The 62,032-nt window shown below is 41.4% G+C and overlaps 3 protein-coding genes, 1 long non-coding RNA gene and 1 pseudogene across 4 annotated transcripts; 1 reads left to right on the forward strand and 4 right to left on the reverse strand.

The window, feature by feature from the left end:
- Positions 1-1,026: 1,026 nt before the first annotated feature.
- Positions 1,027-8,463, reverse strand: LOC106566070 (adenosine receptor A1-like; annotated as a pseudogene).
- Positions 8,464-14,949: 6,486 nt separating this feature from the next.
- Positions 14,950-17,722, reverse strand: LOC106566076 (adenosine receptor A3-like). The gene is made up of 2 exons (XM_014133897.2): positions 16,135-17,722; positions 14,950-16,051 (listed from the first exon to the last, which is right to left on the reverse strand). The coding sequence occupies exons 1-2, from the start codon at positions 16,473-16,475 to the stop codon at positions 15,346-15,348; spliced, it is 1,047 nt and encodes a 348-aa protein (XP_013989372.2). The 5' UTR covers positions 16,476-17,722; the 3' UTR covers positions 14,950-15,345.
- A 2,357-nt stretch (positions 17,723-20,079) lies between these two features.
- On the reverse strand, positions 20,080-21,781 carry LOC106566075 (adenosine receptor A1). The gene is made up of 2 exons (XM_014133896.2): positions 21,302-21,781; positions 20,080-21,218 (listed from the first exon to the last, which is right to left on the reverse strand). The coding sequence occupies exons 1-2, from the start codon at positions 21,640-21,642 to the stop codon at positions 20,639-20,641; spliced, it is 921 nt and encodes a 306-aa protein (XP_013989371.1). The 5' UTR covers positions 21,643-21,781; the 3' UTR covers positions 20,080-20,638.
- Positions 21,782-27,020: 5,239 nt separating this feature from the next.
- Positions 27,021-30,923, forward strand: LOC106566069 (adenosine receptor A1-like). Its single transcript, XM_014133891.2, has 2 exons — positions 27,021-27,424; positions 29,310-30,923. Exons 1-2 carry the CDS (start codon positions 27,087-27,089, stop codon positions 29,935-29,937), a joined length of 966 nt encoding a protein of 321 aa, XP_013989366.2. The 5' UTR covers positions 27,021-27,086; the 3' UTR covers positions 29,938-30,923.
- Positions 30,924-31,573: 650 nt separating this feature from the next.
- Positions 31,574-42,019, reverse strand: LOC106566031 (uncharacterized). The gene is made up of 3 exons (XR_001319781.2): positions 41,167-42,019; positions 40,540-40,866; positions 31,574-32,458 (listed from the first exon to the last, which is right to left on the reverse strand). It is a non-coding gene; the product is annotated as an uncharacterized lncRNA (long non-coding RNA).
- Between the last annotated feature and the right edge of the window lie 20,013 nt (positions 42,020-62,032).

A 62,032-nucleotide genomic window follows, 5' to 3' on the forward strand; every position in this document is an offset into this window, starting at 1 on the left:
TTGTGGGTTCGATTCCCACGGGGGGCCAGTACAAAAAAATAAAAAATAATAATAATAATAAATGTATGAAATGTATGCATTCACTACTGTAAGTCGCTCTGGATAAGAGCGTCTGCTAAATGACTAAAATGTAAAAATGAAAGTCTGCCATTCTCTGGATTTATGGTGCTTTCAAAATAACTGGGAGAAAAAAAAGCTTGAATCATGATGATGTCAGTTATCTTCAGGTCATAGCTCTAGAAAGAGGCCCGAGTTCCGAATGTACAATTCTGTATTTTCTCAGTCGTAGCTTGTTTTTGCCCAGTTCCCAGTTGTCTTGAACTCATTCAAATCTGATTTTGCAGTTCCACGTTGTTGTTTTGTGCGCGGTGCAAATCATGCTTCACTGACAGCATGGCCAATGTTGAATGTTGAACTAGGAAAAGAGACCCTTAATTTTAGACTTGGGACCACACAGCCATTCCACTGAATAGCAAGCTAATGACTGCTTTGCAATGTTTGCAGTTAGCCACTGATTTCTTCCAAACCACTCACTGTTGAATTTGCGATTTCCAACTTGTTGTGTAATGTTTATGTCCAATGGCTGATGAACACTGATATGTTTTATCTGTAATTTCTCTTCATTATCTGCCAGCAGATTGTTGACTTGATTCATGATGATGACTGCTAGCTAAGATTTTGGACTGATCATGTCAACATCATACTTTCAATCAAAGCTACTGTAGATATGTGATTTGACGTCATTTTATCTGTGGCCAATGATCTTGAGCCATCTTGGATAGGCACTTCTAATGTAACTCTATGGCAGCACCCAAGGGGCTTGAATTTTATAGCTCTACCCTTAAACTTGGCGGTGACGTAGTGTCCCCATGAGTGACAGAGCACTGAGCCAATCACGGCGCAACGCTCCATATTTTCTGCTGGCTTGCCCCACCACCACAGAAAGTACTGAGCTAGGCTGAAACATCTGCATTTTGGAGCTGCTTTACTCAAGAAAACAAAAAAGAGACCATGTTTGTATGCGGCTTTATTAACTCAATGATATATATCTTTTTTTACATTGTTTGAAAACTGATATGTGACACGTATTAATGCCAAAATTACATGCAAAACAGGAAAGCTAAAAATGTGGGTCTCAAAACTGCCCCACCTGCCCTGAATGACGGGTCCCCACTGGGTACAACGTAAAACATAAATAGGCCAATTGAGTGTTCTTCCTGAGAAAGCGTGGGATTGCACAGTAGTATATATTTTACTCTTGTAAATCTCTCTTCTTGTTACAACGCCATCTTTATTTACAGAACAGATGAATGTGTTATAACTGTGCTTCATCTAATACCAGAACCAAAGGATCTGGATTACAGTTAGGATTACATTAAAATTGCATGGTGCAAGTGATCAGTGCTGTTCGAGATTCTGACAGATTATTACAAGTATTGTGAAGATTTCCACAGACCTGCGACCACCTATGCACAGTTAAAGTTGGAAGTTCACATACACCTTAGCCAAATACATTTATACTCAGTTTTTCACAATTCCTGACATTTAATCCTGGTAAAAATTCCCTTGTTTTACTGTGGATATAGATACTTTTGTACCTGTTTCCTCCAGCATCTTCACAAGGTCCTTTGCTGTTGTTCTGGGATTGATTTGCACTTTTCACACCAAAGTATGTTGATCTCTAGCCATCTCCTTCCTGAGCGGTATGACGGGTGGACTGGGGTTTTCTCAAACAGGGGTGGTGGGCTGGGCTGGTTGGGGCAAGGGCTGTTCTCCGTGGGTTTAAACAGCATGCAGCAGTGGAAGATCTGGACCAGCGTGGCACGGAACCGCTGTATTCGGAAGGCATATACCAGCGGGTTGAGGGCAGAGTTGATGTGGGTCATAAAGATTCCCACATACATGGCACTCTTGGGCATCCCACACTCCGGGCAATAGAAGAGGATGGAGTTCATGACATGCAGCAGCAGCCAGCACAGAGCGAATAAGAAGACGATGTGCGCCAAGGACTTGGCTAGCTATAGCTCCTTGTCCAAGTACTTGCTGGTGTCGCAGGTGGCCTCGGCACGGCTGCTTCCGGATCACCCTGAAGATCTCAGCGTACAGCGCGATCATGATGGTCAGAGGAACCACCACCCAGCCGAAGAAGTTGAAGTAGACCATGTAGTCCATACGCATGACCTTGGTGAACTTGCAAACTATTATGTCATCGCTGGTGATGCTCAGGTTACCCTGTGTGTGCTCGTTGTGCCAGCCCAACATGGGCATCATCCCCGTCAGGGCAGAGAGGAGCCAGCATAGGAACACTGCCACCCACGCTCTGTTCTGGGTCACGATTATGCTGTACCTGCAGAGGACCAGAGGAATTATCAAAGTCAGTTTGAAAAATGATACAGTACATTGACAAACACAGAACATACAAAACAGCTGGAGGTGAAGCTTAGCTTAGACTTTTGATTATCTCCAGACAAATATGTCTGGAAACCTTTCCATAAGCCATTTGTGTAAGATGCTTGATGGATGCATCAGGCATGCATTTTTACAGTACATGCTGTTCTAAGGAGCTAAGTATGAGATTTTATGAATACCAATGATACACCAACTCTGTGTAATGCATTAGTGATTAAATTAATTTATGCATGTATTAAGTTCTGTCCTATATTTTTATTTACTTTATTTGTATTTTTAATCCCAGCCCCCGTCCCCACACGAGGCCTTTTGGTAGGCTGTCATTTTAAATGAGAATTTGTTCTCAACTGACTTGCCTAGTTAAATTAAGGTTACATTTTTTTAATTCTTTGTTTCAGTGCCACTCAGGCTAACAGGCTGTCAAGCCTATTATGTGACAGAAGCACAATGGATTCATTTATTCTTTGAATGAGATTTATAAAATGTCACCAAATAATAATTCAAAATATAGATATATTTTTTATTTTGGCACAAATCGATTTTAGAATGCAAAATACTGAGAGATAAGAAAATGCAAGCTATATTGCTTTCAGATTTTTAATGAAGGCGATTTTAAAGTGTCACCAAATTTCCTCAGTACAAAAATATAGATTTTTATTTGGCACATATTGGTTTTAGAATGCAAAATATTGAGAGTTAAGTAAATCCAAGCATCTATACTGAACAAATATATAAACACAACATGCAACAATTTCAACGATTTTACTGAGTTACAGTTCATATAAGGAAATCAATCAATTGAAATAAATTAATTAGGTCCTAATCTATGGATTTCCCATGACTGGGCCAGGGCACAGCCATGGGTGGGCCTGGGAGAGCATAGGCCCACCCACTTGGGAGAAAGGCCCATCCACTGGGGAGCCAGGCCCAGCCAATCAGAATGAGTTTTTCCCCACAAAAGGACTTTATTACAGACAGAAATACTCCTCAGTTTCATCCGCTGTCCGGATGGTTGGTCTCAGACGATCCCGCAGGTGAAAAAGCCGGATGTGGAGGTCCTGTGCTGGCGTGGTTAAATGTGGTCTGCTTTGTGAGGTACTGCCAAATTCTCTAAAACGACATTGGATGCAGCTTATGGTAGAGAAATGAACATAAAATTCTCTGGCAACACCTCTGGTGGACATTCCTGCAGTCAGAATGTAAATTGCACATTCGCTCAAAACATGAGACATATGTTGTGTGACAAAACTGCACATTTTAGAGTCACCTTTTATTGTCCCCATCACAAGGTACACCTGTGTAATGATCATGCTGTTTAATCAGCTTCTTGATATGCCACACATGTTAGGTGGATGGATTATCTTGACAAAGGAGAAATGCTGACTAACACGGATGTAAACAAATTTGTGCACCAAATTTGAGAAAAATACGTTTTCTGTGCATATGGAACATTTCTGGGATCTTTTATTTCACCTCAAGAAACATGGGACCAACACTTTACATGTTGCGTTTATATTTTTGTTTAGTATATATACATTAGTTTCAGATTTTTATGTGAGAATATAAAAGTTGGTAGTATGACAGCAATCAATTTTAAACTACATTGATGATAATTTAATATAAAACAACAAAATGAAGGAACCTTTGATAGTAAATTGCTGCTACCATAGATTGCTCTCTTACACAACTCCCCTGTCCACATGACACTACAAATAAATGAGACACACCAGCAACTCTGCCAAAAATGCCCAACGAACCAGCCTTAAAAGTCAATCCTTGGGACGGACAGGAACATTTTAATTGTAATTAGAATTAACAGAACATTTTCTTCACTAGGAATACAGTAAAATACTCAAGTTGTTGCCCTTAAGCAAAATCAAATCTCATTATAGACAATCCTATATGAAAAGTTTTTGCAAATGTATTGCAAATTAAATACAGAAATATCTCATTCACATAAGTATTCACACCCCTGACTTAATACTTGTAGGAGCACCTTTGTCAGCGATTACAGCTGTAAGTCTTTCTGGGTAAGATGCAAAGAGCTTTCTAGATTGTGCAACATTTGCCCATTTATTATTTTTTACATTCTTCAAGATCTGTCAAATTGGTTGTTGATCATTGCTAGACAACCATTTTCAGGTCTTGCCACAGATTTTCAAGTAGATTGAAGTCAAAACTGTAACTAGGCCACTCTGGAACATTAAATGTCTTGGTAAGCAACTCCAGTGTATATTTGGCCTTGTGTTTTAGGTTATTGTCCTGCCGAAAGGTGAATTAATCTCCCAGTGTCTGGTGGAAAGCAGACTGAACCAGGTTTTCCTCTAGGATTCTGGCTGTGCTTAGCTCCATTCCGTTTCGTTTATATTCTGAAAAACTCCCCAGTCCTAATGATTACAAGCATACCAACATGATGCAGCCACCACTATGCTTGAAAATATGGACAGTGGCACTCAGTAATGTGTTGTATTGAATTTTCCCCAAACATAACACTTTGTATTCAGGACAAAAAGTTTATTGCTTTGCCACATTTTTTGCATTATTACTTTGAATATTTGTAATCTGTACAGGCTTCTATCTTTTCACTGCCAATTAGGTTAGTATTGTGGAGTAACTACAATGTTGTTGATCCATCCTCAATCTTCTCCTATCACAGCCATTAAACTCTTTAACTGTTTTAAGGTCACCATTGGCCTCATGGTGAAATCCCTGAGTGGATTCCTTCCTCTCCGGCAACAGAGTTAGGAAGGACGCCTGTATCTTTGTAATGACTGTGTGTATTGATACACCATCCAAAGTGCAATTAATAACTTCACCATGCTCAAAGGGATATTCAATGTCTGTTTAAAAATATCTATATTTTACCCATTTACAAATAGGTCCCTTCTTTGCGAGACATTTTAAATCCTCCCTGGTCTTTGTGGTTGAATCTATGTTTGAAATGCACTGTTCGGCTGAGGAACCTTACAGATAAATGTATGTGTAGGGTACAAATATGAGGTAGTCATTCAAAAATCATGTTAAACACTATTATTGCACACAGAGCGAATCCATGCAACTTATTATGTGACTTGTTAAGCACATTGTTTACACCTGAACTTATTTAGGCTTGCCGTAACAAAAGGGTTGAATACATATTGACTGAAGACATTTAAGCGTTTCATTTTTAATGAGTTAGTAAACATTTCAAAAAACATAATTTCACTTTGACATTATGGGGTATTGTGTGTAGGCCAGTGACAAAAAACTCAATTTAATCAATTTTAAATTCTGGCTTTAACACAACAAAATGTGGAAAAAGTAAAGGGGTGTGAAGTCAGTGGAGTGTAAGCTAACATATATAATTGTTTTAAGATGGTCATACCATGGAGCTATTTGATTTTTACCCTTTAGGTATGAAAAAAAAATATATATATATATATATCAAAAACATTTTGATAAAATATTGAATTTGGCCATTACTACTATAGCCCATAGAAACACACTGAACAACACATTCATAAATGGCAAAAAAAGACAGTCAAAAAATAAATCATAAGGAATAAGGTTTTGAAGTGTCCTATATATAGGATATATAAAAAAGCTCAGGACTTAAAAAATAATATATATATTTACACATATTTAACCCCTTTTTGGGGGTAGGCACAAAACTACCTCCATACTTACATTAATTATTTTAACTGGTACCAACTTCAGACCAAATCCTAACCCGGGCAACGCTGGGCCAATTGTGCGGCTGTGATTGGGACGCCGGGCCCTTCCCCAAGCTCTGGGCACTCCTGGTAAAAAAAAAGAAAAGCTAGCTAGCTGATGGATGCAAACAATGTTCTTCCCCAAAAACATAGTACAACGACATAATCTGTTTCAGTAGTTATAGTTAGCTAGCCAACTATCTAGCAAGGTGTCATCTAAAATACCCCTAATTTATAAGAGAGTTCTTATTTGATTAAATCGGACCCATCTATGTGAAGCTAGCCACAATAAGGATAAGGCACGCTAGTGGAATTTGCTGTTAGCCTTCAAAATAAAAGTGTGTCATTTATATTTACTATGGATCCCCATTAGCTGCTACTCTTCCTGGGGTCCAGCAAAATCAAGGCAGTTATACAAATAACATTATTTGACGCGTCAAATAAACTTGTTGACCAATTTTTTTAAACGTATTTTTAATCCCAGCCCCCGTCCCCACAGGAAGCCTTTAACCTTATGCTAGGCCATCATTGTAAATAATAATTTGTTCTTAACTAACTTGCCTAGTGTCACCGAGTAGACTGATAAACCATTTCATTGCTCCACATTCCAACCTTGTTAAACATGATCTAGTCTAAATATGGCATGATTCCACCAATTGTAACTTTCTGCGTCACTTTCAAAGATACACTTTTACTTTGAAGGCGAACTGAAAATTCCACTAGTGCGGCTAATCATTATTGTGGCTAGCTTCACAACACATAACCCGGTCCGGTCAAACCTCACCACCCAGATGAAGCTAGCTGGCTGTTTATAACGTTAGCTCTGGGCAACAGGTTCAAGTTGCGGCTAGCTAGTTATTTTCATGAACTGAGGTTAAATGTCAATAGGCGAACAACAAGTGGCTACCTAGCTAATACTTACGCACAAGGATTCCTAAATCATTGCTAAGAATATAAAAAATGACTGCAGTTTTTACTAGTCATTGTTTTCAGGCTGGTTGCATTAGTGCTAACGTTAGCTATCTACCGCCGAAGTTCTAACATCTGTATCAAAGATATTTGCCTTTTTTTTATCCTGCTCGTTTGATCCTGGTCTTATTTCAGATGCTCACACAGACGTTTTCCCATTCGGTCGAACAAATATGCCTCTTACCAACGCGGGGTTGTAAACACATCGTTCGTGGCCGGCGTGTGCTTGTTTGCATTCTTTTCTTTGTACAGTTTTGACAGTGCTTCTGATCGTAATTGTGGCGCTTGGCTTGCACGTGCAAATTCAGCTACACAACATTCAATAATAGAATTGTGTTATTTGACGTGTCAAATGGAAAGCTTATTTAACGCGTCAAATAGTGTTATTTTGACGTGTATATTTTTTGACATGCAAATACACAAACGGCATTCCATAATTGCTTCCTCATTGGGGTTTTAGGCTGGGCTTCTGTATAATCACTTTGTGACATCTGCTGATGTAAAAAGGGCTTTATAAATAATTGTGACAACGTTTGACATGTCCATGGCTCAGACATAATGCATTTTATAGTAGGCCTATGTTAATGCATTTCCATATTGAAGCCATGCAATTACTTAGAACAATGTGGACTGCAAACAAATTCAACATATTTAGAAAATGTGTTTCCTCATGCTATTTAACAAACTAGGCTATAACGGACTAACATATTAGAGTTGATTACAGCACAATACATACAAGACTATAAATACACAACTTGAAGCAACCACATATTTAGCCATGGAGCACGTTCAAACCTACAGCGCTACAGCCAGCACTACGATTTAACATTGCATTAGGTTTGTTAAAATAGAGCCCTCTGCGTGGTAAAGTTGGCAGTTGTTTTCAGACTGTTCAGAACGCTACCTGGGAAAAGTAAATAGCATGCAGCCGGTGTAATTCGACTCACTTGGGAATCTTGACCCGGAGGTAGCGGTCGATGGCAATGGCCACTAGGGACAGGATGGAGCCCTGGGTGATGATGAGGAGCAGGCAGGAGAAGAAGAGGCAGGTGTAGAACTGAGTCTTCAGCCCCAGACTGATCACTACAGCCAGGGGGATGACCAGGGCTCCCACAGCAATGTCGGCCACCGCCAGAGACACGATGAAGCAGAACGTGGTGTCTCTCAGGGCCCGGTTCGAACAGACCACCAGCACCACTAACACGTTGCCCAGGGCTATGGCTGTCTCCATGAAGATGTACATCATGTCCACATGCTCCCATGGCTTGACACCGGGAGAGGAAGACATTTTAAAATTCCCCGGATTTCCCCTTGCCTTTCCTCAGATTAAAAATGGTTTAAGAAGTAGTTAAAGGTTCTTCTTCTTCAGTTGGTCCTTTGCATTCAGCTAATTTGATTGTGTCCTCTTCCATTCTGTGTGTTCCCTCTGAGCTGCTGCTGGTGAGAGAAGCGTGGGTGGTCGCTGACCTGGCATTGACTCACTGAGTGGGCCACTGAGTGGACTGCTCCACACTGACCGGCTGATCCCCTGCGTCTCTCCATCTCTTAGAGGGGAGGGACCTCGTTCTCCTCCCATCACTCCTCTGGAACAGTAGGGAGCTTCTCACACATGCCATGGGCGCGCACATGGTATGTGTGTTTGTGTGGGTGCGCATGTGCTATGTGTGTGTGTTTTTGTAGGTGTGAATCTGTGTGTGCATACATGTGGGTGAGAGGGGAGCTGTGACTGGTCTGGCAGGTGGGTCTCATAAAACATGCATTTGGGATATTTTTTAACATTGCCTCTCAAGATAACAGGGTGTCAAATGACAATGTGAGTGACCTAGGTGCCATTTTAACATTTTAGTACTCTTTCTGTCACCTGAGATGAACTGCAGACAGGACCTTGACACTTACCCAAGAGGATTTGTGAGAAACTAACATTCTGCGCCCCCACCCATGCTTTTGTGCTAACCAAAACCGATTTCATCCTCTCAAATGGCTTTGCATGAATGACTGGACCGCACGCTGTGTCCAGATGAGCTGTATGTGATGTGATATGTTTTTACTTCCTGAATAACAGAGGATCTGTAGAAATAGAACCTTACATCGCCTCTAGATAATTGTTGTATCCTGCCTTTTTGCCTTTAGCCTTGTTCATAATGGTGAATTAATTAATTAATCAATCCATCATCTTTAGTGTGACTAGAGGGCTTCCCCTGCCTTTATAGATTTCTCCTTAATCACAAAGCATCAATAAATATGATACATGGGAGTAATTGGAATTATGTAATGTGCAGGTTATTCAGTTGCAATCCGTGATTTCATTTCATACACCAGCTAAATAACTTGTGTGAAATATGGTATGTTTTGAATGGTACATAGTGCATAACTGTAGCCATTCACTTATGTAACTCTATAGCGACAGGAAGATGATTGTGATTTTATCACATTTATATGCTCATGAATACATTTCAGCACACATTTTCTTCCTTTTATTATTTTGAAACATAATTTTCAGTGATTTTTTTTTACTTCACTCTGGCCACCAGTTGCACATTCATTCCCGTTCTGTACCTTCTTTACATAAAATTAATCATTCTGGACCAGCTCTTTGCTAAAATAGTAATGCAGCCATGCAAAAAAAGGGACACAATTTAAACACTGACATATTGAAATTAGAGGTCGACCGATTAATCGGAATGGCCGATTAATTAGGCCCGATTTCAGGTTTTCATAACAATCGGAAATCGGTATTTTTGGACGCCGATTTGGCCAATTATTTTATTTTATTTTTTAGACCTTTATTTAACTAGGCAAGTCAGTTAAGAACACATTCTTATTTTCAATGACAGCCTAGGAACGGTGGGTTAACTGCATTGTTCAGGGGCAGAACGACAGATTTTTACCTTGTCAGCTCAGGGATTCAATCTTGCAACCTTACGGTGAACTAGTCCAACGCTCTAACCACCTGCTTTACATTGCACTCTGTAACGCCCTGGCCATAGAGAGGGGTTTTTTGTTCTTTATTTTGGTTAGGCTAGGGTGTTACATTGGATGGGCGTTCTATGTTCTTTTTCTCGGTTTTTGTATTTCTGTGTTTTGGGCCGTGTGTGGCTCCCAATCAGGCACAGCTGTAGTTCGTTGTTGTTGATTGGGAGTCACACATAAGGAGCATGTTTTTCCTTTGGGTTTTGTGGGTAATTGTATTTTGTTAGTGTGTTTTCCTAACAGAACTGTTTGCTGTCATCTTTTGTTTATTTTTGTAGTGTTCTCTTTTTTCATTAAAACACTAATGATGAACACATCCTCCGCTGCGTATTGGTCCACCTTTTCCGACGATGACTTCTCTGTTTCATCTGACGACGAAGACAGCTGTTCACACTCCACGAGGAGCCTGCCTGTTACGCGAATGCAGTAAGAAGCCAAGGTAAGTTGCTAGCTAGCATTAAACTTATCTTATAAAAAACAATCAATCAATCATAATCACTAGTTAACTACACATGGTTGATGATATTACTAGTTTATCTAGCCTGTCCTGCGTTGCATATAATCGCTTAGGTACACGTTGCTCCAACCATAAACATCAATGCCTTTCTTAAAATCAATACGCAAGTATATATTTTTAAACCTGCATATTTAGTTAATATTGCCTGCTACCATGAATTTCTTTTAACTAGGGAAAATATGTCACTTCTCTTGCAAACAGAGTCTGGGTATATGCAGCAGTTTGGGCCGCCTGGCTCGTTGCGAACTGTGAAGACTTTCTTTTTAACAAAGACAGCCGACTTCTCCAAACGGGGGATGATTTAACAAAAGCGCATTTGCGAAAAAAAAGCACAATCGTTGCACGACTGTACCTAACCATAAACATCAATGCCTTTCTTGAAATCAATACACAGAAGTATATATTTTTAAACCTGAATATTTAGCTAAAATAAACCCAGGTTAGCAGGCAATATTAACCAGGTGAAATTGTGTCATTTCGCGTTCATTGCACGCAGTCAGGGTATATGCAACAGTTTGGGCCGCCTGGCTCGTTGCGAACTAATTTGCCATAATTTGACGTAATTATGACATAACATTGATGGTTGTGCAATGTAACAGGAATAACGTTTTGTTTTCGAGATGATAGTTTCCGGATTCGACCATATTAATGACCTAAGGCTTTTATTTCTGTGTGTTATTATGTTATAATTAAGTCTATGATTTGATAGAGCAGTCTGACTGAGCGATGGTAGGCAGCAGCAGGCTCGTAAGCATTCATTCAAAATAGCACTTTCGTGCTTTTGCCAGCAGCCCTTCGCAATGCATTGCACTGTTTATGACTTCAAGCCTGTCAACTCCCAAGATTAGGCTGGTGTAACCGATGTGAAATGGCTAGCTAATTAGCCGGGTGCGCGCTATTAGCGTTTCAAACGTCACTCGCTCTGAGACTTGGAGTAGTTGTTTCCCCTTGCTCTACATGGGTAACGCTGCTTCGAGGGTGGCTTTTGTCGATGTGTTCCTGGTTCGAGCCCAGGTAGGAGCGAGGAGAGGGACGGAAGCTATACTGTTACACTGGCAATACTAAAGTGCCTATAAGAACATCCAATAGTCAAAGGTATATGAAATACAAATCGTATAGAGAGAAATTGTCCTATTATTCCTATAATAACTACAACCTAAAACATCTTACCTTGGAATATTGAAGACTCATGTTAAAAGGAACCACCAGCTTTCATATGTTCTCATGTTCTGAGCAAGGAACTTAAACGTTAGCTTTTTTACATGGCACATATTGCACTTTTACTTTCTTCTCCAACACTTTGTTTTTGCATTATTTAAACCAAATGGAACATGTTTCATTATTTGAGGCTAAATTGATTTTATTGATGTATTATATTAAGTTAAAATAAGTGACTAACAAGAGAAATTAAGGTTAACCTGATATGGATAGGGGGCAGTATTTTCACGGCCGGATGAAAAAACTTACCCGATTTAAACTGGTTACTACTCTTGCCCAGAAATGAGGATGTGCATATTATTAGTAGATTTGGATAGAAAACACTCAGAAGTTTCTAAAACTGTTTGAATGGTGTCTGTGAGTATAACAGAACTCACATGGCAGGCAAAAACCTGAGAAAAAGTCAACCAGGAAGTGTAGGATCTGTGAAATGTAGTTCTTTCTAGGCCCTTTCGAAACTACAGTATCTGTGCTGTTACGTTGCACTTTCTAAGGCTTCCATTGGCTGTCTAAAGCCTTCAGAAAGTGGATTGAGCCTTCTCCTGTCTCTGGGCAGAGTATAGGAGCTCAGTTACTGAGTGGTCTGCCTGAGGACAAAGAGATTGGATATGCGCATTCCCGCGAGCATGCTGTTTTTTCTTTTCCTCCTTGAATGAATACACTATTGTCCGGTTGGAATATTATCGCAATTTTACATTAAAAAAATACCATAAAAATGTATTTTAAACAGTGTTTGACATGCTTCTAAGTTCGATAATGGAACATTTTGAGTTTTTGTGTCTCGATTTGCGCTTGCGCGTTACCCTTTGGATAGTGACCTGAACGCACGAACAAAACGGAGGTATTTGGACATAACTATGGATTATTTCGAACAAAAACAAAATTTATTTTGGAAGTAGCAGTCCTGGGAGTGCATTCTGACAAAGATCAGCAAAGGTAATACAATATTTTTAATACTAATTCTGAGTTTAGGTTGCCCCAAACTTGGCGGGTGTCTGAATAGCTCGCCGTGATGGCGAGCTATGTACTCAGAATATTGAAAAATGTGCTTTCACCGAAAAGCTATTTTAAAATCTGACACAGCAATTGCATAAAGGAGTTCTGTATCTATAATTCTTAAAATAATTGTTATGTATTTTGTCAACGTTTATGATGAGTATTTTTGTAAATTCACCGGAAGTTTTTGGTGGGAATACATTTTCTGAACATCATGTGCCAATGTAAAAAGCTGTTTTTGGATATAAATATGAACTTCATTGAACAAAACATACATGTTGTCACGTCCTGACCAGTATAAGGGGTTATTTGTTATTGTAGTTTGGTCAGGACGTGGCAGGGGTGTGTTTGTTTAGAGTGTTTCGGGGTTTGTTGGGTTATGTTCTTGTTAGAAATAGACTATGTTAGTTCTAGTATGTCTATTTACATTTACATTTACATTTAAGTCATTTAGCAGACGCTCTTATCCAGAGCGACTTACAAAATGGTGCATTCACCTTATGATATCCAGTGGAACAACCACTTTACAATAGTGCATCTAAATATTTTAAGGGGGGAGGAGGGGTTAGAAGGATTACTTTATCCTATCCTAGGTATTCCTTAAAGAGGTGGGGTTTCAGGTGTCTCCGGAAGGTGGTGATTGACTCCGCTGTCCTGGCGTCGTGAGGGAGCTTGTTCCACCATTGGGGTGCCAGAGCAGCGAACAGTTTTGACTGGGCTGAGCGGGAACTGTGCTTCCTCAGAGGTAGGGTGGCCAGCAGGCCAGTGGTGGATGAACGCAGTGCCCTTGTTTGGGTGTAGGGCCTGATCAGAGCCTGAAGGTATGGAGGTGCCGTTCCCTTCACAGCTCCGTATTTCTATGTGGTGTTTGTTGGGTTGACTTTCAATTGGAAGCAGCTGCTCCTAGTTGCTTCTAATTGAAGGTCCTATTTAAGAGGGGTGTTTTTTTCTATGGGATTTTGTGGGTAGTTGTTTCTTGTATAGCTGTACGCCTTACAGGACTGTTTATCGTTGTTGTTTTTGTATACGTGTGATTTGTTTTTGGTTTTCCTTCTTTCTGCCTAATAAAAAGAAGATGAGTATACACACTCCCGCTGCATTTTGGTCCAATCCCTACGACGCCTGTGACACATGTATTGTATAACATAATGTCCTAGGAGTGTCATCTGATGAAGATCAACAATTAGTGTTTCATTTAGCTGTGTTTTGGGTTTTATTGAAAATGGCTGTGTGGTTATTTTGGTCTATGTACTCTCCTAACATAATCTGTTTTGCTTTCGCTGTAAAGCCTTTTTGAAATTGGACAATGTGGTTGGATTCAGGAGAGGTTTATCTTTCAAATGGTGTAAAATAGTCATATGTTTGAAAAATTGAAATTATTGGATTTTTGAGGTTTTTGTATTTCGCGCCATGCGATCCCATTGGCTGTTGGCTAGGGGTTTTGCTGGCGGAACGGGGTTCTGCTAGTGGAACGCCTAGATGTAAGAGGTTAATCAGTTTGCATACCTGTATCATCTCTTATTGTCCTTGTTGTGTTTATAACAATTTGTTTGTTTGCTTCGGTTGCATACAGGTGTAGCATCTTCATTTGATTACTCTTTTGTTGCTGATTTTCCTGTGACGCAGGAAATGCAGACGAGCTTTATGATTTACATAAATTCACTGAAAATCTGCACTAACACACATATTAACAGTATTGCATTTTTCATGTATAGTGATTTTGGACAGCTAATAGCCTAACCATCACACACAACATTATGTACTAAACGTTCAAATCCCGTTGCTGCAGGATTATTTTGTTGCAACAGTACTGGTCAAATTAAGATTATACATCTGTATCTGTTTTCTGGATGTCATTGCTGCCTTCATCAATGAAGTAGAGTAGAAGGATAAATCAGCAATATGTCCATGCAATCCGGGATCCTTGGGACGTGCCTACCTCATTGAAATTGACATTTAAAATGGTTAAAGTAAGGGTTAAGGTTAGGGTTTAGGGTAGGGATGTCCCAAGAAACTCGAATAGCACTGACAAATATGTCCTATAGGAGAAGCGTAAATATTGATGCGCTTGTGACTCCCAGATATTGTGGGTAGAAACTTTTGGCATCTGTACAGGAACATGGTGGAATATTACTCAACAATGACCCAGATCCCTGGCCACTATCACTCAACTCAATATAAACATTTATTGCAGAAGCAGACAAATCATTGAAAGAGTGCAATTTCTTTTCCTACAATTTTTGGGGATAACTGGCAAATAGTGCATGTTATTTCCATTTCTGGGCAATGTAATCACTACATCAAAATTCAGTACATTCAAGAAACAAGAGTCTTTAAACAGGAAATTGATAAGAGTAAAATGAAACCTGTAAGAGCCCACTTACTTGACTTCCTTGAAACTTCCTCTGTCTATTTTTACCCTTCAGTTTTTTTCAACAAATGCCAAATATAAAAATATGTCAATGTGGCATCCTAGCAGTAGTTTTCCCTTTTTATACAGGTTCTTAGGTCTTGATGCACTTTGCCAAAGATAAAAAGCTAAGCGACTATCACTTTTATTGTCTTCCTACACTATTAACATGCTGTACCTTCAACTGTGTCAATTTTCATAACACGGATAGCATTTCCATCAATATTTCTGTCTGCACTGTTAGGGTTGCTGCTGATAATGTTTTCAGTGGTCTGGTTGCTCTGAGAGCCCTGACTGCCACCTCGACACACAAAGAACTTCCTCCAGATCCTCAGGTACGCTTCCTGGATCTTGCGGATCTTAAGGGCATAAACAATTGGGTTGACAGCTGAATTGCCATGGGAGAGGAGGATGCCCATATAGAAGGCCTGTTGGGGTATGTCTGATGGGTTACCAAAGTAGGCAACACAGTTCATGATGTCCAGAGGGAGCCAGCAAAAAGCGAAGAGCACCAGGACCAGAGCCAGGGATCGGGCAAGGCTCCTCTCCTTCGTGAAGTAGGTGTGGGACTTGGTACCGCTCCCCACGCTCTCTCTCAGGTTCTTTTGTATGATACAGAAGATGTAGCAGTACAGGACAGCCATGATAAGCAACGGAGTGAGGGTGCAGAGGAAGAAGAAAAAGTAAACCAGGTATGACAGGGGAATCACATCCAGGAAACGGCAGATGATGGTGGTTGAGTTCCCTGAGTGAGACAAGGTGTCACGGTTGTACCACCCAAACATGGGTGGGAAGCTCAACATGAAGGCAACAAACCAACATATTGCCACCACCACCCAAGATTTCCTCTCTGTCACTGTCCTCTTGTACCTGTTGAAGCAGAGAATCTGTTCATCTGACATGACAACCATTTTTTTAAACTGTGTATGTACTGTATATGCATGCACGCTCACCTGAGAGCGATGAAGACACGTAGGAATCTGTCCACAGAGATGGCTAGCAGAGACATGACCGAAGTCATTGTCAACATGACGACCACACAGCTTATGAAGAGACATACATTGAACGAGGTGTACACCCGTCCATCCACCAGCACAGCCAGCGGCACAGCTACAGAACCTACAAGGAAGTCAGCTGCAGCCAGAGAAACCAAAAAACAGAAGGTGGGCTGCCGGAGGTTGCTGCTCGACCACACTGCCCAGATCACCAGCACATTTCCCAGACAGCACGCAACAGCGATCAGCACTTCCAACACTGTGTAGGCCACCTCTCCTCCAGACATCCTGTCAGCCATCCAATGGAAGTTTAATATTGGCAATTACTGTACTTAACACTAAGTGTGCCCTATTCTATACCCCTGGAGCTTTTCCTGTAGGCTCGAGGATGTTCACTTGGTTATTGAAAAGGTTTATTGAAATGTCACAGCCCCCACTTGCCTGCTATAGGTTGGTGATAAGTGGTGTTGTGGTATCTCACTTATCCTACACTGCAAGTAGGAGGAGACTGTGTATAAACTAGTTTGTTCCTCTCAGTTGAAGCCTTATCTTGAACATTTGGTAATAAGAGGCAAGGTGTCGCAATCTTAACATTTATGTTGGCTACAGAAACATGTTTAGCTGTGGTCGAGTTGTACACATTTCCTTTGGCTTTAGAGTAAGGATGCTCAAAAATACACTTTCCTCTGTGAATGGTATGCATGTCACAATGTGGAAAGTGACAGGTGTTATGTCTGGGATGAGCAGGCACAGTGAAGGCAAAGGCAGACAACAAAATGTATTATAGGCCATGGTTTTCAATCATCACCGTTTCAGTAATCAAGTTCAATCACCATTTTTAACGCTGTCCCACAATTCAGTTCAAATGTTTCACTTCCTTAAATTATTTTATTTTTGCTTTTAACTTAGAAAACCATGCTACTTCAAAATCCAGCCTGGTCTCATAGACTAGACGTAACATAGCAAATGGATATCCAATATATTATGTTTGGTATGGTTACATAAGAAAGAGAGTTACTTAAGGCAAAAACTAAAGGAGGGTGGTTGGTCGGGGTCGGCGTATAACGCGAACATCTTGCAAGCCTAAGGTTGCGTGTTTGAATCTCATCACAAACAACTTTAGCATTTTAGCAACTACAACTACTTAGCATGTTAGCTAACCCTTACCCTAAACCTTTCTCCTAACCCTACTCTTAACCCTTTAACTTAACCCCTAACCAAACAAAACAAGGGGCATAGGAAGTGGCAGGCGTTCATTTTCTCTAAATCTCCATTGTAACAGATCTGTATATAATGACGAGGTGCTCATGTCTCAACCCTAACAATTGGTGTCTTTCTCCTAAAGCTGGGAAGGCAGACGACAAGCTTAGGTCCAAAATAAGCCCATAAAAATGCATTGGGCTTATTTTGCACAGATGAAAGCTCTTGCTTCGCCTCTTCCTCTCTGATTGTAACTCAAACAAATCTCCATTAGCCATGTGGGCTCACCAATGCCATCACATGCTCTGGCAAACTTGGGATCCACCATCATTCCGGATTGCATTCGCTTCCTGTGGGCTGTCAGCATAGCCGCGAGAAGTAGGGGTGCTGAGGGTGCTGCTGCACCGCCTGAAAAATCAGGATAAAAAACATTAATATAAATAAATATATATATATATATATATATATATATATATATATATATATTATATATATACCTTTGCTAGTCCTATATTAGAGGACCGTTATAGCCATCTGTAGCTTTGCACCCACCCAAACAAAACAGTTGAGATGACAACCAGAGCAACCAGACCACTGTGAACAAAACATGTATCACCAGTAATCCTAGCACTGTGATTGAGTCATAGTTAATGATTTGTTGAATGATAATTACAAAATGACATTTTGGTTTTCCTTACCCTGTAAGCAGTCTATAGACAAGGTATGACAGCAATCCATGATTTGCTTTCGTTTACCTGGGGTGCGTTCATTTTGCTTGACAATTTGTGCTGAATAACACTTTTCTCCAAATTGGTCCACAGTGTCCTTCGATAGCCTTTGAGGTACGTTTGCTCCAATTTGGTGGGCGTGGCATGACCAATATGGGTGTAACCAATTGAAATCGCAAAACTCGTGCAGCACATCATACGGTAATCGCCCTCTGTGCAATCATAATCACAGCATTTTTCAACTGGTAGTTCAATACAGTACAATTTCTGTTGAATTGAACATTGCACACCATTCTGTCACACTGACCACACCCCTGGCCACTGTTTCCAAATGCTAACTTTGGTACCGATATTAGAATTTTTTGGAGCTTCATGTCCAAATCATCCTAAAGTATCTCAAATGTATTGTGTACCTCAATAAAATTGCTTATAGATCATTTGGACATGAAGCACAAAAAATGCTAATATCGGAATTTTGGTGAACTATCCCTATAACCTAACCCTTGTTCCAGAACCTAACCTCACACAAATGAACCGGTCCATCGTATTCTAGCCTACAGCTCTCTGTCTCTGGATATAAGATTGTAGTACTCTATTCTACATTACCCTCTCTAGATTGACTTGGCATAGCCAGTACAGGCCCTAAATCATTCTATTGTGGTAGAAAGGTTTATTGTAATATACTGTATGAGGACGAGCTATTGTCCACTGTCTTCAAACGCTATGTTTTTAGAATTGTGTCCAAAAACCACTGCAAGTCAATATCCCCGAAAAATATTTTGGGGGTGGATTTATATCCAGATCATTCTAAAGTGTCTAAAAGTTACTTTAACATGATTTTGACATGAAATGTGAAAAATTCTAACTATCCAATTCTATTGAATATTACCAAAGTAAATCATAAAATTAAAAACATCTACTGAGCTGCGAGTTCATATTTTAATAGGAGGGCAGAAGGACAGGTGCTCGGGTGCTGGTTGAGCCCTATCTGTCTGCTAGAGTTTTGACTTCTGGGTATGTTTTGCAACAGAAAACCACTGGCCAGTGAATACACCTCTGAGACTGTAACCAACACTATGAATAGAAGTAATGAATTAGTACAGTACCATGCAGAGGTTCTCCAGGTCAGGTTCCTCAGGGGATTAAGTGGCTGTGGTGAAGAGATCCCATTACCGGTAATGCACATCGACACAGAGAAGAGGGTCGTAGAATGGATGAATGTGTTCCAATGGTAAAATGTGAAAAACAGTGAGTTAACATATATAATGTATTTCGGTTCTGAGGGAGCCAGCAATAAAACAATGGCATTGAAAATGTAATACCAGTAGGATTTCAGAAGACTAGAAGCAGCACGAGCTCTACTGCATTATCAACCACACAACTTCTGTGGAAGATTCTATTGTTTTCGCATCATAGCTTAATAAGAGGCCTATGTTTTGACACAACGATCCTTAATATCAATTTTTTTTTACTTCTTCTCTTTTTAAAGAACAAAAAATCCTGCTTTAGTCCCAACAAAAAAAAACTGCTTTTGTAACGCCCTGACCTGAGAGCCTTTTTATGTCTCTATTTAGGTTTGGTCAGGGTGTGATTTGGGTGGGCATTCTATGTCCTTTTTTCTATGTTTTTGTATTTCTTTGTTTTGGCCTGGTATGGCTCTCAATCAGGGACAGCTGTACATCGTTGTCGCTGATTGAGTGCCATACTTAGGTAGCCTGTTTTCCTTTGGGGTTTTGTGGGTAGTTATTTCTGTTTAGTGTTTTGCACCTGACGGAACTGTTGGTCGTTTTGTTATTTTGTCTAAAGTGTTCTCAGTAAATAAATTTAATGATGAGCACTAACCACGCTGCATCTTGGTCCCCTCTTTCAGACGATCGTTACAGCTTTAGTCCCATGGGGTTTACAGATTATTTTATTATATTTTTGACTGTCTGCTAAATTAGTCTTATCATTTATTGCTGAAGCAGACAAATCATTGAATGAGATTGCAGTTTGTATTTCCTTGTTTCATATGCCCAATTCATATTTACGTTTTCAGATTACACATCTACATATTTATTGGAAACTGCCAAATAAATCATGTTATTTCCATTTCTGGCCAACTTGATCATACAGTAAAAAAAAAAAAACATTTCAAATTCAGTACATTTCAGAAATGAGAGTCTTTAAACAGGAAATGGATGAGTAAAATGAAACCTGTAAGAGCCCTCTTACTTGACATCCTTGCAACCTTCTCTGTGTATTTTTAACCCTCAGTTTTAATCAACAAATGTGAAATGTAAAAATATGCCAATGTATATGACACCCTGGCAGTAGTTTTCCCTTTTTATAAAGGTTCTTAGGTCTTGATGCACTTTGCCAAAGATAAAAAGCTAAGCGACTATCATTTCTGTTGTCTTCCTACACTATTAACATTCTGTACCTTCAACTGTGTCGATTTTCACAACACTGATAGCATCTGCATCAGTATTTCTGGCCGCACTGTTAGGGTTGCTGCTAATATTGTTTTCAGTGGTCTGGTTGCTCTGAGAGCCCTACTTGTCACCTCGACACACAAAGAACTTCCTCCAGATCCTCAGGTACGCTTCCTGGATCTTGCGGATCTTAAGGGCATAAACAATGGGGTTGACAGCTGAATTGCCATGGGAGAGGAGGATGCCCATATAGAAGGCCTGTTGGGGTATGTCTGATGGGTTACCAAAGTAGGCAACACAGTTCATGATGTCCAGAGGGAGCCAGCAAAAGGCGAAGAGCACCAGGACCAGAGCCAGGGATCGGGCAAGGCTCCTCTCCTTCCTGAAATAGGTGTGGGACTTGGCACCGCTCCCCACCTTCTCTCTCATGTTCCTCTGGATGCTACAGAAGATGTAGCAGTATAGGACAGCCATCACAAGCAACGGAGTGAGGGTGCAGAGGAAGAATGCAAAGTAAACCAAGTATGACATGGGAATCACATCCAGGAAACGGCAGATGATGGTGGTTGAGTTCCCTGAGTGAGACAAGGTGTCACGGTTGTACCACCCAAACATGGGTGGGAAGCTCAACATGAAGGCAACAAACCAACATATTGCCACCACCACCCAAGATCTCCTCTCTGTCACTGTCCTCTTGTACCTGTTGAAGCAGAGAATCTGTTAATCTGACATGACAACCATTTTTTTAAACTGTGTATGTACTGTATATGCATGCAGGCTCACCTGAAAGGGATGAAGACGCGTAGGAATCTGTCCACAGAGATGGCTAGCAGAGACATGACGGAAGTTATTGTCAACATGACGACCACACAGCTTATGAAGAGACATACATTGAACGAGGTGTACACCCGTCCATCCACCAGCACAGCCAGCGGCACAGCTACAGAACCTACAAGGAAGTCAGCTGCAGCCAGAGAAACCAAAAAACAGAAGGTGGGCTGCCGGAGGTTGCTGCTCGACCACACTGCCCAGATCACCAGCACATTTCCCAGACAGCACGCAACAGCGATCAGCACTTCCAACACTGTGTAGGCCACCTCTCCTCCAGACATCCTGTCGGCCATCCAATGGAAGTTTAATATTGGCAATTACTGTCCTTAACACTGTGTGCTGTATTCTATACCCCTGGAGATTTGCCAGCACATTTCTTGTTCCTGTAGGCTCGAGGATGTTCACTTGGTTATTGAAAAGGTTTATTGAAATGTCACAGCCCCCACTTGCCTGCTATAGGTTGGTGATAGGCGGAGTTGTGGTATCTCACTTATCCTACACTGCTAGTAGGAGGAGACTGTGTATAAAAGAGTTTCAATATACCATAAATAGACTTGTAGTAAATCTGAAACATCTACAATGCTACCACAGCTAAAACATTTCTGTTCCTCTCAGATGAAGCCTTATCTTGCATAAAAATTTGGTAATACGAGGCAAGGTGTTTCCATCTTCAAATCTGAGAGATGGTACAGGACTTTTTTATGTTGGCTGCAGAAACATGTTCAGCTGTGGTCGTGTTGAGCTGTGGTCGTGTTGTACACATTTCCTGTAGCTTTATAGGAAGGATGCTAAAAAATACACTTGCTTCTGTGAATGGTGTACATGTCACAATGTGGAAAGTGACAGGTGTTATGTCTGAGATAAGTAGGAACAGTAAAGGCAGAGGCAGACAACAAAAAGGTCAGTTTCAACATGTATTTTAAGGCATGGTTTTCAATCATCATTGTTTCAGTAATCAAGTTCAATCACCATTTTTAACACTGTCCCACAATTCAGTTCAAATGTTTCACTTCCATAATATTTTCTTTTTGCTTTTAACTTAGAAAACCATGCTACTTCAAAATCCAGCCTGGTCTCATAGACTAGACATAACATTGTAAATGTAAATCCGAACACTCAAATTACTATGATATATTATGTTTGGTATGGTTACATAAGACAGAGGGTTACTTAAGGCTAAAACTAAATGAGGGTGGTTGGGCGTATAACGCGAACGTCTAGCAAGCCAAAAGTTGCTTGTTTGAATCTCATCACAGACAACTTTAGCATTAAATAACCCTTCCCCTAACTCCTAACCTTAACTAGTGGCGACCTGTCATTCAGGGCAGGTTTTGCCTGTATTTTATTCCTGTTTTGCATGATATTTTGGCATTAATATGTCACATATCCATTTGCAAACAATGTAAAAAAAAATATTGACTTAATGAAGCTGCATACAAACATGGTCTCTTTTTTGCTTTCTTTTGTAAGGCAGCTCCAAAATGTAGGTGTTTCAGCCTAGCTGTGCTTTCTATGGTTGTGGAGCAGCCAGCGGAAAATACGGAGCTTAGGGGTTAGTTATGTTCTCTGGTTGTGCCGTGACTGGCTCAGTGTTCTGTCACTCATGGGGACACTACGTCACCACAAAAATGACAGGTAGAGCTCGAAAATGTAAGCCCCTTGGGTGCAGCCATAGGTTTACATTAGAAGTGCCCATCCAAGAAGCCTCAAGGTTATTGGCCAAAGATAAAATCACATTATATCAACTGCAGCTTTGATTGGACAGATCATGTCAACATCATACTTTCAAAATCTTAGCTAGCTAGCAGTCATCATCATGAATCAAGTCGACAATCTACTGGCAAATCCTTTTCAATCCTTGTCATATGAAGAGAATTTATAGATAAAATGTATCTGTGCTCTTCGGCCATTGGACATAAACATTACACAACAAGTTGGATATCGCAAATTCAACAATGAGTGGTTTGGAAGGAATCAGTGCCTAACTGCAAGTTTTGCAAAGCAATCACTAGCCTGCTGGTCAGTGGAGTGGGTGTGTGGTCCAAGTCTGGGTTTAAGGGTCTCTTTTCCAAGCTTAAAAGGATAAACATTCACTCGCAACACACCATGGGCGAGAAAAGGTTGAATACATTGGCCATGATATCAATCCAGCATGACTTCTGGCGTGTTCAAAACAACTGGAAACTCGGGAATGGGAAATCTCAGACTTCAGTGAGTTCAAGACAACTGGTAACTCGGGATAAATCTAGCTCAGACTGGGAAACAAGTTTTGAACGGTCATTCAACTTGAAATTCCAATTAGGGAACTCTGGCCTCTTTCTAGACCTGAAGATCACTGACGTCATGAATCTACCTTGATTTTTTCCTTGTTCCCAGTTGTCATGAAAGCACCATAAATCCAGAGAATGCCACTTTGATGACAAAGTTTGATGACATAATGTTCCCAGAAGAACCGCTGCGCCACCTTATTGTTAAAGTGAGCACAGCACAACAAAGTGAGTCCAAAAATGTATTTTATGCTGCTGCATAAATTCTGTAATTTAACAGGGAGATCATATTACTTTCTTTTCTACAGTATACCTAAGTGTATGTTGTGTAGTAAGCCGTTAGTAGCCCATGTGCCTTCATAACTTAGCCTACTGTTCTGACTTGGTGGTGCACATGTAGCCTATAGTTTTAAAGAAATGTAATTATCGAATATTGTAAGAGCTTTCATTGGCTGCTTACATGCCCCCTTTATTTATCCTACGGTTCTGACTTGGTGTACAGGGAGAATACTGTAAGAACGGCCCATGTTCTAAATTCTGTCGCTGTATATTTCAAAAGTGCTGAACAAATCGTTATATTGACTACGTCCGTCCTAGCTCGCTCATTAATGTCTTAAGCGAAATTAGTGATTGCCTCTCATGCGCTCGTCGTCCCCTTATGCCATTGTTTGTACATCTCAATTGTCAGTAGAAACCACATTTCTTTAAGAAAGTCAGCCACATCAGCTATATTTTTAAAAAAAAAGGCAGTATATGAGGCTGAATGAACTGTTTCGCTGCCAGACTGCCAGACTGCTTCGCTGATAGCCAGGCGTAGAGGTGGAAAGGATTCACTCCATGGTGCTGAAAAGAAAGCTATTGGGACAGCTTTATGTAGACCCTAACAGTTGTGGGCACCATTTGTCACCGTAATAGTGCAATTAATGTATTGTTTAGTGTTGTGGTTTTGCTGGCATGCATTAAACAAAAAAATGGGGAGTTTGCTCCACCAAGATTTATATGCTAAAATCGCCACTGACAACCCCTAAACCTAACCCCTAGCCAAACAAAACAGGAAGTCAATTTTCTCTAAATCTCCATTGTAACAGTTCTGTATATAATGACAAGGTGCTCATCTCTCAACCCTAACAATTGGAGTCTTTGTACAAAAGCCAGGAAGGCAGGCAACAAGCTTAGGTCCAAAATAAGCTCATAGAAACGCATTGGGCTTATTTTGGACAGGTAAAAGCTCTCGCTTTACCTCTTCCTCTCTGATTGTAACTTAAACAAATCTCCATCAGCCATGTAGGTTCACCAAAGCCATCATATGCTAAGGGAAAACTTGGGCTACACCATTCTTCCAGATTGCATTCGCTTCATGTGAGTGGCCAGCATAGCTGTGATAAGTAGGGGTGCTGAAGGTGCTGCAGCATCCCTGAAAAATCAGAATACATTTTTTTATAAAACAAATATATACAGTTGAAGCCGGAAGTTTACATACACCTTAGCCAAATACATTTAAACTCATTTTTCACAATTCCTGACATTTAATCCAAGTAAAAATTCCCTGTCTTAGGTCAGTTAGGATCACCAATGATGTGAAATGTCAGAATAATAGTAGAGAGAATTATTTATTTCAGCTTTTATTTATTTCATCACATTCCCATTGTATCAGAAGTTTACATACACCCAATTAGTATTTGGCAGCATTGCCTTTAAATTGTTTAACTTGGGTCAAACGCGATGGGTAGCCTTCCACAAGCTTCCCACAACAAGTTGGGTGAATTTTGGCCCATTCCTCCTGACAAAGCTGGTGTAACTGAGTCAGGTTTGTAGGCCTCCTTGCTCGCACACGCTTTTTTTAGTTCTGCCCACACATTTTCTATGGGATTGAGGTCAAGGCTTTGTGATGCCCACTCCAATACCTTTACTTTGTTGTCCTTAAGCCATTTTGCAACAACTTTGTAAGTATACTTGGGGTCATTGTCCATTTGGAAGACCCATTTGCAACCAAGCTTTAACTTCCTGACTGATGTCTTGAGATGTTGCTTCAATATATCCACGTTATTTTCCGATCCTCATGATGCCATCTATTTTGTGAAGTGCACCAGTCCCTCCTGCAGCAAAGCACCCCACAACATGATGCTGCCACCCCCGTGCTTCACGATTGGGATGGTGTTCTTTTTCTTGCAAGCATCCCCCTTTTTTACATACCCAATTAGTGTATATAAAGTGTCTTTAAACAGTGGTCCTTATGGTCGAACAGTTCTATTTTTGTTTCATCAGACCAGAGGACATTTCTCCAAAAAGTATCATATTTTTCCCCATGTTCAGTTGCAAACCATAGTCTGGCTTTTTTATGGTGGTATTGGAGCAGTGGCTTCTTCCTTGCTGAGCGGCCTTTCAGGTTATGTCGAAATAGGACTCGTTTTACTGTGGATATAGATACTTTTGTACCTGTTTCCTCCAGCATCTTCACAAGGTCCTTTGCTGTTGTTCTGGGATTGATTTGCACTTTTCGCACCAAAGTACGTTCATCTCTAGGAGACAGAACGCGTCTCCTTCCTGAGCGGTATGATGGCTGTGTGGTCCCATGGTGTTTATACTTGCGTACTATTGTTTGTACAGATGAACGTGGTACCTTCAGGCGTTTGGAAATTGCTCCCAACGATGAACCAGACTTGTGGAGGTCTACATTTTTGTTCTGAGGTCTTGGCTGATTTCTTTTGATTGTCCCATGATGTCAAGCAAAGACACACTGAGTTTGAAGGTAGGCCTTGAAATACATCCACAGGTACACCTCCAATTGACTCAAATGATGTCAATTAGCCTACAAGAATCTTCTAAAGCCATGACATCATTTTCTGGAATTTTCCCAGCTGTTTAAAGGCACAGTCAACTTAGTGTATGTAAACTTCTGACCCACTTGAATTGTGAAACAGTGAATTGTAAGTGAAATAATCTGTCTGTAAACAATTGTTGGAAAAATTACTTGTGTCATGCACAAAGTAGATGTCCTAACCGAATTGCCAAAACTATAGTTTGTTAACAAGAAATTTGTGGAGTGGTTGAAAAACAACTTTTAATGACTCCAACCTAAGTGTATGTAAACTTCCGACTTCAACTGTATATGTATAGAAATAAAGGATACACAAAGATGACATTTGTTTTAATAATTATTACAGAAAAGTATTACATTTTATATTTGTTTATACTTACATGATTTTATTAGAATATTTCAAAATATATTATTTTAGGGTGCAGGACAATTTAAAATGTGGTTTATATTAAAGATTTGTCAATGTGCATATCGTTTAAACCTTTTGCATTTGTTGAAAAGGAAACGGAAGATAAGCATGAAGTTGCAGGGGGTTGTAACTTTTTCAGTGAGCAAATGTACATTCTCGACAGACTGGTCCAAGAAACATTACTGTAAAATCCTCAGGATTATAGTTCAGTGGAATACAGTAGAATATTACACTTCCATCGGAATGGCTGACAGGATGTCTGGAGGAGAGGTGGCCTACACAGTGTTGGAGGTGCTGATCGCTGTTGCCTGCTGTCTGGGCAATGTGCTAGTGATCTCGGCAGTGTGGTTGAGCAGCTCTCTACGGCAGCCCACCTTCTGCTTTATGGTTTCTCTGGCTGTGGCAGACTTCCTTGTAGGTTCTGTGGCTGTGCCAGCGGCTATACTGGTAGATGGAAGAGTGAAGATCTCGTTCAATGTCTGTCTCTTCATAAGCTGTGTGGAAATTTTGTTGACATTGGCTGTACTGTTTCTACTAGCCATCTCTGTGGACCGATATCTACGAGTCTTCATCCCTCTCAGGTGAGCTGTCTTCTGACCTAAATACTGTAAATAGTCTGTAATTATTGTTACAGTGAAGCATTTTTTCTTCTTTTGTTTGAAATCAAACATTGATTACGAGGTCAAAGTGCTGACGGTCAGCATTCATTTGAGGGTATTTTCATGAACCGTTTAGAAATGACATCCCTTTTGTACATAGTCCACCATTTAAGGGAACCAAAAGTATTGGGACACATTCACTTATATGTGTAATAAGGTACTACACATTTGTTGGATGCATTTGCTGTTTGTTTTGGTTGTTTCTGATTATTTTGTGCCCAATAGAAATGAATGGTAGATAATGTATTGTGTCATTTTCGAGTTACCTTTATTGTAAATAAGAATAGAATATGTTTCTAAGTACTTCTACATTAATGTGGACACTACCATGATTACAATAATCCTGAATAAATCGTGAATAATGTTGAGTGAGAAAGTTACAGATGCACAAATATCATACACCCATGGTATTCTAACCTCTCACACAGTTGCAATTTTAGCATGTAAATCTTGGTGGGGGAAAAAATAAATAAAAGTTGAATGCATGCCAGCAAAGCCACTACACAACACAACACTAAACAACAAATGAATTGCACGTTAACAGTGACAAACTGTGCCCACAAACTGTTAGGGCCTACATAAAGCTGACCCAACAGCAGTCCCAATATCTTACCACTGCTGCACCTGGCTATCAGCAGAGCCTTGTCTGGCAGTGAAACAGTTCATTCAGCCTCATTTTATTGTCTTTTAAAAAAAATTAGCTGATATGGCTGACAAATGTGGTTTCTAATGACTATTGAGATGTACAAACTATGGCATAAGGGGAAAACAAGCGGATAAGCGGCAAACCATAATTTCGATTAATGCTCTGTAACTTTGTCGCTCATCATTATTCACAATTCATTCCGGATTATCTGTGATCATGGTTGCATTCACATTAACATAGAACTGTTTAGAAACATATTCTATTCTTAATTACAATGAAAGTGACTCCAAAATGACACAATACAGTGTAAGGGAATTTTAATGTTTGTGCTTTTCTGATAACTAATTTCTGTGTTCTATTCATGTACTGTTCTGTGTTCATGCAAGTGACTGATTTCACGAATCCTTATCAGTATCTGCAATTTGGCAGTTCGCCCAGACCTTGTTTTGAGAACAAATGAAAGATATCTCAGTTTCAAGGTCTCAGCTTAGAGAGAAGAAGCCTCGGGAGGTATTGGTCTGTCACATGTTAGGAACCAGTATTGGTCGGTCACATGAATGAAACAAACCAGTAATGATTAATTAATTATGCTAAATCATGCAAATATAACTTATCTGTGTATAGCCGTATAAGACAACTGCTGGGACTGCCCAAGGAGAGCTATGGTGCATTGAGTTGGTTGGAACCTCTCCAGCGCGCTGACAAATAAAGGATGATTAATTAAAGATTGACTTCGAGTGTCCCTGTGTAAAAAAATCCACTACAACAGCATTTACCATAAATTTCTATTGGGCACAAAATAATCTGAAATACAACCACAGCAAATGCATCCAACAAATGTGTAGAGTCACAAGCTTGATGCCGTCACTGCGTTCTATGAATATGGATGAAAATACTTTCAAATTAAAGCTGATAATCTGCACTTTAACCTCATAGTCATTGCTTGATTTTAAATCCGAACTTTTGGAGTTTAGAGACGAAATAATATTTACTGTCCAAATAATTACGGAGGGCACTACATTTATCACCTAGCACATTCTCTCAAAGGATTTCCCCTTTGTAATTATTATTATGAATGTATCACAAAATAGGTGGGTGCGTGCGTACAAAGGAAAGCATCAAGGTTGTCATGTCAGATGAACAGATTCTCTGCTTCAACAGGTACAAGAGGACAGTGACAGAGAGGAGATCTTGGGTGATGGTAGCAATATGTTGGTTTGTTGCCTTCATGTTGAGCTTCCCACCCATGTTTGGGTGGTACAACCGTGACACCTTGCGTCACTCAGGGAACTCAACCACCATCATCTGCCGTTTCCTGGCTGTGATTCCCATGTCATACATCGTATACTTCAATTTCTTCCTCTGCACCCTCACACCGTTGCTTATCATGGCTGTCCTGTACTGCTACATCTTCTGTACGATCCGGAAGAACCTGAAGGGGAGGACGGGTAGCGGTGCCCAGTCCCACACCTACTTCAGGAAGGAGAGGAGCCTTGCCCGATCCCTGACTCTGGTCCTGGTGCTCTTCGCCTTTTGCTGGCTCCCTCTGCACTTCATGAACTGTGTTGCCTACTTTGGTAACCCATCAAACATAACCCAACAGGCCTTCTATGTGGGCATCCTCCTCTCCCATGGCAATTCAGCTGTCAACCCGATCGTTTATGCCTTTAAGATCCGCAAGATCCAGGAAGCGTACCTGAGGATATGGAGGACGTTTGTGTGCCGAGGTGACAACCAGACCACTGAGAAGAACACCAGCAGTAACCCTAGGGTAGCCAGAAATGACTGATGGAAAGGGTCATTGTAGGGATGCAAAGCAATTTAGAATGTGGTCTATATCTCATATTTGTCTTTATGCATTGTATTATCAGTTTAATATAAGCATGTGTAGATCAGGTAGAGCTAATGTCAAAGTATTTTACTTTAGCGTTGGCATATCACAGTAAATTCCATTTCTTGCGAATGAAACTGATGGTGAAAATAGAAAGAGTAGTGGGTGTTTAATTTTGTTGATGCAGTTCCTTTGTCTAAATGCCACTTCCTCAATCCAAAAGTTGTAATTGTTACCTTCTGTATGTATACAGTGCTTTCCCAGAATTGGAAATAAGATGTACTATCTCAATGAAGGAGTACTTCACTAATGAACTTTTTTAGGATTATGGTTATTTTCAACACAACCATACACAACGTTCTAACACAACTTTTCCCACAAGTTTATGTTTAATGTATTTTGTGGTGGTAATGTCTTTATACCATCAGGTGACACAGAAAGTATACAAATAGGTCTCCATCAAATTCTTTCTTCATCAAAATATACATTTTCTGAGATGAGGAAATCCTCTCTGAAGTTAAGTTTTTATTTCAAAATGATTTGTAAAATACATACTATTACATTTGTTATAATATACATATGTTGAAGCTCATGATTATATTGTGTCTATTGATTAATGTATATTAACTAGCAGTACATCTTTACAGTTCCCCTGGTCTTGTCTAAGTACACTAGATGGCAGTACGCAGTGGGATATGTATTACATTATTGCAATATGGCATATTGCAATAGATGAACGCATTGTGTTCCTACCAGAGTGAAACAATGGCTGGATATACTCTATCAGACCTCCACTGACCTTCGTAACCATCGTGTATTTTTCCATTAGAGCTACATACTTTCGGTTTCATTCACATACTGCAAACTAGGTAATGCTTTAGTGTTCAAGTCATTGTGATACTTGTAGCATTGCTGCGGTAGATGTAGTTTCGTCCACGGTTGTGGTATGTCTATGCAAAACATTATAATCCACATGACATTATATACAAGAGAAAGATAATTTATGTACAAGCTAAAGAGTAGAAGCCCTAAAAATAGGAGCAATCTGAGGTCTTGAATTGCTTCAAAATTCAGAGTAAAATATAGAGGCCAGTTTCATAGCTTTATTTAACCTTTATTCATTCATAGAACCTTGAATAATGTTGACTTGTAACAGTACTACAATACTGAAAAAGGGCTTGATTTAGGTCTGGAGAACCAACCCTTATAGTTTAGATTATGCCAAACTCATGCATTCTCTATTAAGTTAATTTCATATTCTTTACTTCCTGCTCTGAGTCGTGAACCTATGAGCAGAGGTGTAAAGTAAATCATTACAACTACACTCGTTACTGTAATTGAGTAGCTTTTCTGAGTACTCTGTTGTTATTGTATTTTCATTAAAGTAACAGTACTTCTACTTGAGTAATATATTTCAGTACTCTTTCCACCTCTGGTGAGTGAGGGAAAAGATAGTTTGTGAGTGGGCGAGGGAAAGAGTGTGAATCGGTGAGTGAGGGAATGTCAGCCGGTCCCATGGATAAGTAAGATGTAACAGAGGGGTGAATGATGGATTGAAAGGGTGAAAGAATGAGACATGTTTTTTTCTGGAATATGAAGTATATTGAAGTCTGCCAACTTTATTCTTTATGCACTTTATTTTGCATTGCTGAAAGTAACAGTACTCCTACTTGAGTAGGATATTTCAGTTCTCTTTCCACCCCTGCCTACGGGAACCTTCAGGTGGAATGTCTCTGGAGTCCTGCTGCTCCTTCGCCACTAGGTGACGCTAGCAAACTATAATAAATACACCAGTGCTCCCTCTGTCACTTTACCACAGTAAGATTGCATCCAATGCACAGAGGAATTCAACAAGCAGCTTTCTGTGGAGTTCCTCATCGCTGCAGACGGTCATTGTTCCTCTCAAGGAAGGCAATAGACTGTATAGTTATCACCTGAATAGGATTCTATCCCTTCACAAACTATACAACCTACTACCTCACCTCGCCAGGACACACTCACCTAAAAGACTGACGGATGAGGGGGGAATGTCATTCAAACACATACAGCGAGAGGCGACAACACAAACACACTCACCCTAAAGCACACTTTCACTCAAACACAATAGGGCCATATCACAATAGGCCCCAATCGCTTTAAACCAAATAAAGTATTGGGTGGTCTAACAGAGGAAATGTTGCACATCCTCATGTTGTCCTGGAACATTCAGTGAATGGATGTGATATGCTAATTTTTAACTTCCCCACAGAACACAGACAGGCTGCAGGCTGGGGAGATGGATGGGACAGCCAGGGGAAAATGGTCTGGCTTCAGGGGTATTGCTGACTGGTCTGTCTCCTTAGGAAAGACAGTAGATTGTATAGTTATGTCAGAGGGAGGACATATACCCCACAACTATTCAATCTACTACCTCAGTCTCAAGGACAGGTGCTCTGTTTATCATCAACCCGGAGAGGAGGTCAGGACTTCTACTGGGAAACTGGGAGAGAATGAGAAATAGAAAGAGAGAGAGAGAGAGCATTTGTATGTTTAGTGGTTGATCATTACTGTACATAATAAACACATACACACATTGCACATTTGCATTCAAACAAATGGTCACACATAGACACACATACATTCAGACACACCACAGGACAGTAGATTTAACCAACTTGAATAATCAGGCATAAACAGAAACTCGGCACAGGTCCAGATTATTCAAATGACATCCCCCACTACGGACTGAAGAGTTAGTCTGGTAACAGTTTTATAGGGAATTACTTCCAAGGAGCAATTTCCTCTTTGGTTTTGGCTCTGATGTTTAAACCTGGGCCTGGTTCAACTGCTTTGCTTTGTGTGAGCTGTGGAGCTGAACCTGAAGATTCATCAGTTCGTATTAAGGCAACGACAGGTGTGTGTCTGTGTCACTGTGACAGTTATAGAGAAAAGCAGGCAAGTGATCTGATCGCTACGGAATCGCTAAAGGTAGCTTAGGTCAAAAGATGAACGAAATAATAACAAAAGAATGCAGTCGCTACGGAAAGTGTGTTAATTTGTGCGAGTCTAAAACGTAACTCACTGGCATTCAGAGAAGGTGGCATGTAATAAAGGAGAGCTGTGCCAGGAATTAGTGCCCATTTTCTTTAGAAACTTGGCTCTTTCCAGCCCTACAACCTTACGGTAGCTCGCTGTTTAACAGGCAGAAGTAAAAAGCTGAATTTTAACCCCCAGTTGCCTCCCCCTAGCGTGAATAGAGCTGTGTGGATAGCCTGAATAGAGCTGTGTGGATAGCCCGAATAGAACTGTGTGGATAGCCCGAATAGAGCTGTGTGGATAGCCTGAATAGAGCTGTGTGGATAGCATGAACAGAACTGTGTGGATATGGTGAACAGAACTGTGTGGATAGCCTGCAAGCAATGCAAAGGAAGGAAGGGAACCGGACGTAAACAAAATAGTAGTGCTTTGGCCATTTTAGGGAGTTGCTTGGCACTCTTAAGTGACAACATCTGTGGGGCAGAAACCTGTGAAACTCTCCCACTGCTTCTTTCAATTCATTGGATTGAATCTCAGCTGGGTCTGACTGTTTTACTTGTAAATGGTGACTAAGCTCAATTACATTTATCACTTTGCAGCGTCCATCATTTCGAAGAGATGAAGGTGAATGAAAACTGATAAAATTCCATTGTTTTTATGCTGACATGGTATTTGATAGTGAGCTATAAAGATGTTTATATCATTTCTACCATAACAAGAGAGTCTCAAATGTCCCCAATAAAACTGTGGTTGTTTTTCTCAGTGTGGAAGCCATTTCCAGCTCTTTGAAAAAGAGCTCAGTGTTAGCTGTGCCAACTAGAGTTTGAAGTACCAGCTGGGCAGTGCAGCCCGCGCCCCCCAGGGCCATGCTTCGGCTGGGTGGGTTGGGCCAGCTCAGGCAGTATTACGGTAGATGATGGTCAAACCATGAAGAGGCCCCGCCGCTTTGCATAAATTAGCATGTGAACCATATCCTCTGAAAGGCACCAGGGCAGTTCATTAACATTCTGAATTCCTATTTGGCCTAATTAAGGCAGACAGTGATTGAAATGTTTTGGCAGGCTGCGAGGCAGTGTGTAGGAGTGCCAGGGACTGCTCTGTGGGGGAGAATGAGAAGGCAGTGGGGCAGGGATGGAGTGGAGGTCTTAATTGAGATGTTGAATTAATTAGACGCCAAATAAGAGCCTCTTCTGACTGGTCAGTGTACATAGATGAGACAGACTGAGGGGGACTGATTTCTATTGACAAAAATACGTGATTAAAGGCTTAGGGCTGAATCCTAACTTGTGAATCCCTAACTTGTGAATCCTAACTTGATACATGAATGTATTATGAAGTTTACCTTAGTTTGAGGTATTTCGATCTTGAAGTTAGAGAAAAATAATTCAATTTCCAGGCTGTGAGTATACAATTATTTAGATGTCTTAATAAGGTCAAATAAGAAATGCATTTTGAAATGCATTTTCAGTTGGATTTTGTTGGAGTAACTCCACATTTCTTCATTGATGATTTTCTGGTTGTTTATGAATAATTAACAACGCAGACCGGAAGTTTAACAAAGGAAATAAGATAGTGGTCAATTTCAAAATGGTAAAATATCTTAAGAAAACAAGCGTAGCACATTGGTAACACTTGATCAAAGATAAGGTTGCAGTAATCACTTGTATAGTTTTGGTAGCAAGTTTAGTACGAAGAAGCTACACAAACTTTTGCATACCATTTTTCTATATGAAACCCATCCTTCTGTTTGAAGTGCTGGTATGCAGTAACTACCCACTGAACAGTGCTTCATGAGGATGATGGGCCTCATAGTTCTGGGACAGGTTTTTGTCAAGCCTGAAGACTGGATACATGACAACAGGTGATGGGACTGACGGTGAGAATCCATAATATGATTGAGTATATTTGGATTTGGAGAAGTGTTATACCTGTATGACCGTATGTCCTAATTATATAAATACAGATCTGCAGGCTTGGTAGATGTCAATATCATACAAGACAGTGAGTCATATTTGTGCACATAATATATAACCTACACGAAAACAGACACATTTAAACTTGGAGAAGAGATAATACTTACAAACATTAAAAAGTTTAAGTCAGCAAAAAGCTGGATCCTTATTATCAACTGTTCAAATCCCAGGCTTCTCACTCACTGACTTCATTGGACAAAAGAAAATGGCTGCCGTGGTAAGTAAGAGAGAGGAGCTGTCTTCCTGTCACCTCTCCTGTACACTTTATCTGACAAAGACATCATCAGAAAATGCTGTTTCTGTGTTTCGCCTTATAGAAAGATGCCCGGACAGAGTAAACCAACCGTCGCAATAACAAACTTGGTTCTAATGTTCCATACTGTGGATTAGCTGGATTACGAATCACTCGCGATTAGTATTTTGCCACAAGCACAATACGAAAAATATCTAACATGAGTTGGCGATGGTCCACGGGGATCGGTAAAACACTGGGCACGACCGAGAGGGAAGAGACTGGGGTAGAATCTTGTACGCTTCTCTCTTCAATATCCTGTGCCAAGAAATGGGCATTGTCTGTGTGCCAGGCTGAATCTCAATGAACCAAAAAGCAGTTGATGTAGTGGAGGGAGCATGGCGATGCTCGCCACTGACAGGGGAGGGGGAGGGGAATATTGGCACCGAAGCAATGGGAGTCTGCCATGTAAAAAAACAAAAACGTGCATGTAACAATACCATAACTACTATGGCATCGAACTAGACTTACACCATCGCAACATCAGCTAGATCCTGTGCTCAAGTTTTCAATTCTGAGAAATGTCCAGAGAGAAGAGTAGAGCTAATGCAGTAAAAGACTGATCCTGTCTGTGTGCTCCATCCGTTGAGACTATCTGTAACACATCCTGTTTATTTTCCCTCTCTCTCTCCATTTGCCAGGAATTTACAATGATCTTCTGCCTAATTAATGTAAACAGTTTTTTCCGCTTTACAATTAGAAACACTTTGTTCGCCTGCCACTTCAGTATGGTAATGATTGAAAAGGAAGTGGCTATTATCACGTTGAGTTCGCCCGTTTGCAAGCATCTGCCTCTGTTAATGTTTTGAGCCCATTTTGTTTAGAACAATACGTTATTTAGTGTCTGTTTCAATACATATCCAATCAATTATGAACAATGTTTTCAACCATGAAATCAATGGTGAAAAAAATGCACGTCACTCATTTAGTATTCACATATATTTAACATGGATTTAGAAGAGATCAGTTGATCAATTCACCAGTAGACAAACAGTGTATGACAGAGTTGTTCTGACAATACTGCTTTCAAAAATGTTTTTGCTTTAAATCCGTCAGCATTATTAAGCCAGTGTACTGTTTGAGTCAATCAGCATTTACTTCCAATCTTAAGTATGCATGTACATAACCAACCTCTGCAACAACAACAAAAATACCACCATATTGTTCTGTACAGTACTATGGACGTGGTGTGCCTTTCCTTTCCCATAGCCAAGCAGTCAACGTTCAGTGTCTTCCTCGTGTTCATGTTCCAACTCTCCAGTCTACCCTTTCAGCTAATACCAGACTCAGGCTCCACATCTTTTCTTCTCAGTTCAATTTTCTATTGAGCCTAGTATAGGAGAGTTGTAAAATCCTCCAGCATAGATACACTATATATCCTATTGAGCCTAGTATAGGAGAGTTGTAAAATCCTCCAGCATAGATACACTATATATCCTATTGAGCCTAGTATAGGAGAGTTGTAAAATCCTCCAGCATAGATACACTATATATCCTATTGAGCCTAGTATAGGAGAGTTGTAAAATCCTCCAGCATAGATACACTATATATCCTATTGAGCCTAGTATAGGAGAGTTGTAAAATCCTCCAGCATAGATACACTATATATCCTATTGAGCCTAGTATAGGAGAGTTGTAAAATCCTCCAGCATAGATACACTATATATCCTATTGAGCCTAGTATAGGAGAGTTGTAAAATCCTCCAGCATAGATACACTATATATCCTATTGAGCCTAGTATAGGAGAGTTGTAAAATCCTCCAGCATAGATACACTATATATCCTATTGAGCCTAGTGTGGTACCTAAACACTATATGTCTAGACTAAAGCAAGTACACTTTTGTATAGTACAGTAGCCTACTTCTGTTCCCTACATTAACAACGACAGAAATTATTCATCATGTAAATCGGCTCAATCCTAGGATAATGTCCTGGTTGCAAAAATAGCGGACCCCAAACAGGAAGTATATCTGGCATTGACCTTGTTCGATTCCATCCTGTGGTCTCTGGAGGCCTCAGCGTAGGGTGGCATTTAAAAAAAGAATAATAATAATTTCACCTTTATTTAACCTGGTAGGCTAGTTGATAACAAGTTCTCATTTGCAACTGCGACCTGGCATAGCAACCCCTATTTGTTGTAACACTAATAACATGCAGCAACTAACTGCACTAAATCATGAACAGACCTAGATGATTAACATTTAATGGATACATCTTTCACTTTGTTCAATATTCATCCCCATAGATTTGTTTCAAAGAAAACAAAGAATTTCATTTCATACAGGCCTTATGAATATTGATACCAAATTTGACAATTACGGTCTTATACTGAGTTCAAGTTTATAAGCTGTTAGGGCCAAAAGGCTCCATAACAGCTTCTACCCCCAAGCTATAAGACTGCTGAACAATTAATCAACTGGCCACCGGACTATTTACATTGACCGCCCCCCCCCAATTTGTACACTGCGGCTACTCGCTGTTTATTATCTATGCATAGTCACTTCACCCCCACCTACATGTACAAATTACCTCAACTAACCTGTACCCTGCACACTGACTTGGTACCGGTACCCCCTGTATATAGCCTCATTATTGTTATGTTATTATGTTACTTTTTATTCTTTTTTTTAAACTCTTCTTGAACTGCACTGCTGGTAAGCATTTCACGGTAAGGTCTACACATTTTGTATTCGGCTCATATGACAAATAAAGTTTGATTTGATTTAATTTTGTTAGGATAACACCTATTGTTCTTTTTCAGAGCCATGTTATATGGTCTACTCCTATTTCCATCGAACAATAAAATATGTTCACTTAAATCCAGAACTTTTCCCTCGATTTTGTAGCAGTGGATACATCAGAGTTAAACATAACTTTCAATATTGTTATTTTTTTACTTCTCATTGGCCTTCAAGTATTGTCAAATCGGATTGTTTGAGTATGCTTATAGTTCCTGATGAAGGCAATGAGACTTTGTTCCTGGTAACCAGTGGATCACTGTAACCGGGGGGAGGAGACACAAATAACAGGGGATATGAATGGCCTGGCTTCCAAAAGAACACATCATCAAGTTACATGACAAGTTCATCTGAGGAGAACGCAACGAACAAGGGGAGGAGTCATCTGAGAAGAACGCAACGAACAAGGGGAGGAGTCATCTGAGAAGAACGCAACGAACAAGGGGAGGAGTCATCTGAGGAGAACGCAACGAACAAGGGGAGGAGTCATCTGAGAAGAACGCAACGAACAAGGGGAGGAGTCATCTGAGGAGAACGCAACGAACAAGGGGAGGAGTCATCTGAGAAGAACGCAACGAACAAGGGGAGGAGTCATCTGAGGAGAACGCAACGAACAAGGGGAGGAGTCATCTGAGGAGAACACAACGAACAAGGGGAGGAGGAGCTCATTTTCTGTCTCTTCCCTGCCCCCACCCCTTTTTAATATTTCTCTCTTACTGTAGCTTTGGCTTTCTGTATGACGTGCTCTCTATCTTTCTCACACACACACAAACATGCACATACACACCATCACACACAAACACACACATACACAAACACACTCGCACACTAAGCAAATAATAGACTGTAGGTAATATTCTAGAACTGGAGAAAAGAGTGTAGGCCTTGGCTACATGAGCAATTTATTAATGCTGTGCATTGTAGTAAGTGTACGTGTACTGACAAAATGTCGACTTTTGACGTCCCTTTGTTGAAAGCAGAGCTACTGTTAATAATCACGAGCCACTTCAACATCAAATCCAGACCTTTTTTTCTTCTTCTATTAACGTGATCATTTCTGCATGATCTTATTTGTGACATGCCAACAATAACAACTTAAAGCTACATTGTGAGTGCAGAAATGCTGAAATTGAGACCCTAAAATCATACTATACTCTACGAACCCCTTCATGTATAGAACATTGCTTGCATCAGAATGATCTGGTTCATACTGGTTTCTGGACAGGTCTGTAGGTAACAGCAGTAACTAACAGACCGTTAGTTACCAAAGAAGTAGTCCCCCCATTCCTTATCAGCTCATTTAATGTTTAATTTAGTTTGACATCTCTGTTTCACTTTTTAACACATTTGGTAGAGAGAGCTTTTGTGTTACACAGCCTCCAGGGCTTTCTAAATAGTTATATTTTGAGATGTGACTGTATTATTGCTTGAACTATCATAATAGTTAATGCAAAAACCTTAAGATCAGGGTCTCAAATGTTTTATATATCAAATCATCCAAAACATCAGCATATCATAACTGTTTGTGTGTGCAGACATACAGTAAATATGTTACAGACACATTGTAAGTGACTTTGAATTTCTGAATATAATCAAAATAACAAAACTGTCCATATTCACATTGTGGCCGATAATACTAGAGCCAACTTGTTGACTTTATTATGTTCACTATAGAGCTGCTCTATTTTTGTGAGAGTCATCTTCTTTTGATCATACCAATTGTATAGTGTTTGTATAGTATTGTATAGTATACCAATTGTATAGTGTTTGTATAGTATTGTATAGTATACCAGTTGTATAGTGTTTGTATAGTGTTTCCTCCACAACAGACAATGCAGGAGACTGGTTGCTGATTTTTCACTATGTTTTAAACCTTATGGAATTGAATTCTGCGAGAAAGGTAAACCGCAGTGTAAATATGCAAAAGTCCTTTTATCTCAAAGTACTTCCCTTTTAAACCTTCGAGAGGCAGCGCTGGTGCAGTTTGTTTCTTTTTAGGGCTATAGGATTTATGGCAGAGTAGTGTGATTAGGCTTTCTTTGCCTCATAACGATACATTAAATGTTATTGTTGACTAAAAGCCTGAAAGGCCAGAGCCAGCCATGAGACCACTAAGAGGCCTATGTCTTTATCCTCAGGTGACTGTTCTACCTAAAACGTCCTACACAAACAAAGCTGTCCATCACATTCAATATAAAAGAATGCATCTCGTCCTGAGCGGATGCCTCATGCGCTAAACGTTTGACCCTGAAGTGAATAGCTATCACTGTAGCAAGCTTCACTGTGTTAACAAAGTGCATAATATGCTCGTCGTCTAGCTAATTCTCTTTACCTCTTCATACAAAAATCTGCTTAATTTCTACCGTACAGTAATGGCAGAGATTAGGCGGCGGGGGCGAGGCAGACACGTGTACAGGAGGAAGATGATGGTGGAAAAGAGGAAAAGATAAAAGATTAAAGATAGGAGTAAAGAAGAGGTAAATGGAAAAAATAGAGTTGCAGGGCGCTGGCTAAGAAGCAGTATTAAACGTGGAAATACCTGGAGGTAGATTTTGTAAAGGACAGAGCAGGGATCTCGGCAGACATGACCCGAGGGGAACAGGCCATGTTGGTGGAGAAAAAAGGGTGGGAAGAAAAGAGAGCGCGTTTCCACATCCCTCTCTTTCCCCTGCAGAATGAGGGAAAGGCTGAGCGGCGTGCTGGCGAGCAACACCACTCGAACAGGGGTTGGGGCTTGAGAGCAGTCTCTGCCATGCCCTCCTCTCTCCCTGCCCTCCTCTCTCCCTGCCCTTCTCTCTCTCCGCCCTCTTCTCTCGCTGCCCTCCTCTCTCCCTGCCCTCCTATCTCCCTGTCCACTTTGGTCCAGCTGCAGAGAGAGAGAGAGATTCAGAGAGAGAGAGAGCATGAGGTCACAACAGCCTGCTCAAAATCATATTTTGTCTTAGAGCTGAAAGTGTTCGATAGCGTAAATTGAGCTCTTGAACTTTGAAATCCTCTCTAAAATAGTGTCTGTAAGGAACAATGAAACAAAGTCACCTCACAAGGCCCTTAAACCCAGAGACTGACAGTCTATCATCATCAACACACCTCACAGTAACACACTGAGGCAGAGGGAGCAGGAAAAAACCCACGAAGGCGGAGATAGGTATCAGAATTAAATACTCACATCGGTTCTTGCACCCCAAAAAGCTTTGCCAGACTTATTATATCAAAACAAGTCAATGCTGGAGAGCTCCGCTGCATTTGGGGAGAAGAAGAGGAGGAGTTAAAGACTGCAGAGCGTGCAGTGAAGCCTTTTGTCAGCAGTTGGCATCAGTCCCAGGTAGTACATGCCTCACGATTCCCATTTTCGGTAGTCATTACAGACGTCTGTAGCTGTTCTGCACCTGCCTGTGTCTTTGTTTTGAATTGAAGCAACACTGAGGGTGAGGAAAACTTCTGGGAACAGACGGCAGTAGTAAAATAAATACAATGACAGAGTTCCGTGGGACTTCATGCCAAGAAAAATTTAAGTCACCAAAATAATCCAGTGTCACTGTGCCAAAAAGTGTCTCCCCCCCTTCCTCCTCTGTATGTCCACCAGAGAGAGACATAGACACATACAGTATGTCAGATAAACAAGTGCTGCAGGCAAGAACTGTCATCATGCTCTTCTTTTCTCAGGCATTATCCCGGACAGCTCTCTCCGTGACGTCATCAAGCTCTTCTTTTCTCAGGCATTATCCTGGGCTGCTCTCTGTGATGTCATCATGCTCTTCTTTTCGCAGGCATTATCCCGGGCAGCTCTCTCTTTGACATCGTCTGCTCTTTTGTTATTTTCTCATTTATTTCTGTCCTTCAATGTATCTCAATCCTCATACACACTCCTCCCAATGTGTTTTATGTTTTCTTGTATAGATTCCCCTTTTAATAAACCCTAACAATTATCTAGAAAATATACGGTTGCCAAAACTTCAGGAGCGAGCGCAGAGAGGAACTGGAGAATACTCCCTTTACAAATCTTTCTCTGTGTCCCTCTCTTCCTGCTCACCAGCAGTGAGCTTGTAAAAGTTTCAGCTGCAATGGCCTGGGCCAGCCTCCGTTGGCAGCGGTTCAAAAGAGTGCTGCCTGCTTCTAAGTCTCTGTTAGTCAGCTCGGGCTGGCTCCCTGCTCTCTCTCTCACTCCACCCTCAATTGGGAAAGCTTCAGGGGCAGTGGCCACACTCAGGCATCCCTCTTATGGCATTGCCAGTTCAGGCAGTGCACAGTAACCAGCCATCTTTTTCAGTTTTATTAACAGTAACAATAGGACTGTGTGCTCTGGTCTCTCATGTGTATGTATGCCCAGCAGAGAGTGTGAGAGAAAATGCAGGCTGTTCTCTAATGTAGCGCTACTTCCTGGATCTCTTGTCCTCCATTTCAGATGTGTGTCAGGCAAGGCAGGCAGACAGGAAGGCAAGTAGGAAGGCAAGGCAAGGCAAGCAGGCAGGCAAGATGACAAGCAGGCAATCAGACAAGCAGGCAGGCAAGATGACAAGCAGGCAATCAGACAAGCAGGCAAGGTATTTAAGGCAGGCAGGGCAGAGCAGGCAGACAGGCAGGACAGGCTCTCGTGAGGTTCATGGCTGTTTGCTCTAGAGTTCACAGCAGGTTCTGAATGCCTCACCCGAATTACTGTATACAACTCTAGACTTAGCTAGTCCTGGGAGCCTCTGTCAAATATGTTCTTTCCTTTCATGTGAAGGATTTGAGTTCTGATACTTCTGTTGATTTTAATATAATTAATAGATTATATTTGTCAATACAATCTTTTTAGAAATGTGTACAGCAATTTAAATGTTATTTTCAAAGGTTGAATAAAAATACAATAAAAAAATCTCCACTTGATATAGAGAATCTTTCATTGGTATAAAATGGGTAGTATAACTTCATGGTTTATGATCAGAAAACAGTAACCCAACCACCCACCAACTACTGCACATAGCTCTCCTGTTCCACCGAGACACTCAGGTGCTGTAACGGCCCGATCATTACAGTCTGTTTGCACAACTGTGCCTCTCCCACAGCCAGAGTCAGAGCAGGACACTGTCCTCAAGGCAAGATGTCACCCCAGGGCAGGGAAAGGCTGTGTTGTATCATGGTTAAATTGAGAGTGACTGACTGATCTACAGATAATAATAAGTAGTTATTTATGATGCAAGGTGATTTGTAGATCGGTCAGTCTCGACTCGCCTTTAAAGCCAGCTGCAATGTGGAACACGCCCAAAGTCTCTCTGTGCCTGGCCCAGTACGGCCTGCTCTTCATTTCAGGAAGGTGTTTCCTCCACTACCCTTAAAAGATCTGATCGGACTGGATTACTTAAAGCAACATGGCAGAAACTGGGTGGTTGAAGCTATTGCTTAAACCTACCAAGTTGTCTCAGATTCATGAAAGGGGAGTTAAAGAGGACATAGGAGAGGGAACTTCTTGGAACAAAATGCAGCCTGGTGGCTCTGCAAACAGCCTCAACCCTAGCCCAGTTATCAGGAAACACGTTCACCCTTAACACAGCTAGCTGTCTGGCAAATGGAAGGTCAGATGTGTTTCACATCTCTATGTAGGCTAGTGTTGTTGCAAGAGGAAGGGGCAGCAGTAACATACTGTACCCTGTTTGTGTACAGTTGAAGGAGTGTTCTGGGGAAGAGAGAGATATGAGTCAATCCAGGGATTAAAACAAATGTGTCTGGATAAGTAAAATCAGTCAAATCTAAAATGTCATCTATTCACCTACTGTCACTGAACAGAACTTTGTAAGTCTACAACAATTCATGGCAACTCTGAAAACTTCTTGTGATCCAATCAAAACCCATGTGTGCTGTGACTACTAAATGTATAGCTGTTAATAAAAAATGATTTTGCATACAATGTACTTTGCAAATTGTTCCTAATCATTTGATAATCCCTTGCAAACCACACTGTTTTCTAATCATAGGTGGTCCATATGCCTTAATGACTGTACATGTGAATATACAGTACAGTGCTTGTGTGTGTGTGTGTGTGTGTGTGTGTAGAAGTTGATGTGGAATCTATGAACTTAATGGTCTCTGTAGCCCCAGAACACATATACTCTCCACTGGGACCCTCCATTAGCTGCAGGTTTACCCACGCACGCACACACACACACACACACACACACAAACCTTGCTGGTGATGAAATCCTCCTCTGGCATACGTTAGGGTTGCCCTCCCTCTTCGGGGAATCCTGGCTTTCCTCTCTCTTCTCCTTTTACTTTTACCAATTATTTTTCAGACAAGGGTTTAGCAGTTTAAGGCAAAAGCAAAGTGTAACATTATCCAGTTTTCCTTATTTGTACATTTTTTGTGTGTGGATTGGAAACACTTGAGAGGCTGATGAGAAATGTAAAAAGGCCCTTGATTTTTTTGTTTATTAAGTTTCACACAACACTGGATCGGCATCGGCCTGCTCTAGTAACCTTTTCCTAATGTCACCATTTGACTTTTGTGTCTTGTCTTTTTGCTGTGTGGAATTTCCATGGTAACACCTGAGGGAGAACACTGGGGTTCCAGCGAAGAGAGATGTGAGACCGCTGTGTACGGAGAACTATCGAAATGTGATTCTCAGGAAAATGTGACGTCCTGGAGTTAAGTCTAACTGTTTTGTATTGTATCTACAATTAGATGTCTCGACTGATAAACATGTGGTTGTTTATTTCAAACAAATAAAACTATTCTGAAAAAGGGGGGGGACCAAACCCACGCGACCGGATATTTCACTCAACAATCAAGAATACGGTTACTAGCAGTGGAGGCTGCTGATAATGGCTGGAAAGGAGCTAATGGAATGGCATCAAACACATGGACACCATGTATTTGACGTATTTGATACCATTCCACTAATTCTGCAAGGGCTTCCGAGTGACGCAGGGGTCTAAGGCACTGCATCTCAGTGCTAGAGGCTTCACTACAGACCCTGGTTTGATTCCAGGCTGTATCACAACTAGCTGTGATAGGACGGCCCACAATTGGCCCAGCGTCGTCTGGGTTAGGGTTTGGCCAGGGTAGGCAGTCATTGTAAATAAGAATTTGTTTTTAACTGACTTACGAAGTTAAATGAAAATAAAATAAAATAATTTAAAAAATGAGCCTGTCCTCACCAACTAAGGTGCCACCAACCTCCTGTAGTTTCTAAAGAACTATTGTAGCTGGAAACGGCAGATTTTTTTATGGAATATCTACATATGCTTACAGAGGTACATTATCAGCAACCCTCACTCCTGTGTTCCAATGGCACATTGTGTTAGCTAATCCAAGTTTATCATTTTAAAAGGCTAATTGATCATTAGAAAACCATTTTGCAATTATGTTTGCACAGCTGAAAACTGTTGTTCTGATTACATCTAGACGTTCCGCTAGCGGAACACCTGCTCCAATAGCCAATGATGGGCGTGGCGCGAATTACAAATTCCTCAAAAATACAAAAACTTCAATTTTTCAAACATATGACTATTTTACACCATTTTAAAGACAAGACTCTCCTTTATTTAACCACACTGTCCGATTTAAAAAAGGCTTTACAACGAAAGCAAAACATTAGATTATGTCAGCAGAGTACCCAGCCAGAAATAATCAGACACCCATTTTTCAAGCTAGCATATAATGTCACATAAATCCAAACCACAGCTAAATGCAGCACTAACCTTTGATGATCTTCATCAGATGACACCCCTAGGACATTATGTTATACAATACATGCATGTTTTGTTCAATCAAGTTCATATTTATATCAAAAACCAGCTTTTTACATTAGCATGTGACGTTCAGAACTAGCATACCCCCCGCAAACTTCCGGTGAACTTACTAAATTACTCACGATAAACGTTCACAAAAAACATAACAATTATTTTAAGAATTATAGATACAGAACTCCTCTATGCACTCGCTATGTCCGATTTTAAAATAGCACAAAAGCACATTTTGCAATATTCTCAGTAGATAGCCCGGCATCACAGGGCTAGCTATTTACACACCCACCAAGTTTAGCACTCAGCAAAGTCAGATTTACTATAAGAAAATTTTTATTACCTTTGCTGTTCTTCGTCAGAATGCACTCCCAGGACTTCTACTTCAATAACAAATGTTGGTTTGGTCCCAAATAATCCATAGTTATATCCAAATAGCGGCGTTTTGTTCGTGCGTTCAAGACACTATCCGAAAGGGTAAATAAGGGTTACGAGCCCGACGCGTTTCGTGACAAAAAAATTCTAAATATTCCATTACCGTACTTCGAAGCATGTCAACCGCTGTTTAAAATCAATTTTTATGCAATTTTTCTCGTAAAAAAGCGATAATATTCCGACCGGGAAAGCGTGTTTACGTTCAAAGAGAGAGAAAGTAAAAGCATGGGATCCCCTCGTGCACGAGCCTCAGTCTGATGGCCCTCTGATCGACCACCATCCAAACGCGCTAAAGTTTTTCAGCCAGCGGCTGGAATTACATCATTCAGCTTTTTCCCGGGTTCTGAGAGCCTATGGGAGCCGTAGGAAGTGTCACGTTACAGCAAAGATCCTAAATTTTCTTTAAACAGAGCCAAGAAGCCCAAGGAATGGTCAGAGAGGGTACTTCCTGTACAGAATCTTCTCAGGGTTTTGCCTGCCATATGAGTTCTGTTATACTCACAGACACCATTCAAACAGTTTTAGAAACTTTAGGGTGTTTTCTATCCAAAGCCAATAATTATATGCATATTCTAGTTTCTGGGCAGGAGTAATAATCAGATTAAATCGGGTACGTTTTTTATCCGGCCGTGAAAATACTGCCCCCTAGCCATAACATGTTAAAGAAGAAATAAAACTGGCCTTTAGGCTTTGAGTATCTGGAGCATCAGCATTTGTGGGTTCGATTACAGGCTCAAAATGGCCAGAAACAAATTACTTTATTCTGAAAGTTGTCAGTCTATTCTTGTTCTGAGGGGTCTCGTGGTTGATTTGGAATCCAGTGTACGAGAAACGCTCCATGCACAACGATCATAGATCAGAGATTCCTGTTGTGTATTATTATTCTATTATATTGCCCTGAGAGCCTGGTGCTGGTGGTTCTAGAACATGATGTTGTTTATAGTGAATAGTAAAGAGACCTCCTGCCATTGTCCCTGTCTTCAACTCTCCTCTGAACAGCAGTTTCTTCAGGCCCTGACTCATTTAGCTCACATCTTCCTGTTTTATTTTCATTGTTTGCCCTTCCTGAGATACAGCATCTCTCTCTTTCTTTCTCTTTCTCTCTCTTTCTCTCTAGCTCTCTCTAGCGCTCTCTCTCTCTCTCTCTCTCTCTCTCTCTTTGTGTGTGTATGATTCACCAGGCTTTACAGTGCACAGGGTTCATGTCCTCAACCCAAAGATTGTATATAAATGGACAAAGTCATCGATCACGTGACACCATTCATACCAATGTGAAGACTCAATAGCACATTTGAACCCAAGGAAGTCAGTTAAGATGGCGTCTCATGGAGACATAAAATGCGCAGTTTGAGCTACTCCAGGAAGTGACGTTTCAGGCTAGCTCAGTGCTGCCCCCTCTCATTAAATAACTCAAGTTGAAGGCCGATCTGGGTACTGCAGGCTGCCATTAGCAACTAAATTATCGTTATAACGTCTTCTGTGTGTTATTTTAAAATAAACGGTTCAAGGATATACATCTGGTGTATTAGAAGCAATTAGTGGTACCATGAATGTCTTGTAATTTGTATTTATTTACACAAAGATTTAGCACAAATATTGCCGTTTGCGTCCTGTTTCTTTAATAAAACAATGCCTGCAGTACCGTGGTTGGCCTTGAACTCCATGGCTTCAATGAGAGGGGGCAGTCTTTCTCCCCTTCCTCAACCACACTGCCTGCTGGGCCGGCAATAACTGGCAAACTGAAATGTCATAATTTCCCCTGGAGCAGTACCTGGCTTTGTATACTTAATAACATAGTTTCCTGCCAGGTCACTGTTTGCGCAACCTTAAGAATGAGTCTCCTGTCCTGCCCTTTTATTTTTGAGCAGTGTATTTTGTGTTTTGATTTTGTTCTGTTTTGTTGTTACAGTTGTTGATGTGTCAGAATGTTGCTTTAACTAGGTTTTCTTGGTATGTCTTGCCTACTTATCATTATGGATGCAATGTTAACCCCCATCCTGTCATGAGTAACACGTTCAGCACTAATAACAACAGTAGGCCTACAATACATGTCAAATTGCTGTGAACACACACACTATCCCACCCATTCCCCCAGTTACAGTCAGCTAGGAGTACTGTCTCTTTAAGATCTTGACGCCCTCTCCCCAACACCCCTGAGGTCATTGGCCTTCCTTAGGCTGTCTGCCATGTGCTGTGTTACTGTCAAGGGTTTACAGAAATGGCAGCAAAGCTATTAGTCTAGACTCCTTTCAACAGGCAACAGGCTGGCCAGTGTGAGGGGCCAAACAGAGAGGAGAGAGAAGGGGAAGGGAGGAGGGGGCTTTCATTGAATAGCCTGAATACTGATTTACTGTTGGAACACAAACAGGTGCAGTCTGCAGATGTACATGTGACCTACAGCCCTGTATACTGTAAGTGTATAGTGTAAAGGCTGTATACTGTAAATGCTGTATAGTGTAAAGGCTGTATATGGTACAAGTGATACTATCATTACTACAGTACGACTGATGTTACTGGTTATGCCTACTGATACAACAAACAATTAGATTACTACTATTACTACTAATTCTACTAATACTACTAATACTACTACAATACTATAATAATACTGCTACTACAAATACTACTACAACTAATACTAGTACTACTACTAATAATAATACTGCTACTACAAATACTACAACTACTACTACTACAACTAATACTAGTACTACTACTACTACTAATACTACTACGAATACTACTAATGCTGCTACTACTACTACTACTTCTACTACTACACCTACTACTATTAAAACTACTACTATTACTACTAGCATATGACCTACTAATACAACTAATACTACTACCAATACCACTAACACTAGCTACTACTACTACTACTACTACTACTATTAATACTAGCATATGACCTACTACTACTACTACTACTGCTACTACTACTAGCATATGTCCTACTTCTCCAACCAATACTACTACCAACACAACTAGTGCTACTGCTACTACTACTACTACTACTACTACTACTACTACTACTACTAATACTACTAGCATATGACCTACTTCTACTACTACTACTACTACTACTCCTACTAATATTACTAGTACTATGTCTAATACTACTACTACTTCTACTACTACTCCTACTAATACTAATACTACTATGACTAATACTAATACTACTACTTACTAATACTAGCATATGACCTACTACTACTACTAGCATATGACCTACTACTACCACCTGTTGATTTGACTAACAATACATTACTACCACACCTCTCTGATTCAGAGGGGTTGGGTTAAATGTGGAAGACACATTTCAGTTGTACAATTGACTAGGTATCCCCCTTTCCCTTTCCCGTTTACTACTTCACCACCAGTATTATATTGACTAATAATATAGTCCAATTAATGAAAATGGTATAAATGTATTTACATTTAGCAGTTAGAGTGAAGCCTAAATGCAATGTAAGTACATATTCATAATGAATAACACATGATCATCACACATTTTGCTTATAGAAACATATATCTGCAAAGTAAATATTGTAGGGGCCTGTTATTGACTGCCCCTTTGGTTAAATGATCTGTGGTGTCTAGGTTCCTTGGGACGTCCGTACCCAAATGAAGTTGACCTTTTAAATGGTTATGGTAAGGTCTGGGTTATGGTTTTTATTTTTTACTATTATTTAACTAGGCAAGTCAGTTAAGAACAAATTCTTATTTTCAATGACGGCCTACCGGGGAACACTGAGTTAACTGCCTTGTTCAGGGGTAGAACGACAGACTTTTACCTTGTTAGTTCAGGGATTATGATCTTACAACCTTTCGGTTACTAGTCCGACGCTCTAACCACTAGGCTACCTGCCACCCAGCATCTGGGTTAAGGTTAGGGTTTAGGGTACAGACGCCCCAAGGATCCTATAATAGAGAACACTCTTATTCAATTTGCCTCTAATTAAAATGGCTGTATACTGTGTAATGGCTGTATAGAATCTCTCAAATGTCTGATTTGCGCCCCCATGTGGTGGTGCTGGCTCCTGCAACGCTTGTGGTATACTGACATTCAGCAGCATCTGGTGGTAGAAAGTGGGAACTACAACTATGCATCATATGACTAGCAATATGCTATAAAACCATTTTCCACCATTGGTAAACACAGGTTTACGTTCATATACTAGGATGAATGTTGAATCTTTTTTTTCTTATCGTGGCCAGGTCAGAGCACACTTCGGATAGAAGTTGACACTCCAAACCTATCAGAACTCACTATTTCTTTTAAAAAGGATTGAAAAGTCCCCAGATGGTGCAGAGCTGATTAGTGTAAGCTGTAATGGGGGGAGAGGGTAGGGTGGCAGGTCAGGATGTCTTGTCCTGGTGGGGTGGGTGGTAGTGGGGGAGACCTGTAGCCCTGCTAGAAATCTGATTAACAGGTAGTAGCTCAGTTGAGAGGATCAGATCCTTTGTGGGAAATCCTCTTGGTGAAGGGGTCCTATGACCAGCCAACATGGCCAGGATCAGTACGGACTCCTGTGGGCAGTCATTGTGGAGGGCTGTGTGTGGGGAGACCACCTGACCACACACAGAGTACACCCACTACCCATCCAAGATGGCGTAGCAGTCAGGCGTCTTTGTCTTAATCTTGTCGTGTCCCATGTATATATATTTTTCTTTGCATTTTCTTCACATATATTTCGTATATATATATTTTAATATTTTTTAACCTCAACTCCAACATACTCTCCTGCAACCCACCTCACCCAATGTGGTATGGATCTGCTATTTTCTTTACTTTATTTAGTAGTCAGCTAGCCACTGTTAGCGGTCATCAGCTAACCTTTAGCCCGGACAGCTCCTGCCAGTCTGCAAAGTGCGATTCAACCCAGAGCATACCGGACTCTTTTTCCCCACATCTCCGGATTCCTACCACAAGCTCTGAACCTTTTCACGTGGATCATCGTAGCTAGCTAGGTGCTATCCGAGTGGCTACTCCTGGCTAACATCTTTGTCCCGAAGCAAGCACCAATTAGCCTGGAGCTAGCCTATGCTAGGCCCAACTCCCGGCTAGCTGAAGAGGTCCATCAGCCACTTCCTTGGTCTACATTACCTATTTTGCCAATTGGCCTGGACCCCTTTTACTGCCTATACGGAGCCCCGCCGATCCATCACAACTGGTCTACCGACGTAATCTGCCCGAGGGGGTTTTCAACAGGCTCCTCTGTCGCGACGTCCCCTGAATGCCCATTTGCTAGCCTGCGAGCCGTGGCCCGCTAGCTTTCTAGAGCATATCGGACTGTTAGCTGAAGAGGTCCATCAGCCTATTTACTTGGGCTACAATACCTTTTTTGCCAATTGGCCTGGACCCTTTTACTACACGGAGCCCTGCCGATCCACCACGACTAGTCTGTCGACATAAACGCCCGAGGGGGCTACAACTGACTCTTCTGTCGCGATGTCCTCCTAAGGCCCTTCTGCTAGCCTGCTAGCCCCGGCCCGCTAGCTGTCTGAATCGCCGTGTCTCCAGCCCGCCTAGCTACTCACTAGACCCCATGATCACTCGGCTACGCATACCTCTCTCTAATGTCAAAATGCCTTGTCCATTGCTGTTTTGGTTAGTGATTATTGTCTTATTTCACTGTAGAGCCTCCAGCCCTGCTCAGTACGCCTTAGCTAACCCTTTTGTTTCACCTTCCACACATGCGGTGACCTCACCTGGTTTAAATGGTGTCTCTAGAGACAATACCTCTCTCATCGTCACTCAATGCCTAGGTTTACCTCCACTGTACTCAAATCCTACCATACCCTTGTCTGTACATTATGCTTTGAATCTATTCTTCCATGCCCAGAAACCTGCTCCTTTTACTCTCTATTCTGAATGCACTAGACGACCAGTTCTTATAGCCTTTAGCCGTACCCTTATCCTACTCCTCCTCTGTTCCGCTGATGATGTAGAGGTTAATCCAGGCCCTGCAGTACCTAGCTCCGCTCCCATTCCCCAGGTGCTCTCATTTGTTGACTTCTGTAACCGTAAAAGCCTTAGTTTCATGCATGTTAACATTAGAAGCCTCCTCCCTAAGTTTGCTTTAGTCACTGCTTTAGCACACTCTGCCAACCCGGATGTCCTAGCCGTGTCTGAATCCTGGCTTAGGAAGACCACCAAAAACCCTAAAATGTCCATCCCTAACTATAACATTTTCCGACAAGATAGAACTGCCAAAGGATGCGGAGTTGCAATCTATTGCAGAGACAGCCTGCAGAGTTCTGTCACACTATCCAGGTCTGTGCCAAAACATTTTGAGTGTCTACTTTTAAAAATACACCTTTCCAGAAACAAGTCTCCCACCGTTGCTGCTTGCTATAGGCCACCTTTTGCCCCCAGCTGTAACCTGGACATCATATGTGAATTCATTGACCCCATCTATCGTCAGAGCTCGTACTGTTAGGTGACCTAAACTGGGACATGCCTAACACCCCGACCGTCCTACAATCTAAGCTAGATGCCCTCAATCTCACACAAATTATCAATGAACCTACCAGGTACAACCCCAAATCCATAAACACAGGCACCCTCATAGATGTCATCCTAACCAACCTGCCATACAAATACACCTCTGCTGTCTTCAACCAGGATCTCAGCGATCACTGTCTCATTGCTTGTGTCCGTAATGAGTCTGTGGTCAAATGACCACCCCTTATCACTGTCAAAAGCTCCCTAAAACACTTCAGCGAGCAGGCCTTTCTAATTGACCTGGCTCGGGTATCCTGGAAGGATATTGACCTCATTCCGTCAGTAGAAGATGCCTGGTTATTCTTTAAAAGTGCTTTCCTCGCCATCTTAAATAAGCATGCCCCTTCCATTTTTTTTTTACCAGGAACAGGTATAGCCATTGGTTCAATCCAGACTTGACTGCCATTGACCAGCACAAAAACATCCTGTGGCGTACTGCATTAGCATCGAACAGGCCCCGTGATATGCAACTTTTCAGGGAAGTTAGGAACCAATGTACACAGGCAGTTAGGAAAGCGAAGGCTAGCTTTTTCAAACAGAAATTTGCATCCTGTAGCACAAACTCCAAAAAGTTCTGGGACACTGTAAAGTCCATGGAGAATAAGAGCACCTCCTCCCAGTTGCCCACTCCTTCCAGTTGCCAATAATTGAGAATTTCAATAAGCATTTTTCTACGGCTGGCCATGCTTTCCACATGGCTTACCCCTACCCCGGTCAACAGCCCTGCTCCCCCCACAGCAACTTGCCCAAGCCTCCCCCATTTGTCCTTCACCCAAATCCAGATAGCCAATGTTCTGAAAGAGCTGCAAAATCTGGACCCCTACAAATCAGCCGGGCTAGACAATCTGGACTCTCTCTTTCTAAAATTATCCGCTGCAATTGTTGCAACCTTTTATTACTAGCCTGTTCACTCTCTTTCGTATCGTCTGAGATCCCCAAAGATTGGAAAGCAGCCCTCTTCAAAGGGGGAGACACTCTAGACCCAAGCTGTTAGAGACTTATATCTATCCTACCCTGCCTTTCTAAGGTCTTCGAAAGCCAAGTTAACAAACAGATCACCGACCATTTCGAATCCCACCGTACCTTCTCCGCTATGCAATCTGTTTTCAGAGCTGGTCATGGGTGCACCTCAGCCACGCTCAAGGTCCTAAACAATATCATAACCGCAATCGATAAGAGACAATACTGTGCAGCTGTATTCATCGGCCTGGCCAAGGCTTTCGACTGTCAATCAACACATTCTTATCGGCAGACTCAACAGCCTTGGCTTCTCAAATGACTGCCTCGCCTGGCTCACCAACTAATTCTCAGACAGAGTTCAGTGTGTCAAATCGTTGTCCTGTTGTCCGGACCTCTGGCAGTCTCTATGGGGGTGCCACAGGGTTCGATATTCTCGGGCCAACTCTTTTCTCTGTACACATCAATGATGTCGCTCTTGCTGCTGGTGATTCTCTGATCCACCTCTACGCAGACGACACCATTCTGTATACTTCTGGCCCTTCTTTGGACACTGTGTTAACTAACCCCCAGACGAGCTTCAATGCCATACAACTCTCCTTCCGTGGCCTCCAACTGCTCTTAAATGCAAGAAAAACTAAATGCATGCTCTTCAACCGATCACTGCCCGCACCTGCCCGCCCGTCCAGCATCACAACTCTGGACGGTTCTGACTTGGAATATGTGGACAACTAAAAATACCTAAGTGTCTGGTTATATTGTGAAGTCTTTTTCCAGACTCACATTAAGCATCTCCAATCCAAAATTAAATCTAGAATCGGCTTCCTATTTCGCATCAAAGCATCCTTCACTCATGCTGCCAAACATACCCTCGTAAAACTGACCATCCTACCGATCCTTGACTTCGGCAATGTCATTTATAAAATAGCCTCCAACACTCTACTCAGCAAATTGGATGCAGTCTATCATAGTGCCATCCGTTTTGTCACCAAAGCCGCATATACTACCCACCACTGCAACCTGTATGCTCTCGTTGGCTGGCCCTCGCTTCATATTCGTCGCCAAACCCACTGGCTCCAGGTCATCTATAAGTCTTTGCTAAGTAAAGCCCCGCCTTATCTCAGCTCACTGGTCACCATAGCAGCACCCACCCGTAGCACGCGCTCCAGCAGGTACATTTCACTGGTCACCCCCAAAACCAATTCCTCTTTTGGCCGCCTTTCCTTCCTGTTCTCTGCCACCAATGACTGGAACGAATTGCAAAAATCACTGAAACTGGAGACTCAAATCTCCCTCTCTAAATTTAAGCACCAGCTGTCAGAGCAGATCACAGATCACTGCACCTGTACATAGCCCGTCTGTAAATAGCCCATTCAACTACCTCATCCCCATACTGTTATTTATTTTTTTGCTCCTTTGCACCCCAGTATCTCTACTTGCACATTCATCTTCTGCACATCTATCACTCCAGTGTTTAATTGATAAATTGTAATTATTTTGCCACTATGGCCTATTTATTGCCTTACCTCCCTTATCTTACCTTATTTGCACACACATATAGTATTTTCTATTGTGTTATTGACTGTATGTTTGTTTATTCCATTTGTAACTGTGTGTTTTTGTTTGTGTCGCACTGCTTTGCTTTATCTTGGCCAGGTCGCAGTTGTAAATAGAACTTGTTCTCAGCTAGCTATCCTGGTTAAATAAAAGTGAAGTATTTTTTTAATTTAAATTACATTTAAAAAAAATTGGGAAGTTTACATCCACCTTAGCCAAATACATATAAATACAGTTTTTCACAATTCCTGACATTTAATCCTAGTAAAAATTCCCTGTCTTAGGTCAGTTAGGATCACCACTTTATTTTAAGAATGTGAAATGTCAGAATAATAGTAGAGAGAATGATTTATTTCAGCTTTTATTTCTTTCATCACATTCCCAGTGAATCAGACGTTTACATACACCCAATTAGTATCTGGCAGCATTGCCTTTAAGTTGTTTAACTTGGGTCAAACGCGATGGGTAGCCTTCCACAAGCCTCCCACAACAAGTTGGGTGAATTTTGGCCCATTCCTCCTAATAGAGCTGGTGTAACTGAGTCAGGTTTGTAGGCCTCCTTGCTCGCACACGCTTTTTCAGTTCTGCCCACACATTTTCTATGAGATTGAGGTCAAGGTTTTGTGATGGCCACTCCAATAGCTTGACTTTGTTGTCCTTAAGCCATTTTGCCACAACTTTGGAAGTATACTTGGATACCATTTCGAAGACCCATTTGCAACCAAGCTTTAACTTCCTGACTGATGTCTTGAGATGTTGCTTCAATATATCCACATACATTTCCTCCCGTTATGATGCCATCTATTTTGTGAAGTGCACCAGACCCTCCTGCAGTAAAGCATCCCACAACATGATGCTGCCACCCCCGTGCTTCACGGTTGGGATGGTGTTCTTCAGCTTGCAAGCCTCCCCCTTTTTCCTCCAAACATGGCGATGGTCATTATGGCCAAACTGTTCTATTTTTGTTTCATCAGACCAGAGGACATTTCTCCAAAAAGTACGATCTTTGTCCCCATGTGCAGTTGCAAACCGTAGTCTGGCTTTTTTTATGGCGGTTTTGGAGCAGTGGCTTCTTCCTTGCTGAGCGGCCTTTCAGGTTATGTCGATATAAGACTTGTTTTACTGTGGATATAGATACTTTTGTACCTGTTTCCTCCAGCATCTTCACAAGGTCCTTTGCTGTTGTTCTGGGATTGATTTGCACTTTTCACACCATAGTACGTTCATCTCTAGGAGATAGAATGCGTCTCCTTCCTGAGCGGTATGACGGCTGCGTTGCCCCATGGTGTTTATACTTGCGTACTATTGTTTGTACAGTTGAACGTGGTACCTTCAGGCGTTTGGAAATTGCTCCCAGGGATGAACCAGACTAGCGGAGGTCTACAATTTGTTTTCTTAAGTCTTGGCTGATTTCTTTTGATTTTACAATGATTTCAAGCAAAGAGGCACTGAGTTTGAAGGTAGGCCTTGAAATACATCCACAGGTACACCTCCAATTGACTCAAATTTTGTCAATCAGCCTATCAGAAGCTTCTAAAGCCATGACATAATTTTCTGTAATTTTCCAAGCTGTTTAAAGGCACAGTAAACTTAGTGTATGTAAACTTCTGACCCACTGGAATTGTGGTACAGTGAATTATAAGTGAAATAATCAGTCTGTAAACAATTGTTGGAAAAATGACTTGTGTCATGCACAAAGTAGATGTCCTAACCGACTTTCCAAAACTACAGTTTGTTAAGAAATGTGTGGAGTGTTTGAAAAACGAGTGTATGTAAACTTCTGACTTCAACTGTATTGATTTATATATATATTTATATTTATTTATACAGTACCAGTCAAAAATTTGGACACTGTCACACCCTGATCTGTTTCACCTGTCTTGTGCTTGTCTCCCACCAGGTGTCTCTGATTTGTTTAGTTATTCCCTATGTATTTATACTTGTGGTTTCTGTTTGTCTGTGGCCAGTTCGTCTTGTCTTGTTAAGTCTGCCAGCGTGTTTTTCCATCCTCCTGTTTTTCTAGTCCTTGTTTTCTAGTCCTCCCGGTTCCAACCTTTTCTGCCTGCCCTGACCCTGAGCCTGCCTGCCATACCATAATTCCTGCCCTGACCACGAGCTTGCACCCATCTGACTCTGACCTTATTTACAAACTTCTGCCTGTCCTCTACCTGCCTCTTGCCTGCCCCTTGTCTATTAATAAATATCAGATATTCTAACCATCTGCACTTGGGTCTCGTCCTGTGTCGTTATAGTACGAACTGGCCATGACTGACCCAGCAGATTCGGACCAGCTCCGCAACACTGTCTCCCTGCATGGAGCCACAATTGGAAGAAATGAGGAGCTACTCCAGAACATTATGGACACACTTACTCATTCAAGGTTTTTTCTTTATTTTTACTATTTTTCGACATTGTAGAATAATAGTGAAGAGATCCAAACTATGAAATAACACACATGGAATTATGTAGTAACCAAAAAAGTGTTTGATATTCTTCAAAGTAGCCACCCCTTGCCTTGATAACAGCTTTGCACACTCTTGACATTCTCTAAACCAGCTTCACCTGGAAAGATTTCGCACATATGCTGAGCACTTGTTGGCTGATGAACTTCACAGGGTGGTGAAAGTCCACTTGTATTCTTGATGCTTCATTCCAATAAATATCGAGGGTCTTATTCTGGTGACATGATGCCAAGACTAGCCTAGCCGCACAGTCTACCTGCACTGTATCTGCAAGCTGTTGGCTAGAGCTCACATGGCAAAACCAGAGTAGGCACATTTCCTATTTAACGCAACAGTTTTTGTGAGAAAACTATTGGTATAGTTGAAAACGTTATGGAAACACATTAAACTTGATATTTTTACTGAAGCAAAAAAGTACATTTTGTGTGCACTAAATCATCACGCACTGAGTTTTATCTGCAACAAGTCAGTTTGGTGGAAACACACCACTGGTGGGAAAATGCTCATATATATGCGGATTTTAGAATATTTGCATGAAAATCTGTCGCCATTTGTGTGGAAAACTATTTTAAGAGGTTGAAATAATACTGTGAAATTGTGAAAATTATGATAATGCCCTTTCAGTGTAAGAGGTGTTTGAAAATACATTTCAGCATGTTGTGGTGAGATGACATCATCAGGCAGTAAATTAGTTAATAGACCAATAAGAGAGTTCCAAATCTTTCTGCCATTAACAGCTAGTTTTCAGTTTTCACTCCCCACTCAGATGACTCCCAGACCGTCCTGTCAAAATTCCTGCTTGAGAAATTGCTCTTTGCTAAGAAGCAATTTATGTTTGTTTGACCATTCTTTTTGACCACAGTAAGATACTTAATTGTCACCCAGAAATGATTTATATTGAGATAAAAAATGGCTGCTTAATTGGACCTTCAAGAAAAGTGCAAGGGTGCCAGTATATTTGGCCAACTGTAGATGTCCCCCCCTGGCCCAGCGCCTCTTTAATACCGCTGTAGTGGTCTTCATATGAGCTTGACAGTGCTTGAGCATGGTAGAAATGGCTGCATGCCACTCCTTCCAATACCTGAGAGCTCACACATTTATCCATGGCTACTAATACCCACACCTTGTTTCCATAGGTTCTGTCCAAGTAGGACCAATCAGGCTCTGTCAGGGGAAAGTTCTACTGTTAGCATGATGATAATTACAGAAGGCCCAGTTCCCACACAATGTGACCTAATAAATACAATTAAATACAATTTTATTGGTCACATAAACATATTTAGCAGATGTTATTGTAGGTGTAGCGAAATGCTTGTGTTCTTAGCCACAACAGTGCAGTAGTATCTAACAATTCACAACAATACACAAATCTAAAAGTAAAAGAATGGAATTAAGAAATATATACAGTGCATTCGGAAAGTATTCAGACCCCTGGATTTTTCCCACATTTTGTTATGTTGCAGCATTATTCTGAAATGGATTAAATTGTTTTTTTCCCTAATCAATTTACAAACAATACCCATACTGAAAAAGCTAAACATTTTTGCAAATGTATAAAAAATAAAAAACTGAAATATTACATTTACATAAATATTCAGACCCTTCACTAAGTACTTTGTTGAAGCACCTTTGGCAGCGATTACAGCCTCGGCTCTTCTTGGGTATGACTCTACAAGCTTGGCACACCTGTATTTGGGGAGTTTCTCCCATTCTTCTCTGCAGATCCTCTGAAGCTCTGTCAGCTTGGATGGGAAGCATCGCTGCACAGATATTTTCAGGTCTATCTAGAGATATTTGATTGGGTTGAAGTCTAGGCTCAGGCTGGGTCACTCAAGGACATTCAGAGACCCCTGCGTTGTCTTGGATATAGTAATCCTTCTAACCCCCCCCCAAAAAAAGATATAGATGTACTATTGTAAAGTGGTTGTTCCACTGGATATCAGAAGGTGAATGCACCAATTTGTAAGTCGCTCTGGATAAGAGCGTCTGCTAAATGACGTAAATGTAAATGTAAAAATGCTTAGGATCATTGTTCTGTTGGAAGGTGACTCTTCGCCCCAGTCTGTGGTCCTGAGCACTCTGGAGCAGGTTTTCATCAAGAATCTCTCTGTACTTTGCTCTGCTCATCTTTCCGTCGATTCTGACTAGTCCCCCAGACCCTGCCGCTGAAAAATATCCCCACAGCATGATGCTGCCACCACGATGCTTCACCGTAGGGATGGTGCCAGGTTTCTTCCAGACATGACGCTTGGCATTCAGACCAAAGAGTTCGATCTTGGTTTCATCAGACCAGAGAATCTTGTTTCTCATGGTCTGAGAGTCTTTAGGTGCCTTTTGTCAAATTCCAAGTGGGCTGTAATGTGCATTTTGCTGAGGAGTGGCTTCTGTCTGGCCACTCTACCACAAAGGCCTGATTGGTGGAGTGCTGCAGAGATGGTTGTCCTTCTGGAAGGTTCTCCCATCTCCACAGAGGAACTCTGGAGCTCCATCAGATTGACCACTGTGTTCTTGGTCACCTCCCTGACCAAGGCCCTTCTCCCCCTATTGCTCAGTTTAGCCAGGTGCCCAGCTCTAGGACAAGTCTTGGTGGTTCCAAACTTCTTCCATTTAAGAACGATGGAGGCCACTGTGTTCTAGGGGATCTTCAATGATGCAGAAATGTTTTGGTACACTTTCCTAGATCTGTGCCTCGACACAATCCTGTCTTGGAGCTCTACGGACAATTCCTTCGACCTCATGGGACCTTATATAGACAGGTGTGTGCCTTCCCAAATCATGTCCAATCAATTGAATTTACCACAGGTGGACTCCAATCAAGTTGTAGAAACATCTCAATGATGATCAATGGAAACAGGATGCACCTGAGCTCAATTTTCGAATCTCATAGCAAAGGGTCTGAATACTTATGTAAATAATGTGGCAGACCAGGGGGTTTGGTCAAAATGTTTACACAGATCAGACACGGACAGAGTAGGATTAGCTCGGTTTCAAGGGTGTTTATTTGAATAACAAACCAAAATAAAAGAATAGGTCTCCCCCATGAGATCCTCTCCGGGATACCGTCTCTGGGCTCCGGGTCTTGCTGTATTCCGTGGGGAACAAAAACTGAACTCCCTCCTTTTACCTCTGGAACCGTCCCCAACTATACAGGAGTAACCTTTCTTCCCCCAATCCCTTCACCCGTGTGCTGCCCTTCTGGCAGCTTTATAGGACCCATCCAGCTGGTGAGCAATCAGCCCTTGATTACTCATGAACCATAATCAGCCCCAATTAGTCCTGGCCGGAGAGCCCATCGAGAGCTGGCATGTCTAGCAGAGGGAGCCATCGCCTCGTGATGTACCGGGCCTTTCCCAATCGATCAATGAGCTCGTCCAACCTCGGCATGAGGTAGGCGTCGAACAAGCTGATGTCGTTCACACCCCGGAAATCATTACAGAAGCACAGGCTATCGTCCAGTTTGGGCACCAACACGATGGGGCTGCACCATGCACTGTTGGACTCTTCAACAACCCCCATCCTCAGCATAGCCTCCACTTCCTGCTTCACGGCCTTCCTTCGGGCCTCAGGAATCCGATATGGCCTCTTTCGTACCGTTTCCCCGGGCCGGGTATGGATGTGGTGTTCAATGAGGGTCGTGCGGCATGACCCACCTGTAGTTCACTATGTAGTTCACCACCTCACCTCTGGGACTTGCTGATGGCATCGACTCCTCTCGAGCCGGGCAATTCCAGGCAATTTGCCCCCGGGCGTCACACCCAAAACACCTTCTTTGGTCTCTATCTACCTGGGGTCGTCGGTGGCGGGTCGGCCCTACCCCAGCCGTCTCTCCACGGGTTTGCGGTCCTTTGGCCCTGCTGACTGTTAGTTCAGGGTACACAGCAGTGGGGCTGTCCTTCCGTCCCCTCAAATGGGTCGCCGACTCGGCCTGGCTCCCACTCAGCAGGGCCTGAGTGTTCTGATGCATCTCCACTGCTTCCAGGAGGGCCTGCAAGGTCTGGGGCGCGCATAGACTCACTGCCCTCTTCATGTCGGGGGGTAGTGCACGCAAGAAGCAATCCAGGACCACTTTGTCTAGGATTAGAGAGGGTGGATACAACGGTTAGGAGCCATGCCGTCATAGTTATCCACCTGTTCATTGTTCAGGTCCCAATACACCTTTTGGGCATTCCCAGAGAGGAACGGGGCCAGCAGACTTTCCCACTTCTGCGATGGCCATCCTTCCCGTAGCGCTGTCCATTCAAACGTACAGAGGTATGTTTCGATGTTATCATCTTCCCTTAGCTTGATTAAAAACTGGTTTGAATGTGATTCAGTAGATGCTCCTCCTTGTAGCTTCCTGATTTCCTCAACGAGGCGGACATTTTGTAGCCGCTGTTCCTCCAGCGTTCTTT

Source organism: Salmo salar, chromosome ssa12, assembly GCF_905237065.1.
Source record: "Salmo salar chromosome ssa12, Ssal_v3.1, whole genome shotgun sequence".
NCBI lineage: Eukaryota > Metazoa > Chordata > Actinopteri > Salmoniformes > Salmonidae > Salmo > Salmo salar.

Excerpts from the sequence above, each read along its gene's own strand:
- LOC106566075 (XM_014133896.2), bottom strand. The coding sequence starts at position 21,642 with ATGGCCGACAGGATGTCTGGAGGAGAGGTGGCCTACACAGTGTTGGAA. Across the intron at positions 21,219-21,301 it reads CGCGTCTTCATCCCTTTCAG|GTACAAGAGGACAGTGACAG; the intron begins GTGAGCCTGCAT and ends CTGCTTCAACAG.
- LOC106566069 (XM_014133891.2), top strand. The coding sequence starts at position 27,087 with ATGGCTGACAGGATGTCTGGAGGAGAGGTGGCCTACACAGTGTTGGAG. Across the intron at positions 27,425-29,309 it reads CGAGTCTTCATCCCTCTCAG|GTACAAGAGGACAGTGACAG; the intron begins GTGAGCTGTCTT and ends CTGCTTCAACAG.
- LOC106566076 (XM_014133897.2), bottom strand. The coding sequence starts at position 16,475 with ATGGCTGACAGGATGTCTGGAGGAGAGGTGGCCTACACAGTGTTGGAA. Across the intron at positions 16,052-16,134 it reads CGTGTCTTCATCGCTCTCAG|GTACAAGAGGACAGTGACAG; the intron begins GTGAGCGTGCAT and ends CTGCTTCAACAG.